This window comes from Pseudorca crassidens, chromosome 1, assembly GCF_039906515.1.
Source record: "Pseudorca crassidens isolate mPseCra1 chromosome 1, mPseCra1.hap1, whole genome shotgun sequence".
Taxonomy (NCBI): Eukaryota; Metazoa; Chordata; class Mammalia; order Artiodactyla; family Delphinidae; genus Pseudorca; species Pseudorca crassidens.
This window is the reverse complement of record NC_090296.1, coordinates 189,154,267-189,226,355: the sequence shown is the minus strand read 5'-3', so window position 1 is coordinate 189,226,355 and position 72,089 is coordinate 189,154,267.

Genomic DNA, 72,089 nt, shown 5'->3' with positions numbered 1-72,089 from the left:
GAAGTTGATACAACAGTTAATATATCTAAGAAGAGAACCAAAAGGAGATCCATGAAATGATGGAAAGGTTATTCGTTAGAGAATAGATTTATTCTCAGCTACTTCTAATAAAGGTAATTATGGAATGCTTGGAATAATCAAATCTAGAACCAATCCTAAATTTTGTTTGGGCCAATTTGACCCCTTCTTCCAGCACTCATTCATTAGAGCCAAAATACTAGTATGAATTTACTCTTTTTCTTTTCTCCATGGATTTAGCAAATTCTTATGTAGTAGAGAACAGTTTCAAAACACTAGAAGGTGATGGTCTGATGGGCATACTTGTGAACCACGAGAATGGCAACTGTTAGAGGTCTGTGTAGAGAGTTATTGTCATGCAGTGCCCAGAGCACTGATCTAGATGGGGGAGGGGGTGTCACAAAGGCTTCATGGGAGGGACATTTTAATGCACTTTGAAGAGCAAGTAGAAGATAGTCATGTAGACAAGAGAGAAGGACATCCAAGCAGAGAAAGCAGCATATGCAGTGACCCAGAAACATGCACGTTTTCATGAAAATTTATATTATCGTGTAAGTTACAAAGGAATAATCCTAGGTGATGAGATTAGAAAAGCAGGCACATAATATACAGAGTTTTGGTTGCCATGTGGAGTTTCAACTTCATCTGAAGGTTGACCTGAGACTTCTGAAATGGTCATTCTGCAGCTGTCTGAAAGATGTGGTAGAAGAAGTCATAAGGGCATCTTTCCAAAGACCACCAAAGTGAAGTGAGATCAATACATAACTGAAGGACCAGGGAGTGTGGTTAAAGAAGAATGGATAGCTTTGAGAAAGACCAAAGAAAAACCATGAGGAGCAATCAGGTTTTCTTGATGTAGGTAACACATTTATAAAGTGAGATGTATATAGTTACAATGGATTAAAAAGACTTTCCCTTTTCGCCTTCTGCTCTATCTTGGGTTATAGAACTGGAAGAATTGTCAGTGAAGACACATATTTACTCAAAGTTTGCAGCTTTTGTAATTTTGCATTTTAACACCTTCATGAGGTTTTCCTTTCCATGAGAAGGGAAATTAATTGTTGTTATCAATTTGCCATTTTGATGTGAAAGTTCCCATCTGTCCTTTTCTTATTTTTTTTTTTTTTACCTCCCTGCCAAATCAAATTTTAAGTTCCTATTTTATGGGCAAAAATATTATATAAATTTCTATTTCTAGCATAGCACCTTAGATAATGTATAGCATTAAACTTCTTTTTTTTTTTAATTTTGAGATGATATTTGGGAAATGGAGATCCACAGAAGATTTTTGTACGAACTTCTCTACTAGAAAAACAGCTTCATGTCATTATCTAAAGCATAAAAGTAGTAGTGGTACCTGTTTGACTTTCTCTTCTCATCAGTCATCAGGAAGCCTAGAGCAATGATGGCGTCCAACTTTATTAACTCTGTCAAGCCATGGTGTGGGTATATGTGTATATTAACTTTCACACTAATTGACTCTCATTTTTTTCACTCAACTTCATTCAATTTTTTAAAATCTTGTGTTTATATAAATTGTCTCAAAGCCTTTATGGAAGCAGTAGGGTATAAATTATAAGATAGACTCTATATACTGTAACACTCAATAAATATTCATGGTTAGTGATCACAGAATATGTGGACAGCACCCACAAAACCTGAATAAGAGAAAATATGACAAACTTTGGTCATGTTCCTTCATTGCGACCATCACCACACTGTCTATTCAAGGAAGCATTTCCTCCCATTCTGTTTCACCAAAATAATGCGATACCAGTCTCAGAGTTTCTTCCAAGGAAATTTCCTGGACTGAATGGAATAATTAAATATGCTGAATTTGCTGAGGTTATCCGGGCTTTAATAATGAGGAACTTGTTTTTCTCCTTAAAGTCTAACCCTATTTCAGTTGAATGGGGTTACAAATGTTATCACAAGCCCTCCCTTTTGAGTTCATATGAAAATAAAATTTACCCTCTGCTAAATCAGAGGAAAAATAACTAGTTCTTATGTTGCTTCATGGGGTGGCTGAAGCATTTGAGATAAGGGGGAAGATGCTATTACACTTGCCAGAAAATGAAGGAATTTTAAAAATTAGTATATTGGCCACTGACTTTAAGACTTCTGGCAGAAGGGCCTTTGCAGAATCACTCAAGCTCTAACTTTAATATGAAACAATTAAATGGGAGTTTTCTCCATATCTTCTTCCTTCCCTACTTTTTTCCCCTGTAATAGATGACTTACTCTAGTGGATGGTATGGTATGCCACCAGGAACCACCCCCAGAGAGCCAGGGCATTCATTCCCCACCAGCTACTTGGATGTTGGGGCTGATAGCTCTCAATGAATCCCTCTTGAGGAATTGATCTCCGCTGAAGACGTCAAAGGCAGGAGAGTTGGAATGATATGTTCCTGGGGCTGAAAGTAGATAACTACCATCCTAGAATTCTGCAATCTGCCAAAAGGTGACTCACCAACAAGGGTGGGGCAAACCAAAGAAGTTCAGACTAGTGAAGACTGAGACAAGGTATGTTTAATGGATCCTCACTGAAAGAACAGCTAGAGGAGATGTATCGAGAAGATGAAAACTGAACCCAGAAAAGGGAGTGAGATACAAGAACTGATGAATGGTAACATCTTAGGGAATCTACACAATACAACAGCAACACGATGGCCATGTAGCGAATGTAGAGAAACACAGGGGAAGGAAAGTGCTGGACAATATCACATAAGACAATAGGAGGTGATTGAACTCAAGTGTTGTGAGGCTCCGGGTGTCAGTTGGGAGTTGGAAAGAGATAGTGATTAACTTCAAATGCAAATAAGTCAAGCATGCATTTTAAAAACTGTAAGCGTATCTACTAAAAATATTGAATGTAAAACTTCCCAACAAGTAGGGGAAATAAAATAGGAAAGAGAACTCGATCGATCCACTGGAGAGTATAAAAGGAGACACATAGCAAAAATAACGAGTGTGGGTGCTGCAGGGAACACCAGGGCCCTTGCAGGACTGAGGAATTCTCTCCCTCACGTGCTGAAAGTGTTGGCTGTGGATGGCCCACTCTCGAAGGGAAATAACCTTGCACAAGTTTACACCCTGGTGACAGCTCACACCCAAAAACTGGTCAAAGCAGGGATATAAATGTCCAGCTCACTTGCCTTCCAGGTGAGATGAATCTTAAGAGCCATCTTAGCTCCAGAGCTCCCTGGGTGATGAGCTGAGGCTTTTGCTGCAAATGCATCACAATTCAATTCCTCGCTTTGTCCATCCATGCCTCCTTCTTTCCCTTACATGTATTGATCACAGATGCCCTCCCCAGTGAACCTCTGCACACATGTCTCTAAGACTCTTTTTACCCAGGAACCTGGCCTAAGGCAATTATCACCTATGTGCTAGGCATCAGGATATGAAGATGAGCAGAAGACAAGGTGAACCAAGGGAGTTACAGAGCTAATTTATCAAAATAGTTAGACAGTAGGTTCCGGATTCAGAATTGCAACTTGCTGCATGTGTGACATGCATAAACTCCTTGAGCCTCAGTTCCCTCATCTGTAGAATAAGGTTGCTGTGTGTCAGGGACTGAATGTTTGTGTCCCCTCCACATTTTTATGTTGAAGCCTTAATCCCTCTATGTGATGGTATTTGGTGATGGAGCATTTGGGAGGTAACTGGGGTAATTAAGTCATGAAGGTGGAGCCCTCCTAGTGGGATTAGTGCCCTTATAAGAAGAGACATGAGAAATCTTGCACTTTCTCTGAGAACATGGATGAGAGGTCATTTAAGCACACTATGCAGTCGTGGCCACCGACGAGCCAAGAGAAAACATCTCAGAATAAACCCATCTTCACTCCAGACTTCTCAGTCTCCAGAACTGTAAGAAATAAATTGCTTGTTATTTAAGCCACTGAGTTCAACCGTATTTTGTTACCGCAGCCCAGACTAAGACACTGTGGTCATTAAGTAGGAAGTGCTCAGTACTACTAGGTAAATATTCATCACATATGAAAATATAATACTGAGGGTATTAAAAGAAAAAAAAAATAAAGGAATGGCTTTGTTTTGCCTCAAAAAAGACTTTGAAAAGAGGTGATATTGAAGTTTGAGTTTGAAAGATGAATAGGACAATGTCAGGGAAGAACTGAGATAGAATCCAAGCAGAGGAAAACATGAACCAAACCACAACTGCAGAGAATCTGCCTGGTATGCATGTGGATGAAGGTGGCAGGAAATACGATGGGAATGCAGAGCTAGCCCATGCAGCTTGGATTTAATTCTGTAGTATGCAATAGGAAATTCCAAAACCTTTATAAATGAACATGTGACACAATTAGATTTGTATTTTTAAAAGCTAACAGCCTAACCCCAGTGACAAGGATATACTAAAAAACTAAGGAGAATCTGGAAGCCAGGAGACATACAAGAAGCCTATTGCATTGGTCCAAGCGCAAGACGAGAACAGGCTGTACTCCGTCAGTCGCAGAAGAAATCGATACTGAATGACTGACTTTAAAACACTTAGGAGGCAAAGTCAAGAGCAATGGGGTTGCATAGGTGAGAGGAGAGAAAGGAAGAGGACTCAAAGCCTGTCTCTGAGTGTTCTAACCTGAGTGAGAGGTTGAGAAATGGGGGAGACTAGTCTTATCTTGAATATGATCAGTTTGAGATATTAGATTAGCAAAGAATTAGGGAAGAGGACTAGAGTGAAAAAGGCTAAATGCAACTCACAGCAATGCTTGAACAGAGGCGTCATTGTGAGTGGGGGAAACTTCCTCATCTGTCAGTGTGTCTGCAAAATAATTTTCTACCTGGTTAGATCCACATATGGAAAATGTATGTTTCTTTTCCCATGGAAAAAGAGCGCTTAGGTAGTGAATACATAACAACTCATAGTACTTCATCCTGAATACCTGGATGTGGATTTTCAATGGATAATTCAGACTGCATTTCATACACTGTTCACCAATAATTTATAATATGCATAAATAGCCTCTCTATTAGATTTATATTCGTGCACTGGAATTAAGATCCACTTAGTCTGATGCCTCAGAGTCTAGCTGAAAATATGCCAGAAGTTTGGCTTTTAAGTTTTCAAGCTTTGGGGGGATTAATTCCTCCACCAGAAGCCCAATAATTCCATATGTCCAAGTTTAGATGTATTTGCTACTTCTGAAAGAAACAATGATGACACTATGCTGACTTTCAAAATGAATCAAATAAAAGGAAAAACATAATTCAAAGCCAAATTGGGATTCATTTGCACATATTTGGGACTTAAAAGATTTTTGTCATCATTTGACTGGAGCCCTGTTGGAGATTATTTATGAGTCATTTCTAGAAAGCTCTTTTCAGGATGCTCAGCTTTAAATTGCACCAAAGCCCTGTTTTGCTTTCCGTGATCGTGTAACCAACCAACTGACTGCCTTTTTATAATTGTGTCTCTGAAGCCCTGTCAGCAGGACAACTGCAAAGCCATCTTTAAATCTAGTAAAAACATGAAGCCCAAGATGAAATTTAGCACTCAAACTCCCAACTCAAGAGACTCTATTGTAAAAGAAGACAGGCTAGAATGGAATTAGAAAATATTATCTGGACATAAAACCATTCATTCTTAAGACCTTAAAATGGATGCCTGGGAGAAACTGTAGCTCTAAAATTTTTAATAGTACTCTTAAATATCAAACAGTTCTAGTGGCAAGTCTCCAGAAAAATGTTTAAGTATTTCATGACAAAAAATGAGCTCTACTGTCAAATTGGATTTATTGCTATTTTCCATTCATTCAACAATGGATCTCCTTCTAGAAAGGTCATATTGTACTGTCTGTGCTGTTTCTCCAATGAATCAGAAACATTCACTGAGTTCCTAGGGATGCTGTCATGTTCCTGATAAAATGAAAGTAGTATATTTTTATGACAAATGTATAAACGCTTGTTATGTTTAAGAACAGTGGACTGTATCACATGAAGACAAAAGGGGGAGGGGAACTCTGGCAAAGATGAAGCTACGTAGAATTATGTACATCAATCTTTATATACGTAGCCCAAAGTGAACCTCCAGGACCATTATGCCAGAAAAACAGTGCTGTTTTTAGCAATTCTAACTGTCCATTTTAAAATTCTAAAAAGATATTTCTTTATTCTGTATTTCTCTGATTTTTCAAAGTCTAAAATGAATAATATCATGTCACGTGACACTACTACATCATGTGATGTCAGCGCACCTGTGGAAGTGTGAAACGTGTCCCAAAGTTCTTTGACTTTCCTTTCATTGAGAAGTGGGGTCAAAGTCCTCTCCTAGAAGTTGGGCTCAGATTTGCTTGAACAATGCAGTACCAGTGGAGGCGACAGTGTGCCAGTTTCTGGGCCAGGCTTGAGGCAACTGGGAGCTTCCACTTTTCTATATCTTGGCATACTCTTTCTTGGAACTCAGACATAATGATCTGAGGAAGTCAAGTGGCTCTATGGAGACATCTATGTGAAGAAAAATCTACAGCCAGAAAAAAAAGTAGATACTACTGCCTTAGTTGAGTTCATCTAGCCAATGTTAGGTGAAAGAGAGATGAGATATCCCCATTGGGTCCTACTCAAACTGAAGATTCATGAAAAAAGGCTATCAAAATATCACAAATACTGGAAACATCAAAACAAATAGAATGCCTAGAAATTATATATATGTATATGTGTATATATACACATATATCACATATATATGCATTACATATATATATACATACACACACAGTGAAATTTAAAACCCAATAAATCATTAATTAGCTGATTAGATACAATTGAAGAGAGGCTTAATGAATAAGAAGTTAAAAACCAGAAAAACTGCATCAAATGTAACATAAAATGGAAAAGGGGGTAGAAAACATGAAGGAACATTAAAGAAAAATGGAGCTTTGTGTGGTGATGAATGATGAATAAACAATATTTGAATGGATAATGGCTGAAACCTATCCAGAATTTAAGAAAGACAGGTATTCTCCATTAAAATGCTCAAAATATTAAAAGCAGGATAAATAGGAAGAACACATTCAGAATATTTTAGTCTAAGTACAAACCATGAAAGACAAAAGGAAAAATGTAAAAGGATCCAGAGGAAAAACACAGTTTACTTAAAGTGAACTAAAAAAAAATTAATAACCTACTTTCGACAGCAGTAATAAAAGATGAAAGAGAGTGGTAAAATATCTTCCACATACTAAGAAAAAATAACTGTCAATCTAGAGCTGCATTCTCAAAACACAATCGTTCAAAACTGAAAGGAGATTAACGTAAACTAAACAGAGTTTATTATTATTAATGGGAAACACTATTTGCTCACTTGTGATACATCACTCACTCATGATAGCGCCCTCCAAAGGGATCTAAATTAGTGTAACTCTAGACCTCCTTCTGTCCCTTTAATAAAGAAAATTCAGGGAAATTCAAAAGAAACAGCTTTACGGAGTTAATACCTCTTACTACTTGGGAGCAGGTTGCCCACAGAAGGCAATCTTCTGTTCAACTCCACCAAGAATATCACCTTTGCCCACCATTATACAGCATCTCTTGCAGTCAAGGAAATATTGTGTTCTTTATATTTACCCAATATTTCTTTCTCAACTGTCAGAACATAGCAGGGGAAAAGTGTGCAACTTACTGGGGACCCTTTGAAAACTCCAAAAATCACCTACATCCCCTCACTAAGAGAATATGTAAGGGATAATCATAAAGAAGAAAAATGACCCCAAAAGGAAATCCTTGGATTCTAGAAGGAATTGTGAATAAATTAAATTATTTAAAATGTAAGAATAAACAAATGCTGACTATACAACTCAATTATAATAATATTTAGTTGGTTAGGTTTAAAAAAAGATCTCTATAGAGTTTAAGTCTGAATAACATTATTGGATTAAAGTAGAAAGGGGATGGTGGCTGGAAGTAACATATCTTAAGGTCCTTTTATTGTTTAAGGGAGAGTAAAGATTCTGATTGATTTTACACATTTTAAAGTATGCATCTTACAGTTTCAATGGCAATGATCAAAAGAATTTAAACGAAATGATATCTTACAAATAATAGTGGAAAAATAGAATCAGAAAAAAATGTTAGGGAATTCCCTGGTGGTCCAGTGGTTAGGACTCCGCACTTTCACTGCTGAGGGTGAAGGTTTGATCCCTGGTCGGGGAACTAAGATCCCACAAGTCTTGCAGTGTGGCCAAAATTTTTTTTAAAAATTTAAAAATTAAGAAAACAAAAAAAGGATAAATCCAAACAAAGGCAAGAGGAAAAAAAAATGTAGAAAAAAAGGGGATAAGAAAAATGAAACTAAAAAGATAAAATGAGGGGGCTTCCCTGGTGGTGCAGTGGTTGAGAGTCCGCCTGCCGATGCAGGGGACATGGGTTCGTGCCCCGGTCCGGGAAGATCCCACATGCCGCGGAGCGGCTGGGCCCATGAGCCATGGCCGCTGAGCCTGCGCGTCCAGAGCCTACGCTCTGCAACGGGAGAGGCCACGACAGTGAGAGGCCCGCGTACTGCAAAAAAAAAAAAAAAAGATAAAATGAGTATTGAAGTTATAGACTTAAAAAGAAAAGGAAAGACAAAGAAAAAGAAATCAAGATGGTATGACATGATAATTCACATAAAAATGCGGGAGGGGTGGGATAGGGAGGGTGGGAGGGAGGGAGACGCAAGCGGGAAGAGATATGGGAACATATGTATATATATAACTGGTTCATTTTGTTGTGAAGCTGAAACTAACATACCATTGTAAAGCAATTATACTCCAATAAAGATGTTTAAAAAAAAAAATGCGGGGTAGCCTTACGAGTCTTATTAAGGCAGAACCCCTTCTAGACTACATAATTACATTATGTGGAACAAGCACCTTCCATCGAGATGGCTAATTCCTCACCAGAATTTATGCCACTGTCTTGTCAAGAGGTTTCTTCATTCCACCACACAGCAAATAACCAGAGATGTAAATTACTCCACGTGGGTGGTCATTCAAAATCAATAGAATCTTTTGCCCATCCTGACTTGTAGACTCAATCCAATAGATGCTCCCTCAAGAGTGAAAGCACGTTTGAGTGGCAAAATTAGCACTCTAAACTCTGTGGGAAAATAAAGGGTTCTCCCCTTGAAACATTGCATAATACAAATCTGATTCATTCGTAGACAAAACAGAAATACTAAGCAAAAGCATTCAAAGCCGGGTTTTTTTCCTATCTTATTCCCAGCACAGGCAAACACATAAGCTCTGGCACTAACCTAATAACTCTCACCCAGAGGCTTACAATATACCTTACTGTGTTACAAAAGAGCAGCAGACGTAGTCCACAGACTGTCAAATCTCTGGTGCAGAACAAACAGGGCTACGATTGTGCTTCCATAAAATAAAATAGTGCCCAAGGAATGAACTCAGCGGAGGTGACTGCCAGTGCAAATCTGTAAAAAGCCTCAGGAAGCAGAAGTCCAAAGTTATTGTTTTATTGGGGTTGGGTATCTTGGGGGATTAGAACTGAAAGCATGAGTAACTTTGAAAATATCAGAAAACAGATTGTGTTGTTCTAATATTTAGATAAAGTTATTTATAAAAAAGTGTGGCTGTTTCTGTGCTTGATGCAAACCTTGGAGTGTTTATTAATAACTGAGTAGTTCCCTGAGAAGTATGAGAATTTAGAAAGCTTCTTTTCAATTGAGAATTACTCAAAAATGTTGATACTCCTAACATACTCCAACCAAACCTGTGTTGAAACATGGAATGCTCACCTACGGAAACAACGCTTCTCTTGACACAAATGGGGTGAGTCGGTCATGTCTTTTGACAGCAAGTGCTTGGCTGTGAAGCCCACCATAATTAAATTACATTTCTGTGAGATATCTAATCAATATTTCTAAAGCTGACACTAATTACAATTTTTATCTAAGTCAAGCGACTTGTTAAATCTTTTCCATGGTGACCATATTGTATGAACAAGGAAGAGGGTCTACACTGGTCAACTCAGACAGCTGGCATTCTTTTTGTGTTTTCTCTGATAGTTTGTTTCACCTTTGTGTCTTTAATGTAATTTTTTTCCTGTCATTAACAAAGGTTTTAATTCTCAAGGACTGAAACCCTGCCTTCTGTCTTCTCAGTGGTTTTTTTTTTTTTTCCCTCCAGCTCACAGGGAATAATCCATACATAGTTAATTAAGGATTATATAAATTGAAACCTCATAGTAACTTTTGGTGTAATTAATTTTTAAAATTTCTTTCTTCAGAACACTAATGAATAAAAATGATTTGCCTATATTTAGAGAAGAAGGCAGAAAACCATGTAAAACCAATATAGCAAAGCATAATTAATTCATACTCATTGTTAGGGGGAATGCCCAGGTTGAATGAATAGGAAATGTGAATTATGGAATATTTTCAAAAATATATAGTATTAGTTCTTTCAATTATATGCTGTATTTTAAATCAGGTAACCAAATAGCACCAACTTCATATTTTTAAGGGAGATGGATAGAATGTTTTGTAAAATAGCATAACATGAGGGTCCCATAGGCTTAGACACCATCTCTCTTTAATATGCTAAATATTAACCAGCATTACTCTCTTGCCCTTTGCAAGCTCTGCTGCCAGCATGCCAGTACACCACATTCTGCATACCAGTTTTTGTGTATAGTAAAGAAAGCAAATTATTTTGCAAATCAGTGCTAAGTTTTTTGTTTTTAACCACTTGTAGGAGAGAAAAGAAGATGAAAGGCAACAATCAAAGGTCAGCAAACTTTTCCTGTAAAGAGCCAGCTAGTAAATATTTCAGGCTCAGAGTCTCTGTTCAAACTGCTCAATTCTGCTGGAAATGAATGAGCTGTATTCCAATAAAATTTTATTTATGGATGCTAAAATTTGAATCTCATATAATTTTCACGTTCCTTGAAATAGAATGCTTTTGATTGGTTTTGACCATTAAAAAACGTCCTTAGCTTATAGGCTATACAAAACATGAGGTGACCTGGATTTGGCTCGTAGGCCTAAGTTTGCCAATAGATTTCAGTGCCCTCGTAGAGGTACGCATAAAATTCTACCACGTTAGAAACAAAAAAGGCAACAAAGGCACAAAGATGACGAAAGGAAGGACTGAAAAAATATTGAAGATGGCATTGAGTGGTTAAATATATATGTGCAAATCAGACCTGCTGAGTTTTATTTTGCTAACATTCATGTATCCAAGATTTTTTCTTTTTTTTTATGAAGATGATAAACACCTTTTTACCGGAAGTTGTAATCTTACTGAACTGTTTTGATTCCCTAGGAAACAACAATAAGCAAAATGTTTCTAATATATTTAGCTTTTTAAAAATCAAAAATAATTGCCTATCTAATACATCTTTCTGGAAACTTGAGTGAAACTCACTTCAATGGGGGAAAACATCGGTTCGTTTTCACTCTGCGACCAGGACTCAGATCTTAAGTGCCGGCAGAACAAATTGGGATAAGGTACATCTCTGTACCAAGAGATGTTCAGGGCTGCCCAGGGGCAATGACTTTCCTTATCTGGTTTTTTGGGCCTTACTTTATAGGAAGAGCAGATAAGACACTTCAGATATCCTTATGATTGTTCTTATATGCCTATCCTTTCTTTGGTATCTTTAATCATTTTAAACATGTTTATTTTGTAGCTTCAAAGAGCTTTATTGTTTGAAGTTCTTGGAAGACAACCCTGCTGTTTACTGTGTTTTCTCATGGTATATCACCCATTCGTAGTTTTCATACCTTTCCCATTGTAAGTTCATCTTCACTGGCATTTTGTCTGTGGAATTCTCCTTCAACACAACTTGAGGAGGTAAGGCTTACTCTTGGCTTCAGGGGTTATCATGAGGCAGGAGACAAATGGGCCACAGGTGGAACAGCTGGGATTGTCCTCTGTGGACAGATACTCCGAACTAGCAGGAGCGAGAGAAGAGGTGAGCCCTACCCAGATAAAAGATAGAGATCACATACCTCATTCTCAAGGTCAAGGAGACCTTCCCGACTACACATGCGCAGAAAGGCTCCTCAGAGATCAAAAGAGAGGGGACCTCACCCCATAGTAAGTGCTATCAACCTACCCATAGGTCTCTTTGCTAGAATCCATCTTGGCTAAGAGATGTGCGCGCACACATGGGAGGACCCTGAGATATACCAAATACGGACTCAGAACCAGGCAAAGCAAGATGATTGGCCAAAGGAAACCCAGAAGAAATGCCCCACATAAGTGATTCAAGCTACCATGCGGGCACGACTCTGTCTCTGAGCCCACCTGTGTATCTAGCCACATGTACTCTTTTTCCTCCTAATAAACACTTTACTTGCTTCCCTACTTTCTGTCTTTATGTGGAAATTCATTTCTACACAGCTGACGGGTCAGGGCCTTGTCACTGGCCACTGGTCTCTCACTGCTCTGAGAGGATTCAGTGCTCTCACTGCTGTGGCCTGACCTCAGTCTCTGGTCCGGAACTGAAATCCTGCTTCAGGCCGCTGCAGGCAGAGGGCACCTGAGATCAATCCCTGACCTAGAACCATGTTTAATTATCTCTCAGCTTTGGGCCTCCAAGAGAGTGAGGGGTATATAAATTGGAAACCACAGCCATAGGAGGCAAAGGCAATAACTCCAAACTCTCAGCAAAAGCTTTTTTTAAAAAATAATTAATTAATTAATTAATTAATTTTTGGCTGTGTTGGGTCTTAGTTGCTGCACGCGGGCTTTCTCTAGTTGTGGCAAGTGGGGCTACTCTTCGTTGCGGTGCGCGGGCTTCTCATTGCGGTGGCTTCTCTTGTTGCAGAGCACGAGCTCTAGGTGTGTGGGCTTCAGTAGTTGTGGCACGTGGGCTCAGTAGTTGTGACTCACGGGCTCTAGAGCACAGGCTCAGTAGTTGTGGCGCACGGGCTTAGTTGCTCCGCGTCATGTGGGATCTTCCCGGACCAGGGCTCAAACCCATGTCCCCTGCATTGGCAGGTGGATTCTTAACCACTGCGCCACCAGGGAAGTCCCAGAAGTTTTTTTTTTTAACTCCACTTACTACATAGAATAGGATGAGCTTCTTCCTTTTTCCCTTGTGTCCCTGGGAGAATTTTTCCAGTGCACAGTTTGACAGATGTTTAACCCTTCAGAGGTCCTGGCTTTGTGCAAGGATATGAATTCAACCCAGGGGGTCCAAGGCCCTGTCTCCTGCTCTGGATGTCTCCTAGGTCCCAATGACTAGCACATCTTGCCAAAGCGGTTGCTTTTGCCTTGGCTTGCTATTCTCTATTTTATACCTTCCAGGCTCGCTATCTCATGGCCCATGAGGATTTTTGTTTATTTTCTTGGGGACTCAGCCACACATTTAAAAGAATTTTTAAATTTTAATTTAATAGTTTATGCAGATTTTCTAAGTATTTTAGCAGGAGCTGTTTTGGGTTATCTGTACTCTAAGTGTCCTCCTCAGATGAGCAAAATCTCTTGGGTGCTCCTTAGAAATGCAGAATTGCAGGCCCTACCCAAGACCTGATGAATCAGAAAATGCATTTTAACAAGACCACCTCAAGTAATTTAAAGTTCAAGGAGCACATTGCCAAATAATGTTTAAGTCTGATCATAGATATTCACCACAAAACCCAGTGATGTCTGCCCATCACCTGCATTGATGTTTGGGTCTGACGTGTCTGTCTGTAAGCTCTGTCCCTCTGCTGGAGCTGTGTCCTTCCACTTTCACTCTGACTCAGACTCCAAGGTACAGCACAGAGGCTGCTTCCTATGGGGTGCCCTTCCCACTGCCAAGTTAGTGCCCTAGTACCTTCTCCCACAAGCTACATTCATTACATATTGCATGTACAATAATTCCTTCTCCAGCCACCTGTAAGATAAGGACTGCCTTTCCTCCAGCACTGAGCTGGCCACATTGCAGAATTTGATAAACCTATAAGTAAAATGGTATTTCATCATTCAGTGAATTTAAATGACGATCTATTGAGTCAAAAAATATAGAGCAGGATCATGGAAAATGATGCACAGAATAGCCTCAAATTAGCTGATCCTCTATAATTATAGAGAATAATTACTAGAATAATTACTAGAATAATGACTTTGTCAATCCACTCACGTCCTACACCAAAATCCAGGGAAGTTACCTCTGAACTTCATATGTGCTTAATATGTATTTACTTAAAAATATTTTTAACCGTTTTTCTTTGACATACATTTGAAAAGGTGTGAAGTGCTGGTGTGCGTGTGTGGATGAGCTGGACTAATGCTGCTTCCGCATTGTTCTAGTTTAATACAGATCGACAGGCATGTGGATCTTTGGGCCAGAAGTTTCCAGCTCATGAGCATCACACATCCTCTGCTGTGTCTCCAAGAAGACCCTCTGTTTAACAAGTCCCCGTCCAGCTGCATTTTTCCAAGAACAGGATCTGAAGAGCATGGTAAGCAGTCCTTCTTCCTTCCTCCCTTCCTTCCTCCCTCACTCCCTTCCTTCCTTCCTTCCTTCCTTCCTTCCTTCCTTCCTTCCTTTCTTTCTTTCTTTCTTTCTTTCCTTCCTTCCTTCCTTCCTTTCTTTCTTTCTTACTTTCCTCCCTTCCTTCCTCCCTCCCTTCCTTCCTTCCTTCCTTCCTTTCTTTCTTTCTTTCCTTCCTTCCTTCCTTTCTTTCTTTCTTACTTTCCTTCCTTCCTTCCTTCCTTCTTTCTTTCTTTATTTCTTTCTTCCTTCCTTCCTTCCTTCCTCCCTTCCCTTCCTTCCTCCCTTCCTTCCTCCCTCCCTCCCTTCCTTCCTTTCTTTCTTTCTTCCTTCTTTTCTTTCTTTCTTTCTTTCTTTCTTTCTTTCTTTCTTTCTTTCTTTCTTTCTTTCTTTCTTTCTTTCTTTCTTTCTTTCTTTCTTTCTTTCTTTCTTTCTTTCTTCCTTTCTTTCCTTCCTTCTTCTAAACCCTCCCAGAAAAGCTTTCTGCATTGTTCTCTAATTTGTATTATTGCTTTTCATCAGGGTATTGATTTTGCTTTTAACTTTCACTGAAAATGAAGTTAGACATTGCTAGCTGTGAGCTTCTGTCATCTGTGCAGCACCCAATTATATTTTAGTGACTGTTTTGCAATGAGGTAATATTCCTGTTTCCCTCCTCTGGGGGAACGAACTCTCCGATTTTCAGAGGCCAGCTATCTCACAATGGAGTTGCTTCCTCTCATTGCGCTTATCCTGTCGCCCCATTTTCACTCTACTGCTCAGCATTCTAACTCTGTGTGCCAAGGCAAATACTACCCTACAGCCACCAAATTCGAGAAATGCCATTCACCAGACAGAGCATCTCACTTTTTCTTTCTTTCTTTAATTTCCTGAAGGTCTTTGGCAGTTCAGTCTGGAAAAGTCAAAGCTCTTTACCCAAAAGACATTTAGTCATTTTAAACTCCCCTTTCAGATGGTCTCCAGCAAGAAATGGAACAGAGGTGGGAGGCGGGGAGAGGGCTCTGAGTTCAGCTGTTGGAAGCAATCTTGGCTAGGAGAAGGATTTCTAATCCCACTGCTGCACACTGGGAACGCTGGAGCTGTCAGCGTCAGTGGGGCAGTTCCACAGAAGGCCAAATCCCCGAAGCTGAGCACTCCAAATCGTCGTTTCTCCCTGGAGCAGGATCCCTTCTGCAGGGGCTGGGATTTATACAACAGGAGGCGCTGCTGCCTCGACTTACCTCTCTGCCGCCCGCCCCCGGCAGCCTCATGCCTCAGATCTGGGAACCCACTGAAAACCCTGTTATGTGAGCCTCTGGATTTGGATTCAGGGGCCTTCCATCGTCTTCCCTCCGTGATGTGCAGGGTACTCTTTCTGAAAGGCAGATTAGACGGTCAACCACTGTGACTGCATTCGACTCAAAGCCCAAGAGATCCCTATTAAGAAACCCCCAGAGGCTTTGGGGGAGTGACCAGGGCATTGCTGTTGCCTGTTTTTTCCCTGAAGCCTAGACCAGTGGCTGGGCCCTTCTGGGCCTGGTGCCGCGCGGCTGGTGAGGGACCCCGCCAAACCCCGAGGAGTGACATTCTACGTCTCCTAAGCCCAACCTTCCCTATTTTATTGTGCAATTAGGGTTGTGAGGGTTTATCGTGCAATTGGGGATGTGAGGGCTTCAGTTTCTGCATTCTGCTTCTTCTATCAGCTGCTTTCACTCTCACAGCTGCAATAGCCAACATCTCAGATGGGAATCTCCGGGGCGAACCCGAGCATACAGAGGAAGAGCTGTTTGACCGACAGCCAGGATGCCTGAGCGTCTTCCAGCGGAGAGGCACCTCTTTAGCTGAATGTTACACAGCCAGCAACAGATGTAAAACTCATCTCTTCCCCCCAGGGTCCAACAAAAGAGCAAACCCCCCAGAAGCCGCGCTGCATTTTCACCCAGCCCAGTGCGAATAGGCTGAGGGCTAAACGGAGAATGTCTTTCCCGTTTGTCTTCTCCCCTAACCTCTCTGACAGGGGAGAGATCACTCCTCCACCTCGGCAGAGGCAGAGGGAAAAAAGGGAAAGATGGTACTTTATCTGGCAAGTTCTGCTTACAGACAAATGGCTCCCACTTTAAGAACTTTAAGAAGAGCATTTATTGAGCACCACTTATTTATCCATCAGACATTGATTAGGCATTTGCTATGTGCCAGGCAGCGTGCCTCATGGGATGTTTCTAAGACTTCATGTGATTTTTAAATCTAATCCTCAAAAGAACCCTCTGTTCTTGACTCGGGCAAGGATGGTTCTAAGCTCCATTGTTCCAGGTGAGGAAACTAAGGTTGTTTCAGGCCACACAGTCAGTGTGTGACAGAGCAAACATTTGAAGCCAGTTATGTTTTGATTTAAAGTCTGTGCAATTTATAGCTCACCGAGATGCTCTTACAGAATGATGTCAAAAAATCCAGGTTACTGTTTCACTGAGTTGTAATGTCAGTTAAATACTAAAATCACGATGGTGACATAATCCAAAGAAAAACTTGTTGGGAGGGTCATGGGCTGTTATTGGCTCAATAATTACCTTCTCAGTATTAGATATAAAAATAAAAGAATGAAAAGGAAACTCTATTCACAACGTTTGTCATGTATTGAGCAGTCTTGCTGCTTCTGTGATAACTTGGAAGGACCAAGGACATAGCCTCATACGTGACAATAAAATCGCGTCATGAAAAAGGACAATCACATCAACAACTTGACTCTTTTGGATCCTAAAAATATGAATATTTCTAATTCTACGGGTACTTATTTATGAAAACTTGATACATAGTTTTAAAATCTTTAACTGAACACAACATAAAATACTCATTTCATTAACCAAATAGTTAATGAGAACCTACTCCACATCAGAGCTATGGTTGGCCTTGGAAATACAGAGATTAAAGATACCCTTGGTACCCTGAGGGGAAGGATAACTTACAAAAGCCTTAACAACAAATTTGCTTTCAGTGGTCTTTGATAAATGTGCTCCAGTTGGGTCTTTTTTGTCACAAACACTTTGACCCTTGGCAATTCAAGGTAGCATGGTGGAAGGGCTGTCACACTGGGGTTTTGGACTGTGACCTCAAACCTCACTAGCCTTCCATAAATGGCAACGGTTCTAAACCTAAAAGTAAGTCTCTTTATATCTTCAGATCATAGTTTCCTTATCTATAAATTGAGAGGTGTGGTTGATAGGTATGCCCTCTTGGGGCTCTGGTATCTATAATTCTTTGAACCTATATTTTGAAGAGTTGGATTCACCCCTAGGTGATACTGGAGACTGTGCCACGATCAGTTACCAACGTCAGGGAAAGAAAAGTAAGTTAAGACTAATTTTTCTATTGCAGCTACTATTCCTACCAGATAATAGAATTTATTCCTTCCTCTCTGCCCATTATACCTCCACAAGGCTGTTAACCAGACTTCAATTTGACAGGTTTAAAATTCCATCTCATTTCTTGTTCACCCTAAGCTCAAGTAGCTAATGAGCAGAAAAATGACCAGAAGACGGGAAAGAGGATAAAAAAAACAAATGACGAGGCTGATAACAAGGACTGTGACAGCTGAGAACTCAGTGCCACTTGTTGACCTTCTCAGGGAGCTTCCTGAATAAATACATATGGTTTAATTTTTTAACAAGATTTATTTTTCAAGACCCTCACCCACCTGGATAGAAAAAAAAAAAAAGGTGAAATGTGATCCTTTATTAAGATGGTTTCAGACATTCAAAATCAGAAGAAAAGAAGATGAAGCATAAAGAAAAATCCGGGCACTTTTTAGAAAGACAACAGATAGGGAAGGCTCATGCCGAGTCCGTCTCCTGGCATGAACTCAACCTGCTGTCCTCTGTGACAGTCCCAGGTACAGCCCTGAAGGTGGCTCCTGTCAGCGACATCCAGAGCATCCTCGGTGGGCACGTGGACCCCTTGGAGCCTCCCTGCCGCTGGCGCCGCTCTCGGCAGCTGCCCCATCACCCGTAGCACTGCCACATGGTGCCCCGCTGGTCACAGTTATCGGCTGTCTGAGCACGTGTCCTTCACTCTAATTGTCATTTGGTCCACAGCATCCTGAAACTGTAGTTCTTCACAATGCAGTTCTCCCTGAATCTGCTCGCCCTTTGCAGGGTAGCTCTTTAAGGACCTGGAATGTTAGAATGCTAGCTCTGGGAAGAGGCTGGAGATCTACTTATTTTTCACATTCCACCCCAAGCCCTATCAGCCCTTAACATGCATACACACACACACACACACACACACACACACACACGCATGCGTGCACACACACACTTTTTTTCCATGAGGAAGCTGAGCTTCCGAGACACAAAGCACTTCGACTCAGTCAGTGCGCTGGTCCCTCAGTGTTCAGCCCACAATGTGCATCTCCTGGAGATGCGGCCTCCTCACGCAACAGAATTCCACTAGGGAGGTGCGTGGCGCTACACAGCATCACACTCCTTGCCCCTCCCCCTTCACTCTTATGTTGCTGGAAAGAAGCAACCACACCCTCACACTTGCCACAGCACATCTTCCAGGGAAAAGTGGAGTCTGGGTGGTCACTTCCTAAAGGCCACGTCTCAACCTGGATGTTAAAGGACAAAGAATGATAGAAAGCGCGTGGTACGGACATGGAGAACAGACCGGTGGTTGCCAAGGGGGAGGGGGTTTGGGGAGGGATGGAATGGGATGTTGGGGTTAGTAGATGTAAACTATTATATATGTAGGATGGATAAACAGCAAGGTCCTACTGTATAGCACAGAGAACTAGATTCAATATCCTATGATAAACCATAATGGAAAAGAATATTACAAAAAGAATGTATATACATGTATAACTGAATCACTTCACTGTACAGCAGTAATCAACACAACATTGTAAATCAACTATATTTCAATTAAAAAAGCGTGGTACTGGGCAACAGCAGGTTGTCACTACTACTGTTGATCTGATAACTTTATACGAGTCATGCAAACATCTTCGTGTTCTAAGGTTAAACTTGGTATGTGAAAATCATTTGTAAAAGTGAACATGTTGGGAAGAGTGGATTAATTAAGCAAAACTCCCCTTTTCTGTCTCTCTAACACCCCCATTCCAGGAGGAGCAAAAAGCAGTTGTGGAAACAAGTTCAAGGTACAGTCCTGAGTGTTGTACCATCCCCAAGCTAGTCATGCAAACTAATTCCAAAAGGGACCCAGAATTGTAGAAAAAGAAAGTGTGTTTTTTAATCATACCAGTTTGTCAAATGCAGTCTAACCATCATCTGGATTTGTACAGCTCTTTACAGCTTACCGAGAGGTTTTTCATTAATGAATTGCAGTCACAGCATTATTCAGTGAATCTGGGCTTGAAACCAGGTCTTCTAACTCTTATTCTAGTACCCTTATCAGTTCATCAGTATCTAAAAATTGTGTGGGAAAGTGAAATAGATTATAAAATAGGAAGGGTGTCCATGTGAATTTAGGACTGTAGTTTTTGAGTAGCCCAAGCACAATGTTAATAGCTGAAGAGACCTTCTACTACTAGGAACTCAACACCACACTTTACACAGAGATAAATGGAAGACAGGGTGGGAAAATGACTTTCTCAAGTTCACAAAGAAATCTGATGTCACATCCTTGGCTGGAATTCAGATACCCAGATGCCCAGGCTATATCCATCCCGGGCACATGCACATCCTCCTGCAGGCACACAGGTCCCTAATTTAATCAGACTCCCAATTCTCTCCAACCAGGAAGGGGCATCTTGGCCAACTCATCTTTTTTTTTTTTTAAGTTGTTTTTTTTTTGATGTGGATCAATTTTAAAGTCTTCATTGAATTTGTTACAGTATTGCTTCTGTTTTATGTTTTGGTTTTATGGCCACGAGGTATGTGGGATCTTAGCTCCCCAACCAGGGATCAAACCCACACCCCCTGCATTGGAAGGCAAAGTCTTAACCACTGGACCACCAGGGAAGTCCCTTGGCCAACTCATCTTGAGGTTACTGTTTTCCTTACCAGTAATAGACAAGTTCATTGGCATGCAATATAATTCGGGCCAAGAAGGAGGGAGAGGAAATGTGATGTGGAGCCTCTGGGTAAAGTTTCCTCACAAGGACATAGGATAGAGACACAAGATAGAGGCAGCACTTTCTTCTGTCTCTGGATGTTGAGAGTGAGTGTGATGCCTGGAACTGCTACAGCCAGGTTGCAATCCTGAGGAACCTGCCTTAGGATGAAATCAACTTAAGAAATAAATTAACCACGCATTATTTAAATTTAGAGCTTTGTCTAAGCAACATAATACATTCTTATTATTTTAAATCACTTTGAATTGTAGTGTTAGGCATGGTGCTTAAATAATCTATAGAAGGATAAAACATCTGGATGGGTGGATGGATGGATGGATATATGGATTACAATAATTGCACAACTATAACCATCTATTATTTAATCTTTATGATAATCCAGAGTGGAAATCATTTTTTAGGTACATATGACACAAAAGGAAATTTAGGCTCAGAGAAGTTAGATGAGTTGCCCAAGGTTATTGAGTGGCATAATATATTCAAACCCACACTACATGACACAAAGCCTGTGTATTCTACTGCTCCCAAATACTACCATTTAGAGATATGGGGAGTATCTGAACAGGAACAAATTGTTTCGATCTCAAAGTCTAATGGTACAAATAGTTATTTCCTAACAGAAGTGAAGGTGACTAATTAGAGAATGGCTTGTGAACTCTCTAAACTAAATTAGAACTAATTTCTCTATTTATGGGGAAGTCACCCAACAGTTCAACAGGAGAGATAACTAGGGCGACCACTATCATCTAATTCAGGACACTTTTGAGAGCGGAGAGAAAAACGATTAATCATTAAGCCGTCACAACATGCATATACCCAGATGGTTTTGGGTTAAGTGGGATCTATGGTCAACCTGGAGGAAGCCAAGGAGAGCACCCCAAGCCTCCCTTTCTGCTAGAAACATCATCATAAAGGAAAACACATGAAATGGTGAGAAATGTCTCATCGGTTCCCTGTGTAACTGAATCACTCTATTCCTATACCCTTTCCTATTCTATTTAATAATTTCTCCTGAAATTGAGAGGGAAAAAAAATACAGCTCAGGAATTTGGGGTGACTTGAGGATTGGAAGCAAATAGCTCCAGGCCTCCAGCTAGAGAAGCAGTAATAATGGAGCTTATCATTTTGCCAACTGACAGAGAAGAACAATGTCAGAGAGGGGAAACTGTGCCATGAAAAATTGAAATAAAGAAGAAAACAAAATAGAGAGAAAATACAAAAGAGCTGGTCCTGAAAGAGAGCTGGTATCCAGGAGTGTGTTTTACTTGCCCTATTTCACCATAACCCTGGGATACTTTTAATTACTTGGCTCTTTTACAAACAGCGCCTGACTATTTTGTCAGAGGGTCAAGGATAACAGCGGGACCTGCCCTTTCCTTGTGCTTAAAGGGACACCACCCCATATACGTTCAGGGACATCCAACCTGGAAGGGCTGTCAAGAAGGACACGCATTTTTCCTGGCCAATCTTTCCCCCAAAAAAGCCTCTCCCAGAGACTGTGCTTGCTAAACCCGTGAGAAAAGTTGGTACCATCAGACACTGTCTAATAACCCAGAATAAGATTTTGTCTGAGGTGCAGCAAATGCCTAGTTGATCTCATATTTAGTACTCACACTGAGACGTGTCCAGACAATGGAATTCGAGGACGAAAAAAGGAAAACCGATGAATAAAACACTGGTGATAAAAAAATTGAATTTTGGAGAGAAATAAGACATGATTTTTTCTTTTGCCTTTTTCACACCCAGTTCAGGACTTATGCCCTTTTGCTTAAATGTCGTTAATTACACTTCCCCCCACTAACCCATTAAATTAAAACATTCATTTAATAGGCTCCACTAAGATTTAATCTGAGAGCTAATTAAAAGGATGCTCATGTAGAAAAAAACAGCCTGTTTCTACATAAGAATAAAAAAATCCTGTCCACAGTAGGGTTAAAAGGAATGATCATTTTCATATTTGTTACTTCTTCTTTAAATTTTATATTTTGCTTGTCTCCTTAACTGTAAATCTTTAAGATTGCATAACCCTAATTAAGAAAAATAAAAAGCAAATTGAGAGCCAGTATTCACAGAGGAATGCTGTTGGCTAAAGCCCCAGATATTTTTTGTATCTCCAGTGAATTGCTTGTAAAACTTCCAGGAAGTTTGGGAAAACTTTGCATTGACATCACTCAGCAAACTTGGAAAAGCTTTACCAGGAGGAAGAGTGGAGGCCAAGCGGACCGTCTGGGGTACTGATCCTGTGATATTTGTAGACCCAGTTAATGCTGATGAATTTTGCAGAAATCTTCATTCTCTCCTTGATATCTACATTTCTAGTCTCTTTATTGAGGAATAATTTAATCCTATTTTGTTTTATCTTTGCTCCAGATTTTCTCCCTTCTCAGTTTCCTTGTTTATCTTTGTCAAAATAAATATTTTTGTATTATGATATGGAAAAGCAAAGAAACTAAATTTTAGGTTTATTTTACTTTCAATGGTAAGAATATATTGTCAGCTAACAGCACTGATAGGTTTATACATGAAAATACTGTGAATTACTTTTTATATTTAAAATTATTATGTTTGAGGGGGCCTATTTTAATTTGAAAAGGAAGTCATTTTGAATCATCCTTTTACCTGGATGTTTGTTTTTCTCTCTTACAGTTCCATTTTAATGGCACAGATTCATGTCGTATTTCACAAGAAACCTTTTAGAATTTTATAATAATCTTATAGATTAATTTAAATGGATAAGCTGTTAGAATAATATATTGATCTACAGAAAAATATGTTAGTGAAAGAAATAGAGAAAAAAGGTGGTCTCCTTTAAAATAGTACTTTTAAATGTGAGCCTCACAGAGAAATACTGTATTAGTAAGAATATATTTGGGAGGAAAAACATGTGAACTAAAAAACTACTGAGCACTTACACATTACAGTGTTCATTACTATATATATTTGGTCAAAGACTTTCTTTTGTAACAGCTTTATTGAAATATGTCACATATCACACAATTAAACTGTGCAATTCAGAGGAGTTTTTTTATGTGCACATATACACAGCTATGTGAGCCATCGTCAGAGCCAAATTCAGAATATTTTCAGTACCTTAAAAAGAAATTCCATGCCTTTAGTTATGTACCTCATCTCCTGTCCTTCCTCCCACTCCTGGTCCTAGGCAGCCACTAGTCTACGTTCTGTCTCTGTAGAGTTGCCTATCCTGGACATTTCATCTCCGTAGAATCAGGTAATATGTGGTCTTTTATGCCTGCCTGGCTTCTTTCACTTAGCATAGTGTTTTCAAGGGTCATCCATGATGTGGTATGTGTTGGTACTTCATTCCTTAGAAAGGCTGAGTGAAAGACTTTCTCAATATCTACATTTGAATTATTTAAGCCTCTATTAAATGGCTTAAAATAAAATTCTGATGAGCATCTTTTCATCTTGGGATACAGTGGTTCTTCAAAAAATACACTGTTTTAAAATTTTTAGCATTCTAAATTTTTCTGTATCTTGTTAATTCTTTCTTTAAAAAATATAATGTGTAAGTCAAATAAGAGAGCTTCTCATTCTGAAGTCAATCGGCAAATAACTAAGTGTTCAGTAAAAATATACATGACTGTTCAATCGGGTTGGAATATAACAGGTAAGAATTATTGTAGATATCCTGAGAGAAAACTTTAACAACTGAAAGGATTCCAAGCGTGTTTTATGTTCTTACCTGAAAGTTATTATTTATTGAAATGTTTTCATGTGAAATGCTTAGCGCTATGCCTGCCACACAATGTGAAAAGCTCTTTACATATTCATATTATTTGAATGCTAATGCTTATTTAATCTGCACTTTTAGGATTAGATGTCAATCTCTCCCCCAGTTTACAGATTGGGGAACAGAGACTTGAGAACTTTCTGGAAGTTTCTCAAGATCACACAACTAGCAAGCAGCAGAGCCTAGATTCAAACCTAGAGCCTTATTTCACATCCTAGTTTCAAAAGCCCAGAATCTAAGTTTTTGTTCTCCAAGATTTTACTAGGAAAAATTTCTAATATAGAGAACTGTTGAAAGAATTTTAGAGAGGATCCTAGCCACCTAGGTTCTGCAATTCACTTTATACACTATTTGGTTTATCACACCTCTATCCATTTACCCGTCCCTCTGGCCATCCACCAGTCCATATTATTTTTTTAATGAATTTCATAGTCCAAGTTCTGGCATCAGACAGCTCAATGCATAAGTCATGTCTCACCTATTTATAGACTCTTAGGCTATGTCTCCATTTCCTCATCTGTGAAGTGGAAACCATAAGAGTGCTAGGGAAGATTGTTTGTAACCTTGGTCATGATACTCCTCCTGGACCTGTGCCCCACTGATAATGTGATTTTACAAGTTTTCCCATCCCGAGGTGGAGTCAATTTCCCTCCCCTTGAGTCGGGCTGGCCTTGTGACTTGCTTTAGGCCATAGACAAGCAGAAGAAATGATCGTGTGTGCCCTCTCTGAACGTAGACTTCAAGAATCTTTTATTCACCCACTCTCTCTTAGAAACCTGCCCCGCAGAAAACCAGACACCACACGGAGCCGAGACAGCACAGCTGAGGCCATTCCAGACCAGCCAGCCCCCAAATGACCCAGCAGCTGACCAGAGGCTCATGAAGGAGCCTGAGGGACACGAAGGATCACCCAATGCTTCCAGCTTGAATTGCAAACCCACAGAGAGTCATGAGCTAAACAAATGGTGATTGTTTTAAGCCAGCAAGTTTGGGGGTGGAACACAATAGAAAACTGATTCAAGAATCTATTTCACAGACATACTGTAAGGACTAAAAAAAAGATAATACAAATAAAATGCTTTGAGCTGTGTCGGCCATTTAGGAAATTATCCGTAATCATGAATGGTAGCATCGTCACCATTTAGGCAGTTTATTGTAAACTGCTATAATTTTTTAACAGCGACTCTAAGATCCACTTTCTCCCTGACTGCAAGGTTTTTCCCTCTCTTCTTTCTTAGAGATACATCATGAGCTGGCTCAAATGTCACATCCTTGGATAAAACTCCTTTACGTTACCTACCAACTTATCTTTGTCCTGTCTTAAGTACTCTGTTTATTTCACTCATCCCATACTCTACTATGTGCATCGTATTAGTGTCTACCCCAGAATCCAGGGTGTATCTCATTCACATTTGTGACCTCAGCAATAGCATAGTGTTCAGTTAATGTATATTGAATAAATGGATAAAAATAAAAGCATAAAAAATTATGTTTTATACCAGGACCTCAAAGTCAATATTTGGTGTCCTTATTCTGTTCATACGGCATACCACTTTAATCAGTTCATTTCTATTTACATCCAAAATGAATGCCTTTTTCAAATTAATGACATGTCAATTCCACCTCCATTTTGCCTGTATAAATACATCACAGCCTATCTAAAACTTTCATCAGAGCCCACTCATACTTTAAATTGCTTTAAGCTACTTATCTAAGAAACTTATGCCATAATACTTAATATTTACAATTGAAGGCCTTGGTGGAGCAATGTGTGAATGTATTCGTGTGTTGTTAAATTAAGCTGTTCATTCATGTTCAGGCAAAAACTGATTTATTTACAGTTAGACCTGGTCTTTCCTCTCTGAAGATGAAGACACCTTGGTAATTTAGTAAATATTTATTGGTAACAAAATTAGTGAAGAAGAAATACAGCCTAAGTTATTAAAGTTCTGGGGAAGAAAAACATTATAATTACAAATCACGTACAACTCTTCTGTCTTGTCAGTTCATCCATAATCATCTGCCTTTACTTCCCTTCCCTTCCCCCACTCTGATTGTCACGTGTAACCAGGCGGCACAGTGGAGCCTAGAAAACATTTTCAAAGAAATAATTAGGTCGGGGGAGGAAAGGTAAAGGGCAAATTTAACTAAGGACTTCTGAAAGTAAGTTTGTAACACCTTTTCTGCGTAATATGTGTGCAGAAGTCATGTTTCATCTCTGTGATTCAAAGTACACTTTGGATGACTCATGAGATGAGTAGACAGCAGAAATCTGGGGCAGCAGGTGTACCTCCAGCACTTGGGTCTGGCCTCTCCCCGGGGGCCTGGGTAACCTTGACTCTTCTGTGGCTCCATTTCATGAAGTCACTTGTCTGGCTACTCTTGCTGATCCTGTGGAACATTCTGGGTATTACATTCCCCCAAAACACTTATCCAAATATATATATATATATTTTTTTAATTTATTTATTTACTTATGGCTGTGCTGGGTCTTCGTTTCTATGCGAGGGCTTTCTCCAGTTGCGGCGAGTGGGGACCACTCTTCATCGCGGTGCGTGGGCCTCTCACCGTCACGGCCTCTCCCGTTGCAGAGCACAGGCTCCATACGCGCAGGCTCAGTAGTTGTGGCTCACGGGCTTAGTTGCTCCGCGGCATGTGGGATCTTCCCAGACCAGGGCTCAAACCCGTGTCCCCTGCGTTGGCAGGCAGATTCCCAACCACTGCGCCACCAGGGAAGCCCTATCCAAATATACTTGATTGAGCAGGGTTTTCCCCTAACACCCTTGCTCACCCCATCAATGTACTAGCAGGACTGTAATTGTTGGTCTCTGCTAGTAAAGCAAGAGATTTTGGTGGTTGTTTGTTTTGTTTTCTGTGTTTTCGTTTTTGTTTCCCTAACTCTCATCCAACACCTCAAGCAGAACATTATTTGGTAAATCATGGGGAGATGAACGAGTGAGGAATAGTTAATAATCCAAAGCTTTGTGCTAAGCTTTGTGAGGGATCCCAAGTGTTTCTATACACTCAGGAACGCAAAATCTGGTTGGGGAGATAGGATATGCATGTACATAAAATCATATAGCTTCGTACATACGTCTCACTTGACTTTCTTCGTGTCTACCCAGCGCGTTGCCTAGGATCTTACTGTTTCAATCCAGTTTTGATAAGGAGATAATAACATACTGTTAAGTTTTAAGAGATATTTAGATTTAATTGGTTCTAAAACTGCTGTCAAGATCTGCAGGCTATATCTAAATGTACAAATTAATTATTTAACTGGGTTCACTTTATTTTTAAAGCAGGTTATTGATTGGTAAGTTAGTCAATAAAGTCGATCTGGTTACAGCAGGTAGCAAGTCTCGTGGGCAATACACAACTCCTGTTTCCTGCTCACAACAATAAAAAGTGGGTAGATAAGCATTACCTGCCAAAGCTAGAAAAAAGAATATGTCTCCAAGAAAATTCCCCATCTATACTTTTTTATGTTTTTTACCATTTTATACAATTTTGACCTTTTTTTTTTTTTGCAGTACGCGGGCCTCTCACTGCTAGGGCCTCTCCCATCGCGGAGCACAGGCTCCGGACGTGCAGCCCCAGTGGCCATGGCTCACGGGCCCAGCCACTCCGCGGCATGTGGGATCCTCCCCAACAGGGGCACGAACCCGTGCCCCCCACACCGGCAGGTGGACCCTCAACCACTGCGCCACCAGGGAAGCCCCGACCATTTTTAAGTGTACAATTTGGTGGCATTAAGTACATTCACAATGTTGTGTGATCATTACCATTACCCTTCTCCAGAACTTTTTCATTGTCCCAAACTGAAACTCATTAAACAATAACTTTCCATCCCTTCCTCCCTCCAGCCCCTGGCAACCACCATTCTACTTTGTCTCTCTAAATTTTCCTATTCTAGATACTTCATATAATTATCTAGAATCATATAATATTTGTCCTTTTGTGTCTGGCTTATTGCGGTTAACATGTCTTCAAGGTTTATCCATGGTTGTAGCATGTGCCAAATTCCATTCCTCTTTAAAGCTGAAAAATACTCCATTGTATACATAGACTACATTTGTTTATCCATTCTTCTGTGGATAGACATGCAGGTTGTTTTCACCTTTTGGCTTTTGTGAATAATGCTGCTGAACATTGAACGTTGCTGTGCAAGTGTGTTTGAATCCCTGCTTTCAATATTTGGGGGTATATACCCAGGAGTGGAATTGCTGGATTCCACAGTAATTCTGTGTTTAACTTTTTGACAGTGTACCATACTGTTTTCTACAGTGGCTACATCACTTAACACTCCTACCAGCAATGCACAAGTGTTCCAATTTCTCCACATCTTCCCCAGCACTGTATATTCCTCATTTTTTACCTATAATTGCATTCTTATGGATGTGAAGTGGTATCTCATTGTGTTTTTGATTTGCATTTCCCTTCTGGCTAGTGATGTTGAGTATCTTTTCATGTACTTGTTGATCATTTGTATATCTTCTTTGGAGAAATGTCTATTCAGCTCTTTGGCTATTTTTTAATTGGGTTGTTCAGTGTTTTGCTGTTATTGAGCTGTAGGGGTTCTTTATATATCCTGGATATTAACACCATATCAGATATGTGATTTGCAAATATTCTCTCCCATTCTGTGGGATGTTTTTTCACCCTGTTGGCAGTGCCCTTTGTTGTCCTGAATGTGTAATTTTGATGAAGCCCCACTTACCCAGTTTTTCTTTTGTTGTCTATGCTTTTGTCATCATATGCAAGAAATTATTGCCAAATCCAATGTGATAGATATTGTCCCCTATGATTTCTTCTAAGAGTTTTACAGTGTTTGCTTCTTATGTTTGAATCTTTGGTCCATTTTGAACTAATTGTTGTATGTAATGTAAGGTAAGCATTCAATTTTATTCTTTTGTATGTAGATACCCAGTTTTCCCAGTACCATTTGCTGAAAAGACTGTTCTTTCTTCATTGAATGGTAGGTCTTGGCAGCCTCATTGCACATCATTTGACCATACATATGAGAGTTTATTTCTGGACTCTCTAGTCTATCTATATCTTTTTTTTTTTTTTTTTTTTACTATTTTCTATGTACCCAAGAACTACATATACTGGTACTATGCACTGTGGAAGACAGCTGTTCTATCTGTATCATTTTTTACTGTTTTATGTGTACCAAGAAACTACATATACTAATACTATGCATTATGGAAAAGAGATAATCAAATAGAGAAGAATTAGAACCTTAAAAAGATGCAGAGCTAGTGAAGTGGTGAGCAGAGGGTGTCTGTTACTTTTTGCTCAGGAGAATAACTAGAATAGAATCAGTTATATTTCATGGACTGGAAACAGTAGAGAAGAGACTGTCAACATGAATGACTCTATAAGAATCTATAGAGAGTTGCCAAGTATCCAACATTTGTATTGAAGAGCTGATTTCATTACTCTTCCTAGAGTACTTTTAAAAGTTTTTCAAGGACAATTACACATCCAAAAATTATTCCCTTACTGTTTTCTGCCATTCGCTTCCTACATTGTTCTGCATCATGAGGCATCTTGTCCTGCCTGATCATGAGCATCTCCAATGAAAATAAAATACACATGGAAGGAGCTACACGAAACTTAAACCATCCTTACATGCCTTTATTTCTCTTCCCACCACCAATATTTTCATCTACTATATCACTTAAACAGTTATAAATGTGGAGACAAGAAAGCACAACTTTATTCAATCTAGCACAGCTCATTTCACATCGAATCTTCAAGGTTACCATCTGAGAAGAAGACGGACTCCTTCAGCATTCCCCTTGATAGAGAAATTCTGACTCAATATATTCATCGATGTCCTCTCTGATTGGCCACTCAGACTGGGACCAGTCGTCTGATTAGGTTTCTGCTCAAGATCGTAATGGTTATCCACAACATCCTTCTCTCCGTGGCCTGAGCACTTCCTACCTAAATAATCAGCACTTGTCAAACACTAATGGCAATTTCATCCTTGTCCACTCGTTCACAGGCACTCACACTCATAACAATTGTTAACCTTCATGTCTTACCATACACTTTTCTACGTTTCAGAAGAATTTCTCCAACATTTCCCATCCAAAGCTATTGTTCAAAGCCCGCAGGTGGCTTGGCACTCACCGCACAGTGGAATTCTAGATTCCTCATCTCACTTCCTTCCCTTGAATGCACTCTTGACCTAGCCCTGGGCAGACAGCTCTTCAAGGCTGGGATTGAGCTCCTCTTTGGCACAATCTCATCCATTGTGCTTGGCCCGAGATGTCTCTGTCCTTATATACATATTAAATAAAAGCAAGACAATGACTGTTCTTTCCTCCGGAGGGAAAGGGATGTTTTTCACTATTTACTTTCACCTTCCTCTCTTTTCATTTACACATTTCAACTTTAATTTTAAAACTAATTGAAAAACATACATGTACAAATGACATCGAATTTTCTGCACGTTGTTCTAGTGGCTTAAAGACAAATTCTGCTTTCTATTACACCCTGGCAGATCATCGGCCATGCTGCTTTGGATACTTAGAAAAATACTTTGGAAAAAAAACAGAAAAAAAAACATTAAAAATGAAATGTAACTTGTTCTAGCACAGTCCGTGAGCACTCCATACATCCTCACAAGACCTGTGCATTAGCTGTTGCAAGTAGGGTAAAAGCAAAATTATGAGGTGTGGTGTTCATTTTGTTCACTACCAAGAAAGGAGCACAGGTCCAAACTGAGGGAGGAAAATGTGAGCATTATGAAATGTCATATCTTCCTGCCCCTGGGAGATTTATTTATTGGAAATTATATTGCAAGGAAAAAAGCCTAAATAAATTAAGTCCCTAGTTATTATGTCACATGTAACTGCATCGTAGAATAGAGCCACAATTTTGCAGTTATGTAAACTAAGCTGTCAAGCACTTGTTATTTTAAAGCTGGAACCAGGCAGCTCCCCTGACAGCCCTGTGGTCCCAGCTCCCAGCCTGATTCATGGCTGGCGCTGAGACACAGGAAGTTCGTGTCTGCTATAATCTAAACACCGTGAAAATGGAAGAGAAGAAGCAATGCAGAAAGGTAAAAACAAGCTAAACCCCATAACCCAGACAAGAACCATGTAACACGCTTGGAGGAAGAAGGAAAAAGTAAGCCAGTGAACTACAGCAACAGTGTACGGTTAGGGAGACCCAGGACCAGTCCAGAATTTGCAGGTCCCAGTGCAAAGAAAATGAAGTGCTCCCTGTTCAAAAATGGTTAAGAATTTCCAGACAGGGACAGCAGAGCATTAAACCAAATGTGAGGGCCTCTACAAGTAGGGCCCCCTGTGACTGCAAAGGTCACAAACCGTGCAGCTGGCCCTAGGGGTACTTTGCAATGAGATGGCATTGCCTCTGATAGAGGGAAACAATGTCCGCCATCCATATTTTGCTCTAACAGTATAATGCATTTAAAATGTAAATACTGGGACTTCCCTGGTGGCGCAGTCGTTAAAAATCTGCCTGCAAATGCAAGGGACATGGGTTCGAGCCCTGGTCCGGAAAGATCCCACATGCCATGGAGCAACTAAGCCCGCGCACCACAACTACTGAAGCCTGCGCTCTAGAGCCCGCGAGACACAACTACTGAGCCCATGTGCCACAACTACTGAAGCCCCCATGCCTAGAGCCTGTGCTCCACAAGAAGAGAAGCCACTGCAATGAGAAGTCCATGCACCACAACAAAGAGCAGCTAGAGAAGGCCCGCGTGCAGCAACTTAGACCCAACGCAGACAAAAATAAATAAATTAATAAAAACTAAAAAAAAATTTCTTAAAATGTAAATACTTAATGATATGCATTCTATACATTTTAAGGTATTTTTTAAAACATGTGGTTGTATAGCAAACGTTTACAGTTTAATTCTTTCCATATTTTTCTGCTCAGACACAGTAATCTGAATAGCACCTCAATTCAACAGCAGTAAAATCTGGACTTATTATTTAACTGGGAATCAAGACAGTGTTCACGGCTCCAGAAACAGCCGCTGGGGGAATAGGAATATTTAACATACACTGCTATAAATCTGTTTGATTGTTTGCTTGGGGGGGAGGGAGTTTGACCATTCCTACCCTAAATAAAGCTAAGCTCTGATTTATTTCTTATAACAACAACAACAAAAACGTATATTTAGCCGTCCATACTCCTCGTTGAAGAGGAAATTACACTTTACTGTTATTATTACTCTGTACAAACAAAGAAAAGGGGCAAAACCTTGTCTTCCATCCAAAGCAAGAATTTACCAAAGAGAAAAGCAAATTACAGAGGCAGCAGATTTGAGCAGCAGTCTGATCTTCAAAGCATCTTTCTTTTTAGCAAGAAGGTGAGTGTTTGGGGGCCCTCTGTGCAGCTCAGCAAAGAGCAGAGATGGGGTACCTCTCAAGAAGCTCACGGGAACAGTAACGTTATCTGCCATAATTCGCGCACCAGAGGCCCTGTCAACAGTCAGTGGTGGGCCATTCTGTTTAAACTGAAGTAATTAAATCTCTCTGCTCCCATAAAAGTAAAGTAAAATAAAAATACAACTGCCTGCTCCAGGTCAGTGGAATTACACTGAGTGGAGGTAAATTTTAACTTCACGGTGCAAGTGTTAAATTATTGCCCTCTAAGCTGACTGCCAATTCTGCATGAAATCTCACCACATTTTAATAATTTGTCTTTTGTTTAGTAGGATGGAGAGAGACTTAGAAATAGCACATGTGTTATGATTTGGAAAGAGATTTTATGTACAATTAGGGTCCTGAGAACCACAACAGCATAACCACATTCAGGTTTCCTAATTGGACCAAGAGGAAACTATCATTTCTGAAATAATTCGGGGGCCTTAACCTTTGTTCAACTCCTGTAAAACACTTGGAATTATTTTGAGAGTGTCTGCTTAGTTTCAAGATTTCAATTTAATTCGAAAACCGTGCATTTTAGAGACGTGCATCTCCATTAATATGTAAAGCTGGTTAATGATCGGTCTCTTTCATTACGTTGTGAAACTGTCAAGAAAATTGTCCTTTATAAATGATTCTATGTGACAGTTTTTGAGATTGTTTTTAATATAATCTGGACAGAACCTCACTCTGCCAAAACTCAGAGCCAAGTAAGCATCAATTGGGAAATTATTTCTGCACAACTCATCAATAAAAAGATGACCATTTAGGAAAAGTCATTTTTTGAAACATTAATAAATGTCTCATAGGTTCTTACTGATGGGCATCGAAAGGGTCTCAAATATTTCTCATTATTTTTGCGTACCTACCTAGTACACAAAAACTAACTAGTGAAATCAAAATGTTAGATATCTTTAAATGAAGAGAGTGGAAAAATTGCTTTAGTTTGTTTTAATCAATATTTTATATCTTGCAAAGCACTATGACTGCTGTGTGCAAAATCGATGATTCAATACATCTCTTGTACTTCAATTGATTTGCCGCTCTTAGACATTCTGCATAGCTATTAACGTAAAACGGAATTAAAATAGAATGCAGTCAGACCTGAATAATCTATACATAGTTTATCCCACACCCCAGGATATGTGAAAAGACCACTCAGGGAGGGAATCAGCCTGACATGCTCTATATGCTATTGACTTGCTGAATTCCAAATTCTTTAATCTGGATAAAAATAGCATTTTCAAACTGACTTATATTGGAGAGGTCCAGCTACATCAAAATCGATAAATCCTTAGAGACAGAAGAATGCATATTAACCAGATAGAGCATGGTATGCAAGGCAGAGGTGCATATATATGCGTGTGTGTGTATATATATACACATATAAAGAATATATACATACATATACATAGAAAGAATAAAGATCCAGATAACCAGAATTCAATTTACAGAATCTTTGTAATTGGAATCGGAAGAAAATACCGAGTATTAGGAGTAGAGGTGACACGTGAAACCTGTTAAATCAGTTCAGAGGAAAATGTACTCAACTGTATGATGAATTTAATCACCAGGAGTTTTACGTTTTTAAGCACAGAATAAGAACCAATGTTTATTTCAGATTTCCAAGCTATATCCTGACAGAAGCTTCCATGTTTCATATATGTTTATTTTAATCATTTTCTTATTTACTGTAAGATTTTCTCTGAATTATCTTCATTGCCTTTGATTTTAGGAAATTCAAAGATAAAAGCTTAGAATGGTTGTAATCTTAAATTTGGTTTCGAGGCCTTAATTCCCTAGAACAAATCATCCCCATTCTTTAGCTCCTCACAATGAAATAGGACCTACAGAATACAAACACAAACATACGTATATATGCATAGGTATGTATGTTTTACATCTATGTATCTATACAGACACATATGTATATCGACATATTTATACATATATTTCAAATACATATTCATCCAAGGTTTACTAAGGAAACAAATTTAAAACTCAAAGATCCAGAAGAAATTCCAGGAAACCTTTTGACCCTACCATTTTCTCTTCGTATTTAATTTTAATTTTTTAAAATTAAGTATAGTTGATTTACAACGTTGTATTGTAAACAACTGGTGTACACTGCTGTACACTGGTGTACAGCAAAGTGATTCAGTTTTATATATATGTCTTTTAGGATATATATATACCTTTTAAGAATCTTTTTAGGATTCTTTTGCATTATACTTTATTACAAGATATTGAATATAGTTCCCTGTGCTATACAGTAGGACCTTGTTGTTTATCCATTTTATGTATAGTAGTTTATACCTACTAACCCCAAACTCCTAATATATTCCTCCCCCTCACCTCCCCACCCTCTTTCCCCTTTGGTAACCATAAATTTGTTTTTTATGTCTGTGAGTGTGTTTCTGTTCTGTAAGTTCATTTGTATCATTTTTTAGATTTCACATGTGATATCATATGATATTTGATATGATATATTTGACGTATTCTTTCTCTACCTGACTTACTTCTCTTAGTATGATAATCTCTAGGTCTATCCATGTTGCTACAAATGCCATTATTTCATTCCTTTTTATGGTTGAGTAATATTCCATTGTATATGTGTACCACATCCTCCTTATCCATTCATCTGTTGGTGGACTGGACCCTACCATTTTCTTTAAGTAAGTCACTTTCTCGAATAATTTCAAAAGAGATGATATACAGTTAGTGATTGTCAAAGCTGCATGATGTACTTGCAGTTTAATTGTTCCATTCTTTTTTTTTTAATTAATTAATTAGCTAATTTATTTTTGGCCACATTGGGTCTTTGTTGCTGCGTGCAGGCTTTCTCTAGTTGCGGCGAGTGGGGGCTACTCTTCGTTGTGGTGTGCGGGCTTCTCATCGCGGTGGCTTCTTTTGTTGCAGAGCTTGGGCTCTAGCACACAGCCTTCAGTAGTTGCGGCATGCGAGCTCAGTAGTTGTGGCTCATGGGCTCTAGAGCCCAGGCTCAGTAGTTGTGGTGCACGGGCTTAGTTCCTCCATGGCATGTGGGATCTTCCTGGACCAGGGCCTGAACCTGTGTCCTCTGCATTGGCAGGCGGATTCTTAACCACTGTGCCACCAGGGAAGTTCCCTAATTGTTCTATTCTGTCTACAAATGTGCATGTTTTAAAATGTTCACCAAAAAAAAAAAAAAAAAAAAATTGTTAAATGTAAGAAATGGCAGGCTCTGTTGTTACTAGGTTGCTTTTTTGTGTTTTGCTTTTGCTAAGTGTTTCCCTTAACTCAAAATAGGAAATACCACAATTTACATTGCATATAGATAATCCTTGGTATATAATTTAAGCACAATTTGGCAATCAAAGCTGTTGATGTTGATATTTGGAATAATGCCAAGAATTCATTCTGCAAAATATTTTGTTATTATGACATTCATGGGGGTCACTGTTTCATACACCAAAATCATTTGAGAAGTGTATACTGCAGTTATTTGACTATACTTTATCCAGTCTAAGATGCCATCAACTAACTACAAAGTACACCATTATTTTATGGATCACTAAGAAAGAAGAACTCTGCCAATTAAACTATTGAAAATCCTCTTATTCCCTTATACAGTATTTTATTTGACTTTACTTACATTGTATTTTATTAAAAATTCTTTTAGGATTATTTAGACATTGTGTTTATCATGTAGCACTCTTGAGCACACATAAAAATGAAAATATGAACAAAAAATTTGTGAAAGTATTCCCAGAAATTTTTTACCTCCTTGTTTGATTAGGTGTCGTCCGTGTATGATTTTACACACAATCTCAAATTCCATCCCATGAAGAGCCGTGATGAGACAGTATTTCTTGGGATTGCTCTGTGATTGTCTTCAGGATTTTCTTCCAAGCTGCTGACATCATTCTTCAAGTTTGCGTGCAAGTATCTGTGTGTATATTCTACATATATGGTTTTATCTCTCTCCAACTTTTTAAGTTGAAAATGATAAAGCCTACAAGAAAGTTAAAAAGAATTATACAATGAATCCCTGAAAATCCTGATAGACTGCATACATTGCACAGTTGCTTTGTCTTTCTCCACCTAGATTTTGATGGACCATTTGAATTGGAGTCATACATCAGGACATGTCACCCCTTAGTATTTTCGATAAGAACATTGTCCAACATAACCACAATACCGTTATCCAATCTAAGAAAATTTACGTTAAATCAGTAATACATGCAATCCGTACTTAAGCTTCCCTGACTGTCCCCAAATGGTCTTTTGTAGCTTCCTGTTCCCCTGATCCAAGGTCCAATCAAGTTGATAATTATATTTGTGAGTCTCTTCTAATCTGGGATAGTTTCCCACGTTCTATGCGTGTGTGTGTCATTCACGTTGTTGAAAAGACAAAGCCTGCCTTCTTATAGAATGTCTCACATTGCAGATTGGCCTAAAGGTTTCCTCATGATTATAATCTGGGTAAACATTTTTGGTAAAATGCTGCATAGATGATGTTGTATGTGTCTAACTGCATCACATCAGGAGACAAATAGTGCCAGTTTGTTCCACTTTTGGTATTGCTGGGCTTAATTACTTGGTTAATCAAATGGGTACTATATCCTCATTATAAAGGTAATATTGCCCTTAAAATTCATAACTCTCTAATGAGAGATACTCCAAGACCTTGTCAATATCTCATTCCCTCAACAATCTATTACATAATGGTTTTATTACTCATTACTATCCTCTGTTTACATCAATGATTACCTTAGAAGTTAGAAACCATCCTGCAAGTTTTGATACAGGAGCTTTCTAAATCTTACCAAAAAATATCAACAAAGGTCAACTGTGAGGATTCACATTATTTCCAATAGTCTCTAAATGGTATTAGCAACCGAGTTATTAGAAGGTTTCGATTGTCCGGTCTGTCACCAAGAATAACAAGCAGGTTTGTACTTTCACAGGCCATGACAACTACCATATGAATTTGTCTGGCCAACAGAGGTGGTGAGGTGCTATCAACTATATGAAACATCTTCACTGCAGAGATGGTACAATGTGGGGAAAGCAAAGAATTCATCTCAGAATGAATGAAATAGGGCTATTCTGATTTTAGCCAAGTAGTGTGACTATTACATTGTTTTCCAAATACTTTAAAAAATGTCACAAAAGGTAGTATCACCAAAAAAAGAGATGAATTAGTGAACTGATACATTAGATGAATTAGTGAATGAGTGACTGGGATGTGTGCTCTAAGAAGTACATGTGTGGTATAAAAAGTCAAATATGTTGTTACAGAAATTCAATCAAGCTAATGATTGAGGATTTAACACATGCTCTAGAAAAGGCTGCCCATGAAGATAACACCCAGACAAGGATTAGCACACAGAAAGTTTATTAGGAAGGATTTGGAAGAGAGAAGGATGCCACAACAGTCTGAGTGTGTTACAGACACAACAAAGTCCTCAACAGAGCCCTCTGGTTGCTCTGAGGCTGTGTGGTCCTTCAAAATGGACCCGACTTGAAAGGAGTTTGCTGAGATGTTTGACCCCTGACTGCACCAGTCACTGAATGCAGATTGCCCCGTGGGGGTGGGGCATGACCTTGGGAAAGGTGGCTTTCCTCTGTCAAGGGCGGTTTCTAGAGAGGCCTGACAGCAAAGGGAATTAGTGTTTTAGTTCTGAGGGGGACCTGGGTGGCACATCACCACATCCACTGCCATATGTTTGGACACTATACCTACAAGTATTTTTGGAGCAAGTGGATTTGAATTGCATATAAACATACGTAAGACGGATTTATACTTAATAGATTGCTTGTAGATTATTTGATTTTGCCAATTTTAAATATAACAAGTCAAAAAATGTTTCATCAAAAAACATAATGAGTGAAACCATACTATATAAAAATCAAACTTTAAGTTTTTATCTAATAGTTTTGATACACATTATAAAACACTGATAATGTCATTCCTATTATAGATACATTAACGCACTACATTGTCTAATATTATGGTGTATATATAACAGAAAAACCTTTACACTTGTTTGGCTATTAGTTAGTTTCCTTCAAGTTTTGACTCCTGGTATCCAGTTTGTCTGTTTCTTTGTTTAATGGATTTGTTAAGTCAAATATCTCCTACAGGATGGATTAAGCATAGTTACTACAAAGTCTTGTAACCGAAGTTAGATATGTTTTCAAAACCAAGTTACGGATAATTTGGTGAGTATTCACTGATTTTCGTCTACTTTAAGAACACAAAAGTATAAAAGTACAATTAAATTAAGCTACAGGTGTAGACAGTTTCCAGTTTTATTTGGTCATCCTGAGTGCATTCATTTATTTAGTAAACCTTTTCTTTAAATACACTCTGGCCAGATGCTAAGCAGTGAATATACAGTAAGGACTAAACTTAAAGAGATCGAGCTTGACCAAAAAAAAAAAAAAAAAAAGCAATAATGAAGAAAATTAGTTAGATCGTCGGTACTGTGGCAGTGGGTTATAGAAACACAAAAAGGAAGCATCAAAATCAGCCTAGAGGTTGCATGAAGGCCTTCCCAAGGTATTAACATCCTAAAAAGAGTAGGAGTTGGTCATACAATGAAGGGGAGAGGGGGAGGCAGAGGGAAGATCTTCTGCAGATAACAGGCATTTATAAAGCATTTATTATGTATGCATTATATCATTAATCATCCAAACAACTCTGTTGATCATAGATTAATATCCTCTGATTGCCCTTATTTTCTAGATGAGGCTGTGGAGACTTCGAGAAGACAAGGCCACGTGTAAGTAACAGAGGTAGCGTTTGCACCGATAGGAAAGAGGTATGAAAGCAATCTCTTAATTGTATTAAGAGAACTGCCGGCTTTTTAGGTCTGGTGACACAAGAGAGAATATGAGAAGATCAGGAAATGAAATCCAAAGACAGTTTGAAGCCAAATCATGAAGCCTCCATGTGGAGTTACTGAGTTCGAACTTCACCCTGAGAAACGGATGACAAGGTTAGATTTGTGTTCTAGGAAGGCTCTCTGATATCACTGTAAAGAACACATAAAGGTGGTTGTGAGGCTGTTGCAGAATTCTGAGCTGTAAGCAGTAAGTGCTGGAACTAAAGCAGCTGGCAGAGGTAAGAAGAGAGGGGACAGATTTGGAAATAATTCAGTTGTGAAATCAACAGCACCTCATGTCCAGCTGGCAAAAGAGAAAGTTATAGGACAGAGTCTACCTAACTCCCAGGTTTCTAGCTTGGAAGTTGAGTAGATGGATGTATTCACTAGATAAACCTAAACACCAACAGAGTTTGCCAAAAAAAAAAAAAAAAGATTCTTTAAACTTTAAATTATTACAACATTAAAATAACAGTATTTTGCCTAGAATATCAATGTTACTTTTTCTCAAGATCTTGTGACATGATTTAAACCTGAGCCCAGAGCTCCTGTGTCTGTTGCTCTATCTCTTCCCATGCTTCCATAAATTGCAGGCCTTACTTCTTTGTTTTCTTCCCATCTTCCCCTTTTTTTATGATGTTTGAAGAGTTGGAGGGGACTTTTCTGACAAATCACCTCTCCTTGGGTATTAGTTATCTATGACAGTGAAAAATTTTTCCTGAAACCAAAAGCTTACATAACAATGGACATTTATTATCTTCTATCATTTCTGTGACTCATGAATTTGGGAGCAGCTTAGGTAAATGGTCTGGCTTGGCTTTTCTCATAAGGTTGCTATCAAAATGTTGGCCAGGGCTGTAGTCATCAGAAGGCTTAACTAGGGCTGGAGAATCTGCTTCCAAGATGGTGCACTCGAATGGCTGTTGGCAAGAGGCCTAGGTTCCTCGCCATGTGAGTCTCTTCATAGAGCTGCTTGACATGGTGTCCTTGTGACATGGCAGTTGGCTCCCCCCAGGGCAAGTGATCCAAGAAGCCACAACCCCTTTTCTAAACCAGTCTTGGAAGTCACACACCATTACTTCCACACTCTACTCCTTAGAAGTGAATCACTGCATCCAGTCCACACTCAAGGGGAAGGGAGATTATGGATTTTAGTTAATGACAGAGGATCAATATTGGCTCATGGATTGTAACAGAAGTACCAACACTAATGCAAGATGTCAAATACAGAAGAAACTGGGGATGGAGAGGGGAGGTTTTGTGGAAACTCTCTGTGCTTTTTGCTCAGTTTATTTTTCTGTATAACTAATACCGCCTTAAAAAATAAAATGTAAGAATTTTTTATAAAGGAAATTAGAGACAGTGGTAAATAGATAATTAAATTTTGTATAGCAAGGGAATAAATGTCAAATATAAGAAAAGTAAAAAGTGTTTGTTTGTTCTTTTGATTGCAATGGTAAATGGGAGTGTTTCCTTAATTTCTCTTTCAGATTTTTCATCATTAGTGTATAGGAATGCAAGAGATTTCTGTGCATTAATTTTGTATCCTGCAACTTTAACAAATTCATTGATTAGCTCTAGTAGTTTTCTGCTGGCATCTTAAGGATTGTCTATGTATAGTATCATGTCATCTGCAAACAGTAACAGTTTTACTTCTTCTTTTCCAATTTGTATTCCTTTTATTTCTTTTCCTTCTCTGATTGCTGTGGCTAGGACTTCCAAAACTATGTTGAATAATAGTGGTGAGAGTGGACATCCTTGTCTTGTTCCTGATCTTAGAGGAGATGCTTTCAGTTTTTCACCATTGAGAATGATGTTTGCTGTGGGTTTGTCATATATGGCCTTTATTATGTTGACATAGGTTCCCTCTATGCCTACTCTCTGGAGAGTTTTTATGATAAATGGGTTTTGAATTTTGTCAAAAGCTTTTTCTGCATCTATTGAGATGATCGTATGGTTTTTATTCTTCAATTTGTTAATATGGTGTATCACATTGATTGATTTGCATATATTGAAGAATCCTTGCATCACTGGCATAAATCCCACTTGATCATAGGGCATGATCCTTTTAATGTGTTGTTGGATTCTGTTTGCCATTATTTTGTTGAGGATTTTTTCATCTTTATTCGTCAGTGATATTGGTCTGTAATTTTCTTTTTTTGTAGTATCTTTGTCTGGTTTTGGTGTCATGGTGATGGTGGCCCCATAGAATGGGTTTGGGAGTGTTCCTTCCTCTGCAATTTTTTGGAAGAGTTTGAGAAGGATGGGTGTTAGCTCTTCTCTAAATGTTTGATAGAATTCACCTGTGAAGCTATCTGGTCCTGGACTTTTATTTGTTGGAAGATTTTTTTTTTTACATCTTTATTGGAGTATAATTGCTTTACCATGGTGTGTTAGTTTCTGCTTTACAACAAAATGAATCAGTTATATATATACATATGTTCCCGATTTTTAATCAGAGTTTCAATTTCATTACCTGTGATTGGTCTGTTCATATTTTCTATTTCTTCCTGGTTCAGTCTTGGAAGGTTTTAACTTTCTAAGAATTTGTCCATTTCTTCCAGGTTGTCCATTTTACTGGCATAGAGTTGCTTGTAGTAGTCTCTTAGGATGCTTTGTATTTCTGCGGTGTCTGTTGTAAGTTCTCCTTTTCCTTTCTAATTTTATGATTTGAGTCCTCTCCCTCTTTTTCTTGATGAGTCTGGCTAATGGTTTATGAATTTTGTTTACTTCTCAAAGAACCAGCTTTTAGTTTTATTGAACTTTGCTATTGTTTTCTTTGTTTCTATTTCATTTATTTCTGCTCTGATCTTTATGATTTCTTTCCTTCTACTAACTTTTGGTTTTGTTTGTTCTTCTTTGTCTAGTTCCTTAGGTGTAAGGTTAGATTGTTTATTTGAGATTTTTCTTGTTTCTTAAGGTAGGCTTTTATTGCTACAAACTTCCCTCTTAGAACTGCTTTTGCTGCATCCCATAGGTTTTGGATCCTCGTGTTTTTGTTGTCATGTGTCTCCAGGTATTTTTTGATTTCCTCTTTGATTTCTTCAGTGATCTCTTGGTTATTTAGTAACATATTGTTTAGCCTCCGTGTGTTTGTGTTTTTTACGTTCTTTTCCCTGTAATTGATTTCTAATCTCATAGCGTTGTGATCAGAAAAGATGCTTGATATGATTTCAATTTTCTTAAATTTACTGAGGTTTGATTTATGACCCATGATGTGATATATCTTGGAGAATGTTCCAGGTGCACACTTGAGAAGAAAGTGTAATCTGCTGTTTTTGGATGGAATGTCCTATAAATATCAATTAAATCGATCTGGTTTATTGTGTCATTTAAAACTTGTGTTTCCTTATTAATTTTTTGTTTGGATGATCTGTCCATTGTGTAAGTGAGGTTTTAAAGTCCCCCATTATTATTGTGTTATGGTCGATTTCCTCTTTTATAGCTGTTAGCAGTTGCCTTATGTATTGAGGTGCTTCTATGTTGGGTGCATATATATTTTTAATTGTTATATCTTCTTCTTGGATTGATCCCTTGATCATTATGTAGTGTCTTCCTTGTCTCTTGTAACATCCTTTATTTTAAAGTCTATTTTATCTGATATGAGTATAGCTACTCCTGCTTTCTTTTGATTTCCATTTGCATGGAATATCTTTTTCCATTCCCTCACTTTCAGTCTGTGTGTATCCTTAGGTCTGATGTGGGTCTCTTGTAGACAGCATATATATGGGTCTTATTTTTGTATCCATTCAGTGAGCCTGTGTCTTTTGGTTGGAGCATTTAATCCATTCACATTTAAGGTAATTATCAATATGTATGATTCTATTACCATTTTCTTTATTGTTATGGGTTTGTTTTTGTAGGTCCTTTCCTTCTCTTGTGTTTCCCACTTAGAGAAGTTCCTTTAGCATTTGTTGTAGAGCTAGTTTGGTGGTGCTGAATTCTCTTAGCTTTTGCTTGTCTGTAAAGCTTTTGATTTCTCCATTGAATCTGAATGAGACCCTTGCCGGGTAGAGTAACCTTGGTTATAGGTTCTTCTCTTTCATCACTTTAAATATATTATGCCATTCCCTTGTGGCTTGTTGAGTTTCTCCTGAGAAATCAGCTGTTAACCTTATGGGGATTGCCTTGTACATTATTTGTCTTTTTTCCCTTGTTGCTTTCAATAATTTTTCTTTTTTTTAAAATTTTTGTCAATCTGATGACTATGTGTCTCGGCATGTTTCTTCTTGGGTTTATCCTGCTTGGGACTCTCTGCACTTCCTGGACTTGGGTGGCTATTTCCTTTCCCACGTAAGGGAAGTTTTCAACTATAATCTCTTCAAATATTTTCTCGGGTCCTTTCTCTCTCTCTTCTCCTTCTGGGACCTCTATAATGCAAATGTTGTTGTGTTTAATGTTGTCCCAGAGGTCTCTTAGGGTGTCTTCATTTCTTTTCATTCTTTTTCTTTATTCTGTTCCACAGCAGTGAATTCCACCATTCTGTCTTCCAGGTCACTTATCCGTTCTTCTGCCTCAGTTATTCTGCTATTGATTCCTTCTAGTGTATTTTTCATTTCAGTTATTGTATTATTAATCTGTGTTTGTTTGTTCTTTAATTCTTCTAGTTGTTTTTTCTTTAATTCTTCTATGTTTTACAAAATGTCTTTGTTAAACATTTCTTGCATCTTCTCGATCTTTGCTTCTATTCTTTTTCCAAGGTCCTGGATCATCTTCACTATCATTAATTATTATGAATTCTTTTTTCTGGAAGGCTGCCTGTCTCCACTTTATTTAGTTGTTTTTCTGGGGTTTTATCTTGTTCCTTCATCTGGTACATAGCCCTCTGCCTTTTCATCTTTTTTATCTTTTTGTAAATGTGGTTTTTGTTCCACAGGCTGCAGGATTGTGGTTCTTCTTGCTTCTGCCCTCTGGTGGATGAGGCTATCTCAGAGGCTTGTGCAAGTTTCCTGATGGGAGGGACTGGTGGTGGGTAGAGCTGGGTGTTACTCTGTTGAGCAGAGCTCAGTAAAACTTTAATCCACTTGTCTGCTGATGGGTGGGGCTGGGTTCCCTCCCTGTTGGTTGTTTGGCCTGAGGTGACCCAACACTGGAGCCTACCGGCCCTTTGGTGGGGTTAATGGCAGACTCTGGGAGAGCCCATGCCAAGGAATACTTCCCAGAATTTCTGCTGCCAGTGTCCTTGTCCCTTGGTGAGCCACAGCCACCACCCGCCTCTGCAGTAGACCCTCCAACACTAGCAGGTAGGTCTGGTTCAGTCTCCTATGGGGTCACTGCACCTTCCCCTGGGTTCTGATACACACACTTCTTTGTGTGTGCCCTCCAAGAGTGGAGTCTCTGTTTCCCCAGTCCTGCTGAAGTCCTGCAATCAAATCCCACTAGGCTTTAAAGTCTGATTCCCTAGGAATTCCTCCTCCCTTTGCCGGACCCTCAGGCTGGGAAGCCTGACGTGGGGCTCAGAACCTTCACTCCAGTGGTATAAGAGTTCTCCAGTTTGTGAGTCACCCACCCAGCAGTTATGGGATTTGATTTTATTGTGATTGCACCCCTCATACCGTCTCATTGTGGCTTCTCTTTTGTCTTTGGATGTGGGGTATCTTTTTTGGTGAGTTCCAGTGTCTTCTTGTCAATGATTGTTCAGCAGTTAGTTGTGTTTCCAGTGCTCTCGCAAGAGGGAATCTTTAAACAATTTTTTTAATTGTTCCCCTTGGCTAATTTCTGCACCATTAACAACAGATTTTGAACATTTCATATCTATTCAATATTTATATATTTGACAAAAATATTATTTTATAAGACACAAGCTATATGGCAAAGACCTCTGAGATCTGAAAGAGATTCCAGTAGACCAGAGGGTGTTTCCATGACTCATGGCCTTGAGCAGCCTTCTATCTCCCATCTTCATAATAAAAGAGAATTACACAACTTCGCAGTTAACAAAGCTGTGTTTGCAGGCACGGGTGTTCAGAAAAGTCCTGTTTCTCCAAGTATGATCTTAACTAGATTAAATTTAAATTTCCTAACCACATCTTTCCTAGGATATATCTACAGGAATTCTTTTTATTAATATGGTTCCCATTTAGAAAACCCTTCTTACTTCAAATTAAATGTTCCATATCCTGTCTCCCAGTTTCTCAATAAAAGTCATTTGGTTTTTTTTTTTCTTTTTTCTTTTTTTTTTTTAGATAGAAGGTAGTGAAAACCCAGGAGCTATGAATTGATAATGTCTCTGTCTAGCACACATAGACATAATTTGCTTCTATGAAGTATTTCTGCTAATTACATAAAATGCAAAGGCTGTTTGTTCCTCATCTAAAATATATTTGATTCGATTTCCATCCTCTGCAGGACATTTTTTCATACTAGATATGCATCCTACTTTTCTGGAGCACTCAAAAGAGCTTAATAATTCTCTGCAAACTGAGTTGCCAAAGCTGCACCAGAATTTTGATGTTTCCATTAATAAAAGATATATGCCTGCAGGAGGTACAGATTTGTGATCTCAGGATCCAGAGTTTAGGGGCAAAGGGAAAACGGCTCGCATCTGTACAATGATTAAATGTGTGTTCAGAGAGAGGGACTGTAAAGTGTCTCTACAGAAGTAACAAGACCTATTTGGACATGGGGCCTACCCCTGCAGGGTGTTTTTGATAGCTTTATCTGTGTCAGATGCTGGGGCTCCATCCATTCCCACTTGTCAATATGCCCTGTTAGCTTCAGAGCTGTAAATGGGGAGATGATGGACCACCCCAAGAGGGACCTGCTGGTCGGGACCATTTCACAAGCCCACACAGGGCCCCACTGAAATGCAAGCCCCGAAAAAAAGACAAATCAGAGGTCAGAAAAAAAAATTAAAGGGATGACAATCAAGCCTAAAAATAGAATCTATAACTAGTGAAGAACTGAAACTGCTCTAAAGGAAAATAGGAATAAACATACTTACGACTGATATATTGGTCCTGCACATCTGCTTTCTGGAGAGGCTAAGGGGCGAGCACTATGGAAATGGGGCCTGAATACGTAGGACTAGAATCTGGGGATGCGTGTCTCATGAAGGCCTGCTGTGTTTTTGACAGTCATTTAACAAAAACCTGTCAAGTCACAATCTGACCTTTAATTGTTTTAATCAATACATTTTTATTGTGCCTTTTGCATGCATGAGGCATGGACTAGAAATTATTTTCTTTAAAAAAAGAATCAATTGAATACTGAGTTTTTCTTTTTTTTGCAAGTTAAAATGACTTTATTTTTGTTCTTATAAAAACACATGCTAATTATAAATATCTAGAAAAAATACACTAAAAAATAAAATTACTGTCTAGAAATAACCACAGTTGACATTGTACAATATATTATTCTAGCCTTTCAAATATATATAGGAAAACATTATATGTGTCTCTATATAAACATATATAAAATATATATTTAGTGATTTGCTTATAATTTAAGTTATACATATAATTTAAATTTTATACACACACATATTCATATAGTATTAGTTTCTTAGGGCGACCATAGTCATCACAATTGTGGGGCTGAAACAACAGAAGTTTATTTTCTCAATCTGGAGACTAGAAGTCCAACACCAAGATGTGGGCAGGTTTGGTTTCTTCTGAGATTTTCTGGCCTTGTAGATGGCTGTCTTCTCACTGTGTCCTCACATTCCTGGGGTTGCTTTGTGCATCCAAATTTCCTCTTATTACAAGAGGTCAATCAGATTGGATTAATCCAATGGCCTCATTTAACTTAATCACCTCTTTAAAGACCCCCAGTACAGTCACATTCTGGGGTTCTGGGGGGTTAGAGCTGAAGTATATGAATTTTGAGGTGATACAGTTCAGCCCAGAATACATACATATGCATTTACAAACAGAGAGAGAGAGAAATTTCTATTTTCATATAAAAATAAGATCATGCTGTTAGGCATTCTGTTTTATAATCTGCTTGTTCATTTATATCCACGGACATATTTTTATCAAATCCAGTTGGTATGACTATATAATAGGTCATTGTATGAATTTAAGGTAATTTGTTGATGAAACTGCTGTTACTGAACACTTATATTTCTTATGATTACTTAATATATATAAATCTATCTATCTAAACTATATAATAAATATCCTACTATGTACATTTATATGTTTAGAGATTTAGGGGGGGAGGATTGTTCCTTAAGAGAAATCCCTACAAAGGAACTTGCTGCATTAAACAGTATGCACATGATACTTTTTTTTTCCAGAGGGCTACCACTGTCTTTTTGTTTTATTAACTGTCCCTCAGCATTTCATTTCTTTTTTTAACATCTTTATTGGAGGATAATTGCTTTACAATGGTGTGTTTACTTTCTGTTTTATAACAAAGTGAATCAGCTATACATATACATGTATGTCCATATCACCTCCCTCTTGTGTCTCCCTCCCACCTTCCCTATCCTACCCATCTAGGTGGTCACAAAACACCGAGCTGATCTCCCTGTGCTATGCAGCTGCTTCCACTAGCTATCTATTTTACATTTGGTAGTGTATAGATGTCCATGCCATTCTCTTCGTCCCAGCTTACCCTTCCCACTCCCCGTGTCCTCAAGTCCATTCTCTAGTAGGTCTACATCTTTATTCCTGTCCTTCCCCTAGGTTCTTCAGAACCTTTTGTTTTGTTTTTGGATTCCATATATATGTGTTAGCATACGGTATTTGTTTTTCCCTTTCTGACTTATTTCACTCTGTATGACAGACTCTAGGTCCATCCACCTCACTACAAATAACTCAATTTTGTTTCTTTTTATGGCTGAGTAATATTCCATTGTATATATGTGTCACATCTTCTTTATCCATTCATCTGTCGATGGACACTGAGGTTGCTTCCATGACCTGGCTATTGTAAATAGTGCTGCAATGAACATTGTGGTACATGACTCTTTTTGAAATATGATTTTCTCAGGGTGCATGCCTAGTAGTGGGATTGCTGGGTCATATGCTAGTTCTATTTGTAGGTTTTTAAGGAACCTCCATACTGTTCTCCACAGTGGCTGTATCAATTTACATTCCCACCAACAGTGCAAGAGGGTTCCCTTTTCTCCACACCCTCTCCAGCATTTATTGTTTGTAGAGTTTTTGATGATGGCCATTCTGACTGGTGTGAGGTGGTACGTCATTGTAGTTTTGATCTGTATTTCTCTAATGATTAGTGATGTTGAGCATCCCTTCATGTGTTTCTTCACAATATGTATACCTTCTTTGGAGAAATGCCTATGTAGGTCTTCGGCCCATTTTTGGATTGGGTTGTTTGTTTTTTTGATATTGAGCTACATGAGCTACTTGTAATTTTGGAGATTAATACTTTGTCAGTTGCCTCATCTGCAAGTATTTTCTCCCATTCTGAGGGTTGTCTTTTCTTCTTGTTTATGGTTTCCTTTGCTGTGCAAAAGCTTTTTAAGTTTCAATAGGTCCCATTTCTTTATTTTTGTTTTTATTTCCATCTCTCTAGGAGGTGGGTCAAAAAGGATCTTGCTGTGATTTATGTCATAGTTTGTTCTGCCTATGTTTTCCTCTAAGAGTTTTATAGTGTCTGGCCTTACATTTACATCTTTAATCCATTTTGAGTTTATTTTTCTGTATGGTGTTAAGGAGTTTTATAATTTCATTCTTTTACATGTAGCTGTCCAGTTTTCCCAGCACCACTTATTGAAGAGGTTGTCTTTTCTCCATTATATATTCTTGCCTCCTTTATGAAAAATAAGATGACCATATGTGCGTGGGTTTATCTCTGGACTTTCTATCCTGATCCATTGATCTATATTTATGTTCTTGTGTCAGTACCATACTTTCTTGATTACTGTAGCTTTGTAGTATAGTCTGAAGTCTGGGAGCCTGATTCCTCTGGCTCCATTTTTCTTTCTCAAGATTGTTTTGGCTATTCAGGGTCTTTTGTGTTTCCATACAAAGTGTGAAATTTTTTGTTCTAGTTCTCTGAAAAATGCCATTGTTCGTGTGATAGGGATTGCATTGAATCTGTAGATTGCTTTGGGTAGTAGAGTCATTTTCATAAGGTTGATTTTTTTCCAATCCAAGAACATGGTATATATCTCCATATGTTTGTATCATCTTTAATTTCTTTCATCAGTGTCTAATAGTTTTCTGTATACATGCCTTTTGTCTCCTTAGGTAGGTTTATTCCTAGGTGTTTTATTCTTTTTGTTGCAATGGTAAATGGGAGTGTTTCCTTAATTTCTCTTTCAGATTTTTCATCATTAGTGTATAGGAATGCAAGAGATTTCTGTGCATTAATTTTGTATCCTGCAACTTTACCAAATTCATTGATTAGCTCTAGTAGTTTTCTGGTAGCATCTTTAGGATTCTCTGTGTATATTATCATGTCATCTGCAAACAGTGACAACTTTACTTCTTCTTTTCCAATTTGGATTCCTTTTATTTCTTTTTCTTCCCTGATTGATGTGGCTAAAACTTCCAAAACTATGTTGAATAATAGTGTTGAGAGTGAACAACCTTGTCTTGTTCCTGATCTTAGAGGAGATGCTTTCAGTTTTTCACCATTGAGATTGATGTTGGCTGTGGGTTTGTCACATATGACCTTTATTATGTTGAGGTAAGTTCCCTCTATGCCTACTCTCTGGAGGGTTTTGATCATAAATCAGTGTTGAATTTTGTCGAAAGCTTTTTCTGCATCTATTGAGATGATCATATGGTTTTTCACCTTCAATTTGTTAATATGATGTATCACATTGATTGATTTGCATATACTGAAGAATCCTTGCATTCCTGAGATAAACCCCAGTTGATCATGTTGTATGATCCTTTAATGTGCTGTTGATTCTGTTTGCTAGTATTTTGTTGAGGATTTTTACATCTATGTTCATCAGTGATATTGGCCTATAGTTTTCTTTCTTTGTGGCATCTTTGTCTGGTTTTGGTGTCAGGGTGATGGTGGCCTCGTAGAATGAGTTTGGGAGTGTGCCTCCCTCTGTTATATTTTGGAAAAATTTGAGATGGATAGGTGTTAGCTCTTCTGTAAATGTTTGATAGAATTCACCTGTGAATCCATCTGGTCCTGTGCTTCTGTTTGTTGGAAAATTTTTAATCACGGTCTCAATTTTAGGGCTTGTGATTGGTCTGTTTATATTTTCTATTTCTTCTTTGTTCAGTCTTGGAAGGTTGTGATTTTCTAAGAATTTGTGCATTTCTTCCAGGTTGTCCATTTTATTGGCATATAGTTTCTTGTAGTAATGTCTCATGATCCTTTGTGTTTCTGCAGTGTCAGTTGTTACTTCTCCTTTTTCATTTCTAATCCTATTGATTTGAGTCTTCTCCCTTTTTTTCTTGATGAGTCTGGCTAATGGTTTATCAGTTTTTCTTATCTTCTGAAAGAAACAACTTTTAGTTTTATTGATGTTTGCTATTGTTTCCTTCATTTCTTTTTCATTTATTTCTAATCTGATCTTTATGATTACTTTCCTTCATCTAACTTTGGGGGTTTTTTGTTCTTCTCTCTCTAATTGCTTGAGGTGTAAGGTTAGGTTGTTTATTTGAGCTTTTTCTTGTTTCTTGAGGTAAGAGGGTATTGCTGTAAACTTCCTTCTTAGAACTGCATTGCTGCATCCCATAGGATTTGGGTCATTGTGTTTTCGTTGTCATTTTTTTCTAGGTATTTTTTGATTTCCTCTTTGATTTCTTCAGTGATCTCTGGTTATTTAGTAGTGTATTGTTTAGCCTCCATGAGTTTTTATTTTTTACAGATTCTTCCCTGTAATTGGTAACTAGTCTCATAGCATTGTGTCGGAAAAGATACTTGATAAAATTTCAATATTCTTAAATTTACCAAGGCTTGACTTGTGACCCAATATATGATGTATCCTGGAGAATGTTCCATGAGCACTTGAGAAGAAAATATATTCTGTTGTTTTTGGATGGAATGTCCTTTAAATATCAATTAAATCAATCTTGTTTAATGTATCATTTAAAGCTTCTGTTTCCTGATTTATTTTCATTTTGGATGGTCTGTCCATTGGTGAAAGTGGGGTGTTAATGTCCCCTACTATGTTTATGTTACTGTCAAATTCCCCTTTTATGGCTGCTAGCACTTGCCTTATGTATTGAGATGCTCCTATATTGGGTACATAAATATTTACAATTGTTATATCTTCTTCCTGGATTGATCCCTTGAACATTATGTAGTGTCCTTCTTTGTCTCTTGTAATAGTCTTTATTTTAAAGTCTATTTTGTCTGACATGAGAATTGCTACTCCAGCTTTCTTTTGATTTCCATTTGCATGGAATATCTTTTTCCATCCCCTCACTTTCAGTCTGTATGTGTCCCTAAGTCTGAAGTGGGTGTCTTGTAGACAGCATATATATTGGTCTTATTTTTGTATCCATTCAGCAAGCCTGTGTCTTTTGGTTGGAGCATTTACTCCATTAACATTTAAGGTAATTATCAATATATATGTTCCCATTACCATTTTGTTAATTGTTATGGGTTTGTTTTTTTAGGTCCTTTCTCCTCTTGTGTTTCCCACTTAGAGAAATTCCTTTAGCATTTGTTGTAGAGCTGGTTTGGTGGTGCATAATTCTCTTAACTTTTGCTTGCTTGTAAAATTAAAGGTCTTAATTTCTCAGTCAAATCTGAATGAGGTCATTGCTGGGTAGAGTAATCTTGGTTGTAGGTTTTTCCCTTTCATCACTTTAAATAGTCCTGCCACTCCCTTCTGGTTTTCAGAGTTTCTGCTGAAAGATCAGCTGTTTACCTTATGGGGGTTCCCCTTTATGTCATTTGTTGTTTTTTCCTTGCTGCTTTTAATATTTTTTCTTTGTATTTAATTTTTGATAGTTTGATTAATATGTGTCTTGGTGTGTTTCTCCTTGGATTTATTCTGTGTGGAACTCTCTGCACTTCCTGGACTTGATTGACTCTTTCCTTTCCCATATTAGAGAAGTTTTCAACTATAATATCTTCAAATATTTTTTCAGTCCCTTTCTTTTTCTCTTCTTTTCTGTGACCCCTATAATTTGAATGTTGGTGCATTTAATGTTGTCCCAGAAGTCTCTGAGACTTTCCTCAATTCTTTTTGTTCTTTTTTCTTTATTCTGCTCTGTGGTAGTTATTTCCATTATTTTATCTTCCAGGTCAGTTATCTGTTCTTCTACCTCTGTTATTCTGCTATTGATTCCTTCTAGAGAAGTTTTAATTTCATTTATTGTGTTGTTCATCATTGTTTGTTTGCTCGTTAGTTCTTCTAGGTCCTTGTTAAACATTTCTTGTATTTTCTCCATTCTATTTCCAAGATTTTGGATCATCTTTACTGTCATTACTCTGAATTCTTTTTTCAGGTAGACTGCCTATTTCCTCTTCTTTTATTTGGTCTGGTGGGATTTTACCTTGCTTCTTCATCTGCTGTGTATTTCTCTGTTTTCTCAGTTTGCTTAACTCACTGTGTTTGGGGTCTCCTTTTCGCAGCCTGCAGGTTCGTAATTCCCATTGTTTTTTGTTTCTGCCCCCAGTGGCTAAGGTTGGTTCAGTGGGTTGTGTAAGCTTCCTGGTGGAGGGAACTGGTGCCTGTGTTCTGGTGGATGAGGCTGGGTCTTGTGTTTTTGATGGGCAGGACCGTGTCTGGTGGTGTGTTTTGGGTGTCTGTGACTTTATTATGACTTTAGGCAGCCTCTCTGCTAATGGGTGGGGTTGTGTTCCTGTCTTGCTAGTTGTTTGGCATAGGGTGTCCAGCACTGTAGCTTGCTCGTCGTTGAGTGGAGCTGGGTCTTAGCATTGAGATGGAGGTCTTTGGGGGGGGGGTTTGTCATTTGATATTACTTGTAGCTGGGAGGTCTCTGGTGGATCAATGTCCTGAACTCAGTCTCCCACCTCAGAGGCCCAGGCCTGACACCCTGCTGGTGCATCAGTCAGCCACATGGCTCAGAAGAAAAGGGAGGAAAAAGAAAGAAAGAAAAAAATAATAAAACAAAACAAAGTTATTAAAATAAAAAAACTATTAAAAAATAAAAAAAAATTAGTCTTAACAAAAGAAAGAAGAAAGCAACCAAACCAATAAACAAATCCAACAATGATAACAAGTGCTAAAAACTATACTAAAAAAAAAGGACATGCACAATCCTAGGACAAATGGTAAAAGCAAATCTATACAGAGAAAATCACACACAGAAGCATAGACATACACATTCACAAAAAGAGAAAAAGGAAAAAATGAAAATATCTATATGTATACAAAAAAGAAGAGAGCAACCAAATCAATAACTAAATCTACCAATGATAATAAGCTCTAAATACTAAACCAAGGTAAACATAAAACGAGAAACAAATTAGATGCAGAACGCAAACCCCAAGTCTACAGTTGCTCCCAAAATCCACCATCTCACTTTTGGGGTGATTCATTGTCTATTCAGGTATTCCACAGATGCAGGTACATCAAGTTGATTGTGGAGATTTAACCCGATTCTCCTGAGGCTGCTGGGAGAGTTTTCCCTTTCTCTTCCTTTTTCGCACAGCTCCTGGGGTTCAGCTTTGGATTTGGCCCTGCCTCTGCGTGTAGGTTGCCTGAGGGCATCTGTTCCCCATCCAGACAGGACGGGGTTAAATCAGCGGCTGATTAGAGGGCTCTGGCTCACTCAGGCCCAGGGGAGGGAGGGGTATGGAATGCAGGGCCAGCCTGCAGTTGCGTGACACTGCAACAGCCTGAGGCATGCTGTGTGTTCTACTGGGGAATTTGTCCCTGGATCACCGGACCCTGGCAGTGGCGGGCTGCACAGGCTCCCAGGAGGGGCGGTGTGGAGACTGACCTGTGCTCGCACACAGGCTTCTTGGTGGCGGCAGCAGCAGCCTTAGCGTCTCATGCCCGTCTCTGGGGTCCGCGCTGATAGCTGTGGCTCATGCCCGTCTCTGGAGTTCGTTTAGGTGGTGCTCTGAACCCCCTCTCCTTGCGCACCCCGAAACAATCGTCTCTTGCCTCTTAGGCAGTTCCAGACTTCTTCCCGGTCTCCCTCCCAGCCAACTGTGGCACACTAGCCCCCTTCAGGCTGTGTTCACGCAGCCAACCCCAGTCCTCTCCCTGGGATCTGACCTCCAAAGCCCGAGCCTCAGCTCCCAGCCCCGCCTGCCCCAGCGGGTGAGCAGACAAGCCTCTCGGGCTGGTGAGTGCTGGTTGGCACTGATCCTCTGTGCGCGAATCTCTCTGCTTTGCCCTCTGCACCCCGTTGCTGCGCTCTCCTCCATGGCTCCGAAGCTTCCCCCCCGCCACCCCCGTCTCTGCCAGTGAAGGGTCTTCCTAGTGTGTGGAAACTTTTCCTCCTTCACAGCTCCCTCCCTCTGGTGCAGGTCCCGTCCCTATTCTTTTGCCTCTCTTTTTCCTTTTGCCTTAACAGGTACATGGGGAATTTCTTGCCTTTTGGGAAGTCTGAGGGGTTCTGCCAGCATTCAGTAGGTGTTCTGTAGTAGTTGTTCCACATGTAGATGTATTTCTGTTGTATTTGTGGGGAGGAAGGTGATCTCCACGTCTTATTCCTCTGCCATCTTGAAGGTCTCCTGATACTTATTTTTAAGTTGCTCTTTAGAAAGATTTTACCAACTTACAGAAGAAGTTTGGCTACTTTCTCGCATTCTGATTATACTATTAGTATTTATTTGTCTTTGAATAGATGGAAAATATTACCTCCATTGTGTTTCTTTTTTTTTCATTGTGCTTCAATCGTACTTTTTTGCTTACTGTTGAGCCTGAATATCTTTTTAGCAGTTTATCCTTTTTTCTAATTTATTCATGTTTGAATTCCTTTAATGCTATAGCTTTTGCTCAATTTTCCATTAAAATGTTCCTATTTTACTTATTGATTTGAAAGAAATTTTTACATATCAGAATTGGTCATTTGCCTGTTATAGACACTAAATTTTTTTTTTCAGATCTGTGGTTTGCTTTTTAATAATGTTTATAGTGGTTTTCTGCCATTCTGAAATTTTTGTGCTATCTCCTTTGGTTTTTAAGTAAGGGTTTGTTGTTATGATTGTTGCTGATCTACAAACATTCTCAAACATTGCAATTGAAGATCTTATGTTTTCTACAAGTTCAAGAAATAGTCAATAACTAATGACGAGTCTGTGCCAAACTGAATACCTCTTATTTCTTTTTGCTTTCTTTTCATACTTGCTGGGGCTTTCAGAACCCTGCTGACCAGTGAATGTGGCTAAGGCCTTGATAATCTGTTCTCTCATCAGTAGGAGGTCCTCAAGCCCATCTCCATTCAGTGCAATTCCTGCTACTGGCTCAGATAAAATATCTTATCACAGAGCTATCCCTAGTTTGCCATGGATTTGTTTTTTTTTAAAAAAAAAAGTGTATAAGAATGGATGCTGAATTACACCTAATGTTGGTCAGTTTGTTTTTAGTTTGTCATAATGGACTGTATTTGCCACTGTTTTCTGAGCCTGACATTCTTGGACCAAGTAAACTCTTATGTATGACCTTCTTTCCTTTCTTCGTTCATAAGAAGAAATATTAAGAAATATATTAATATATATTTGATTATATAATATATCAAATATATTGAGGTAATATTTGATACATACAAAAGAACATAAGTAATTTATCTGTAAGTTATAGAACATAACTTCAAAAAGAACTCTTAAATCTCCACCCAGGAAGAAGGGCATTTCCAGTATCTTATGTCATCCTACATATGACAGTCCCCTGTCTATGTTCCACCAAACCAACCAGTACCATGACCTGCATTGTGTACTATTCTTCAAACACACCCTCTGGCTGAACATAGTAAAGATTTTTTGAAATCTTTCATCTATATTCTTAAGGGGTGGGTAGTTTATAGTTTTATTCTCTATGCTATCTTAGTGATGTTTAGAAGTATCAAGCCTCAGGAAATTGAAAAGCTTCAATATTATTCTAAAATCATAGGATTTATCTGTTTCTTGAGGGCTTGACAGGACTCACTTTTAAAACCAAAGGTTTGGGGGCTTCCCTGGTGGTGCAGTGGTTGAGAGTCCGCCTGCCGATGCAGGAGACACGGGTTCGTGCCCCAGTCCGGGAAGATCCCACATGCCACGGAGTGGCTGGGCCCGTGAGCCATGGTTGCCGAGCCTGCGCATCCGGAGCCTGTGCTCTGCAACGCGAGAGGCCACAACAGTGAGAGGCCCGCGTACCGCAAAAAACAAACAAAAAAAACCCCCAAAGGTTTGGGGTAGTTCTTTCATGAATTTTCTCATTTTTTTGTAGTTTTTTTTCCTACTCAGGATTGCTTTCTTTTGTTATGGTTTGTTTCGTTTGAGGGTTTTCTCTTTAACTCTTATTGCTTCACTTTTAGTGATGCACGTTTCATATACACAACACACACACATGCAAACATATTAGCCCAAAACTTAATCTTTGCTTTTTATTAATAATCTCTATATAACCTAATTCCTAATGTTGTTGGAATATGAATTTTCACTTGGCTTTCTTGTTAGATGTTCTAGCTCTGGATTTTAGCTGTAAATTCTACTCAGTTCTCCTTTTTAATTAATTTTTTTTTCTATATTTACTGTTTTATTCCTTTTTAAATTAACAAATTGTTCTCTCTAGGTTCTGGAGTTGATTCTTAGTAGCGGAATTTTTATTCAAGCAGAATGTTATCAAAAACTTTAATACAATAGAAAAAAGGTAGGGATGTGATGTAAAAAAACAGAACGGAGCAGATCTAGACAGCACAGATGGAAAACAAATGTCAAAGAGTATGTTACGCACTGCACATACATTGCTATGAATATGCAAATGGATTGAAATGTTAGTTTTTGTTTTCTCATTGACCAACATTGTGGCACGCGGGCCTCTCACTGCTGTGGCCTCTCCCGTTGCGGCGCACAGGCTCTGGATGCACAGGCTCAGTGGCCACGGCTCATGGGCCTAGCCGCTCCGCAGCATGTGGGATCTTCCCGGACCGGGGCACGAACCCGTGTCCCCTGCATCAGCAGGTGGACTCTCAACCACTGCGCCACCAGGGAAGCCCTGAACCAACATACTTTTAAAAGGTGTTTAAAAATGATTTTCCAAGGGAAAGTTGTGAATTTACAGCTCTGTTGCAATGGCTAGAGAACACAGTCTGGGCTCTTCTGATTAGGTCTGTCTGTGAAGTTGCTTTGTGACTTGTGAAAACAGCAGTTTTGTATATTTCAAACTATACATTGGGGAATGTATTGTTTTCCTTCTTGACAATTTTTGTAAATGTCTCGTAAATATTTTAAAATAACATGTGTTCTCTTAGTGAAGTAGATTATCTGTATGTTTATTAAATTAATTGACTATATTATTCAGATACTCTATAACAGTGATTGTTTCACCTGTGACTACCAACCTCTGCTTGGTATATAAGACTGTACAGTGTCTATAATTTGAAAAAAGTATATTTAGCATCCATTTGATTTGTTTTAATAATAATCCAATTTATTTTGGAATTTTTAGTAAGACTTCAAGAGGGTGTGAGATTATGTTTACCAAAGGGAGAGCTGATTTTTAAAACCATAAGAATCGCCACTTAATAATCATCTGGGGCTACTTGATTGGTAAAATATAAGACAAGTGTGTTATATCTTCTTACTGTGAGATCTCATAGTTTCTCCTTGCATTTATAAGAGTTATTCCTTTAATAAATATGGTATAAAACTTTAGGTTCATAGTGTTATGTATCTGCTCATCTTTATTGCAAATCATAACTGCTGTCTTAAGATAACATTCTATTCTCCCAGTTAATGTTTTCTCTTTTCTGTTGATATTCATGGCATGGGATAGCAGGCCTATCCTATATTTACAACACTGCTTTTCCAATTTTGTCTGAAGAGCCATGTCTTGGAAACAGAATACATCTGAACTTTTTTCTATTAATATAAAAGTCCTTGTCTTTCAATAGGGTAATATATTCTACTTATAGCTATTTTAGTGTGTTTTTCTTTTCAGTCTCTTCATGTTTTTCTTTATTAAAATGTCATGTTTACTTTCTTGTATATTCATTCCTCCATATTCATGCATTAAATCATTCAAAATATTTATTAAGCACCTGTATGCCAAGTGCCATTATTCTTGCCCAGTCAATTTGTCCTTCTTCTGATGATAAATATAACAGTAATATCCAACATTTATTAAAAGGGTAAGAGAGGTATGGTCCCAAACATTTTACATATATTGACACATTTAATACTTATGACAGATAAGTTGGTATCATTATTGTACCCATTTTGGAGAGGAGAAAACGGATGCACAAAAAAATTCAGAGCCCACCCAAGGTGAATAGTTCACAATGATGGAGACAGGAAACAGGTCTGAATGGGTCTGATTCCAGGGGTCTCTGATTTGGAAGTTCATTCTCTACTTTATTCCACATCTTTAAACCTATTTGCACTTATATTTTGCAACATGAAAATGGAACCAGAATCTGTGTTTATTCTCTTTTAATTTCCATCCCTGTCTTTATTTCTGTGAGTGTTGGGAGAGTCTAGGGCCAGCTCACCCTGTAGACTCTAAGCTCCATGCTCTGTCTTTTCCCCCATACACTGACACATAACAAATAATTGTGAATATTGTGTAGGTGGACAGTCATCAGATTTACTCTCTGGTTTTCTGAGATATGCAACTTGTTCTTCATTAGTACTATTGAGTTGCTAAGTTCCTTGAATGTGTTTTCATTTCCTATTACTGTTTCATATTTTCAGGTCACTCCCTTTTGTTAGAGTTAAAAGTACCATTTGAATCTCAGTATTTCTCCCATTCCCTATAGTAAGTAACTATGTTTCTGCTTTGCTTGAAACGTCCCTCTCTTTAGAATACTGTATACCCCTTATATAGGGATCTGAGAACAGAATATCTCATGATTTCAAGTCATGAGATTTTGGTAAATATTTAAAAATTTTTTTTGTCATTCAAAAACAAATAATACTGCATGAATTATAGCCAGAAGATCTAGACAAATTTTTCATGGTTTAAAAAATTGAAGTATAGTTAATTTACAATGCTGAGTTCGTTTCAGGTGTATAGCAAAGTGACTCAGTTATACATATATATAGAGAGAGACAAATAGCATATGATATCACTTATATGTGGAATCTAAAAAAAATGATACTAAGGAAATTATTTACAAAACAGAAACAGACTCACAGATATAAAAAACAAACATGGTTACCAAAGGGGAAGAGGAGGAAGGGTAAATTAGGAGTCCGGGATTATCAGATACACACTACTGTATATAAAATAGATAAACAACAAGGACCTACTGTATAGCACCGGGAACTATACTCAATATCTTGTAATAACCTATAATGGAAAAGAATCTGAAAAAAGAATATAGAGAGACAAATGATTTTTTTAACCAATTTTTTTTAGCTCTCACTGAAATATGTACAATTTCATTGAAAGAATGTTCCATAGTTTTGTTTAACAATACCATGTACATGTATCAATGATGGTATAAAAATACTTATCCCTTTAATACTGGCTATTCCACTACTCTAGATAATCTCATTGTATGTGAAGAAATCATAGAAAGGGCACCCAATCACCAATTACTTGAATTAGTAATAATTAATTGCCTTCTGCAGTCCCACGTCATAATAGTCCATCTCAGTCAGGACACGTGTCCTAAGTCACCACCTTCTCACCTCACTGATGCACTTGGTGCAGCCACTGTACACATGAGGACAATATTGACTGTTGAGAGAATCTGTTGATTTTCTCCCAATGCAAAAAACGTACATTAATGGCTCTTTCTCTCTTCCCATTCTATGACATGTCATTTATATCATTTTCTAAGTGTTCATGTGAGTTTTAGGAGCTCCACATTAGCCAGACTAGTTTTGCTAACTAGACAAAGGACAGGGCTCTTTCCACATTACAGGTTAGGTATCCTGGTTTCTACAGAGAGAATGGGCGGGGAAATGGCCTCTTAGCTGGAAGAAGAGAACAGAATTGAGACCACGTTACCCAAGCAATTATCCCCCGTGCTGTAGAGTGTACAGAGAGAAAAGCAGGAAGGCCAGAGAATTACTAAAAAGGAATTTACTGCTTCAGTGACCCCGTTAGACACCTGTTAAGACCTTTTGCTTCCACTAATGTTCCTAACAAAATCTCGGCAAAGAAGGGAAATCTAATGAAATGGTGGGAATTATGTTAAAACTGGGCATTTTCGTCTTCAATGTCACTGTAGCTGTTATTCCCTGGCAGCCTAATTGTAACTAATTAGAATCTAGTTAGATACAGAGACAGCATTAAAACACTCTGCTGTTTTTTTCTCTTTTGCTGGTCACAGTTTGTGCTTCTGCCTGTCCTAGGCAGGGGGAGTTTCAGTTCTACAATCACTTTTCAAGTTTAGCTTTATCTGTTTATTTTTTTTTCCAAATAATTTGCACAGATTTTGACATGATGCTGTGGACCACGTGGACCACTTTCCACACTCCCTGCCAGGTTAACCACCGAATCCACTCAAGAGGATAAAGCCCATCACTGCCCCAGTCGCTCTAATTGCAGGATGGCCAGAGGGTATCCATTTGGTCTGTAATTAGGTCATTTCTCTCTCATCCCCTGCAAGTGTGTATAATTATAAATTACTTTAAAATCCCACTGTGAGAAAGGAAATTCACTGTAATGTAAAAGGAAAGACAAAAGCTGCAGGAAGTATGCCTTTAAAAACATTTTTTTGGTGTTTCCTTCAAAATTGATCCTCAAAATTGGTTTTTTGTTCTACTATTCATTTTCCCAGCTGGGAACTTCATCATGGTATAAATAAATTGTGGATCAGTTTAAAGTTATACTGCAGCCTTGAGGTTTGATGCTTCCTGCAGAATTTACATTTGCAGATCAAAACTATTCTTTGGGGAAATAAAACTCTGGGGAGGCTGGCCTCTGAGTGATGCTTAAAGCTTAAAGCATGTAGGCCCAACACTCTCATTCTCTCCAGGTGCCAGGCTTTGGCCCTTTTAACACTTGCCTGTCTGTTTCCACAATAAAAATGTTATACGTTATACCAGGTAAGATAAAATGTTTGGAAAAAAAACCAAAACAACTTGGCTCCTGTGTGTATGGCGATGGCTCTTCCTTTCATCTTGACCGAGCTGCTCTTCTATTTATTCATATTACCCAAAGCCATCGTTAAAGGTATGGTCCTGCACATCTGCAGAGAGACCATACAGGTAAGAACATGTATGTCCAACAACAGGGTAAACTCAGCCAAGCTTCTGCGGCGACGCTTGACCTGCTAAACCCGCTTCTGTCAGGGAATCAATCTCTGTGAATCTGAGGAAAATAGGGCAGGCATTGCTGAAGCTAAGAGAGCATACAAAGACCCCCAACGTCACCCACAAACTCTTCTATTTCCTAAGCACCGAAAAATGAGAGCAAGAAATGTCCTACTATCAGAAGTGGTGTATTCAAGTCATTTCTCTAAGAATATTCTGATGTATTCATGGTAATCCCTCTAGAAATGTGAACAATTCTTTTTTCAAAAAATTAAATGATTTTATTACTTTGCAAAGACTCTGACTTGCTTCTGACATGTCATTTAGAGGACAGATAGTAACATTTCACACTTGGAATATTCCAGATACCGTGCTGGGTTTTTTACACTCACCCTCTGAGGAGGCAACGTTATTTTTCCTTAACAAAAGGAAACTGGACCCAGGAGATGAAGTGATGTGATCCAGGCATAACCGGGAGGTCGTTGGACTCAGGCCTTCTGGTTTGAGGGCCCAGCTACAGACACAGCACGTTAAACCAGGGTGACAGGAATGTTGTCAGCAGCCAGCTGTCACACACTAACCTGGGGACCTAACAGGGCAGGAAAAAGCTCACCAACTGCCTCATGGACTGGATGAAGCAGCGTCCCCTTAAATCCAGTGGTGTGTGTGATCACATTTGCCATTCAGAAGGGTACCTCTATCCACAGAATATAAACTATTCCAAGTGCACCATGTACCCAACAAATATGAACAAATTGGTTCTAAAAATGATGGATTGATCTTAGAATCCAGGAGGTTTTTTTTTCTTCTTCTTCTTTTCTCCCATGCAGATAGAATGCCATTTTCCTATGGACACCTCAGATAGTATCTATTCATCTCAAATCACAGAAAGAAAATCCTAGATTTTGTCGAATTCTATCATCAGTACTCTGAGGGCACTAAAAATAATTTTCAAACAAGCATAAACTATGACAGTTTCAAGATGGGTAGGAAATATGACCACATATCTTTTGTGATTTTTCTCCTGGTGTTGGTTAGCTCCCCCTGTGCCCTCAGATTGGGCCGGGGGGGCAGTCCTCTGGAGGATTTCAGCAAAGGGTCAGCTGTAACACTAAGATCTGCACCTCAGCCCTCCTGTCTCTTTACCCAGGTCGGTCAAAGTCACGGCAGCTCCAGGAAACTCTATAGGCTTGGGAACGCTGCAAGTATAGCAAGGGTGTTCCTTAGTCTGTTGGGAATGAAACAGGAATCTGGCAGGAGGTGAGCAGAATTCATTAGCCGGGCAGCGCAGCGTAACCAACGCTAGGCAGGAAGAGTGGATTTAGAGCAAAAGGCTCATTAGTCCGGGACCCACAGCTCAATCCCCGGCTTGATTTACTGCTAATTCATGTTCTCTTCTCCATTTTCACTTCTGCAGCCAGTGAATCAGGGACTAGGGCTCACGTTCTGTTTTTCCTCAGTTAACCATCACCAGTTCCTGCTGCATTAGCAAATTGCTCTCTTGAGTATCTCTTTGCTGAAGGTTGGTTGCCTGGGCAATCTCAGTGGTCTTGACCTTTTGCAAAAGGACTTGGGGCAACAAGCTGCGATCATTAAAAACCACAAAATGGGGCCATAATAATGATTAGATTTGGGTGGGTTTTTTTTTCTTTTTTGGTACTTTTATCCTCCGGTTCCTTCAAGAAAAAAAAATATTTTTCATGATTCTTACATATTTCCAGTTTCCTGAACAGTTCACGAAGACAAGGCACAGTTATAGGGCTGCTGAGGGAAATACATGCCTCCAACTAACCACGCAGAGGGCATGGGGAACAAGGAATGGAGACAGATGGAGAAAGGACAAAATTTCAAATGCTATTGTTTAGATTTTACAAAGATTTATAAATATGCCTTACTTTAACCAGATATCAACTCTCTTAAATAGGTAAGAAACTAACAGAGGCTTGTGTGTATATGCACTGTCTAGAGCTTCTAGAAAGTTCCTGTCTATGACAGTAACAAGTGTGATACAAGGTTGCCAGGCCAGAATGACAGCACCAGCTTTCTACAAACTAAATGGAAGCTTATTGCCTGGTTTGTTTCAACAAGTATATTTCTATAGTGTGTCTCATGTGTTTTCTAAGTGTTCCTAGGTGACTTAAAACTCTACTTTCAGCCTCATTGTGAACTGAATTAAATGTAATAAAGCTTGGATTCCAAGCCACGTAATTTCCACTGAAAAGCTGATAATATCTCGGTACTCACTTACCTCCCAGAGCAATAGTCCTGGGCTCATACATATCAGTTACGAATCTGGGATTAGAAGGACTTGGAAAATGGATCAAGAAGTTAATTAGGGGCTTCCCTGGTGGCGCAGTGGTTGGGAGTCCGCCTGCCAATGCGAGGGACGCGGGTTCGTGCCCCGGTCCGGGAAGATGGGAGGATCCCACATGCCGCGGAGCGGCTGGGCCCGTGAGCCGTGGTCGCTGAGCCTGCGCGTCCGGAGCCTGTGCTCCGCAACGGGAGAGGCCACAGCGGTGAGAGGCCTGCGTGCTGCAAAAGAAAAAAAAAAAAAAAGAAGAAGTTAATTAAAATGAAGGTACAAAAATACAGAGAGAAAAACAAGAGTATGTTCTTAAACCCCTAATTATTAAGCACTGCCTATGGAAGCAAGCTCTACAGACCACCTGTAGTGGCCCCTGCGTGATGTGGACAAAGCCATTGTGACTGCACATCATGGAGTCTTCCCAGCCATCTCAAGCCCAGTGGTTTGGGGTGGAGGTATGACCCTGGGTTTGCTGCAGGTCACTTACATGGGCTTCTGTAGGACACACGAGCTGCCTCAACTGAATAACTGGATAAAGTGTTTGTTTTATTACTGTGGATGTCCTACCCAACACTTCTCTCTCCTGGGATCCTTACCATACACTTTAGGATATCTTTGGAGAGATAAGTGTGGAAATTTCACTGGGTTTTCTGGGGAAAGAGTAATATATGTTGATAAAATGTTAATGACACAGACACAGTTAAGACAGCGGCAATCATATGGTTAATCATCTATTCTACTCTTACAACTATCTAAACAAGACATTTCAGAACCAGTAAGTGAGAATGTTGTGACTTTCATGAAATAATCGTAAAATACAGTATCATTAAAATATCAGCACATAATGTCATAAAGTCTTCAGGATTAGATGATTACATACGCCCGACCCTTAATAACAGAATATTTTCAGACGCTACACAAATTATTTAGATTTTTCAACTCAACGTCACCTAATAAGATTTGTAATGTTGGGATTGATGGTATTTTGGAGGCAAAAAAATGACGACACAAATTAACTGGAAGGTCATCTTCATCACAACCAATCTAGAAATGCAAAAAGCCAATAAAACCATGGTTTATATTAAGTAATCACTCGGTTTGGGCTCAGCTCATGGGAGACAAGCTGGTATTTGGGGACCAGGGTAGAAGAAGACATGAAGGGGATTAAGTAACACATCCTAACGATAGCAAAAGATTCAAAAGAAACCAGCTATTATGAAGGTCTCCTAAGAGCAATCCTAGGTCACCTCCAAAAGTTACATTTGCTCTGATACAGACATTCAAGGACTTGATTCCAGAACTGAATAGATTCAAAATATTCAGATTATTCAGTAATCCATGCCAGAAGCCAAGGGGATCTCAGAAAACCTATAGAGTATTAGGAACTCAATAAATGCTGATTCTGCTGAGAGATGATGGCAATGTCAGGACAGATACAGACAGCAATAAAAAGCAAAAGCTGAGATTATGTTGGAAATAAAGCATAAGTTTCAGTTAGTAAAATATAATTCACCCAGACTGCTCCACCCCTGATGAATCTTAACCGTAGACATCCAGCTAAGTGTCATATCTTAGATCTTTTATAAACCTTTACATGGTAGTTATGAGTCCTAGAAAACAGATTTAAACAAATGTGTCTTCTTTTATTATCCAACCAAAGGAGAAAATATTTTGTTTATTGGATGTGGTTGGAGACTTCCTGACCAGTAGTGCTGATGTACAAGCCAAAGAGCTGGTCCTGCTAGCCTCAGAAAGAACTCGCACAGACATAAGAGAGATTCTTAAGCTCATTTTCCTCAGAGACCAAAATGACACGAGCGTTTTGTCCAGCCTTGAATCCTTTCCCATCGTGTACATGCTGTGGCATCATGAGTAACTCACTTTATTTATTGAGTTATAACTTCCTCATCCGAAAAGCAGACACAGTGTTATTTAACCTGCAGTGCTTTTGTGAAGATTAAATAGGATAATGTGTGACAGAATGCCTAAGAAATAGTGGATAAGCAAGAGAGCCCACCAGCTCGTCACATAACGGGAAATGCATACCATAAAATTGGGGAAGCAAGTTATAGTTATATGTCAAAAAAGACTTCTCCTGTGATGTTACTCAAAATATATTACAGAAGTCTAAGAGGATCGTAAGTTCTCAGAAATTAATTGCAAGCTGCCCTGAGCTGAAACAAAGCATCTTTTAAGTAAAAGGGAAAATTCAGCTCTGTTTGGAATAATACAGATTCATGGTACCATCTTTTCATGTATATTAATAAGAACAAACTGAAATAAGGAGAAGAAATAATACATGTAGTGTGGACTTATTTTTCTAAAAAAAATGGAAATGCAAATATTTGGATAATTTTTTTTAAATTTTAAATGAATATGTTTCGTTACCTCGCTAGTTAGGATGTTAATGAGTGTGCCTGGTATAAGGGATTCTCGGTTTTAATCACTACCACTAAAATTGTATTATTTTTGATTACATTAACTCCCATTTGTCTCATTCTATCACTGCCACGACTGTGATTAACTTAAATAACTTGTAGAAATCATGGCACATAACCTGAACATCATGTCTTAAAAATTTCTTTAAAAATTTATAACAACCATATATATTCAAAATGTCTATCTAATATGTTGACTCTCCCACATTTTTCAATCGATCTTCCCCATGGAGTTCTGACTCTCCCCATTCCAGGCCAGACTGCCCTTGGCCGTGGTGGGGTGAGAGCCATCTCTTCCCTCTATCATGAGAAAACATTCCACATAGGAAGGTCTTGCTTCTTTGTCTAAAGCTCTCCCCCAGGGTTAAATTCTGAGCTACGTATCCAAAGGAACTAGAAAGCAGTGATGCTACCTGGAAATGCTACACGTTAAACCTCCCTGGAGCCTTTCTCAATACAGCGTTGGGGGCTTCCCTGGTGGCGCAGTGGTTGAGAGTCCGCCTGCCGATGCAGGGGACACGTGTTCGTGCCCCGGTCCGCGAAGATCCCACATGCCGCGGAGCGGCTGGGCCCGTGAGCCATGGCCGCTGAGCCTGCGCGTCCGGAGCCTGTGCTCCGCAACGGGAGAGGCCACAGCAGTGAGAGGACCGCATACCACACACACACACAAAAAATACAGCGTTGGACCTGAAGACATGGATGTGGGATGGAAGGAAGGAAGGAAAGGTCAAAACTCCATGCTGCAGGGGGATCGCCACTCCTGAGCACCATGAGTTCCTTGAGGAGAGTGGGGTAGCATCCAGTGTGGCTGGAGACACCCGAGAAAACCCAGCCTGGTTCACAATGTAACCCTGGACGAAAGCCGATTCCACTGGCATCTTTCCTTCCTCCCACAGCCCACAGAGTGCCCTGTACCCACACACCTGCCTCTCTGGCGCATGGGATGCTGAGGACAGCCTCTGCCTGCTTCCCTCAGCCAGTACTAATCTCACAGCTTGATTCTGAGGCTAATTATTTGACTAGGACCGTCCATCCTAACAGTTACTGTGGAGCTAACACCGTTGAAAAATAGAACCATTTAGCTACAAGAAACCCATAACCTAGTCAGTGCCCAGCGTCTACGCGTTAAGAGCCACTGACAGCTCCAAGTGATGCGGCCCACCTTCTTCTCACAGAGCTTTAAGTGAGGAGCTTGAAAAGCTTCTCTTTTCAGTGTTCACTACCTTATTACCAAGAGAACATTCTTACAAAAGAAAAAAATCCTTCTGGTACAATTTAAACCGATTTCCCCTTGTTTGGAGGTCCGAGAAACCAGGTGAATTGCTTGAGAGAGTGTAAACTTCTTAGGCTTCTAGAATGTTCACAGTCAGGAAGATCCTTCGAAATCATAGTTCATCTCCCTCATTGGAATTAAAATGCCAGGGCTTCTAGTAACTTGACCAAATCCATACATTCAGTTAATCAGAGATCCCCATGAGCTTTAATCAGATGACACACAAAGAAGTCTAAGTCCTTAATTTCTGGAATTATGATGCTTGCCCAGGAAAAGAGAGAAACTCTGAGATACTCAGTGGTAGTATTCACAGGTAATTATCAATAGATATATTTTTAACGTTTAACATATATGTTTTACAGAAATGCTAGTTTTTGTTTTAAATGTCTTTTTTTTAACCATTTACCCTAGCAATGCATGAGAATACACTTTTTGGTTCATCTACATTAATAATAGCTGTAATCTGTCTTTTAAGGGTGTGCCAGTCTTGATAGGTGTGAAATGATAGTTCATTGTTACTTTAATTTACAAATCTCTGAGTTTTAGCTTCTACTTAATGTTTTTTCCCCCAAAATTTGAATTTTCTCTTATGTAAATAGCCACTTAATTGCCCATTTTTCTATTGGTTGTTCATATCTGCCTTACCAACTTTTAAGAATTCTTTATGGGACTTTCCTAGAGGTCAAGTTGTTATGACTTCGCGCTTCCACTGCAGGGGGCACGGGTTTGATCCCTGGTCAGGGAACTAAGATCTCACATGCCACGTGGCACAGCCAAAAAAAATTTTTTTACCGTCTTAAACAAAAAAGAATTCTTTATAGTATAAAGTGTAATTACCCTCTTTATTTAATATTTTCCCTAAATTTTTAGTTTTTTGATTGAGTTTGTTCATGATATCTTTTGCCATATGAAAGTTTCAAAGCTTTGAACAAATATATCTGTTTTTCTTTTATAATTTTATAATAAATTCATTCTTGATCATGAAAAAAAAATAGAGAAACTCAAACAATATGAGCAGGTTTAGTCAAGGGTCGGACCACCTGGGTTCTACTCCTGGCTCTGCCATTTATATTGTGACTTTGGGGAAATTACTTCATCCGCCCTTCAGTTTCCTCATCTGAGAGACAGTGTCAGTGATGATACCGACCCTACATAATTGCCATGAGGATGACATGAGCTCACACACAATAAGAACAGCTAACGTGCTTTCCTATGTCCAGCGTGCTCTATGTGTACTCGATTTCCACAGCAAACCCTCGAGGTAGACACTATTGTCCTCCTCCTTTGACAGGTGAGAAAACAAGAGTCATCAAAAAGTCCAGGCACATGGTGAGGGATCAACAGACCTTGGCAGCAGGCACCAACACCGTCATCATTATCGTTACTAGTGATTTCCACGCAGGTTTGCCTTCAAAAGTTTTTTGGGCAGATTGATCTGCCATTATGGTCCAACCCAGGGCAGTTACCAAGCTTGGAAAATGGATACAATTTAAAAAAAAATCTCACCTGAAAAAAAAATCTACAGCCCAAAGAAAACCACAGACAGCATTCCAAAGACAAATGAAAATAACATTGGCACTGTGCACTCTGGAATTATCTCCGTGCCGCTCGCTTTGATCGTATGGATAACAAAAAGGACAAAAGAAAACTTTTTTTCCCCGACTTGCCTGTGAAAATCACAAACATTTCAATATGTTATTATAGTATTAAGATTCACAAAACATAGGACATTCACATATATTTCTTTTTTCCTGAAATGCTCTTGTGACACTTGACAGCTCATTAAGGATCCGTACCAGCCCAAGCTGGACTTACACGTGCTGGGAGCCAGCTGCTCTCACCTCTCAGAATGGAGCTGCCACAGGTGTGGACCGGCCAGTCGGCAGGGACGGTGGATCAGAGAAAGAGGATGTTTAGTAAGACTTCCTAGCCTCCCCTGCTGGCTTTTATTTTGACATACAGGTCTGTAACCCTAAGTGCACACGGATTAGAGACGTCATTTTATGTCAGTTGTAAGACAGGATACAACAAAACCTGAGAGCAGATATCCCAGCATTTGTCTGTCATGACACTTCCAGAAGGGAAGGTGCCACGGTCCAATCAAACAGCCGCCTTTTCACATTGGGTTTTCCTTTGCCCACTCAAGCTGTCAGCAGTTCTTACTGGGGGATTTCTCAAACTGCAAAACTTAACTTCTTACAAAAGAATTATGCTACTTCCCTACAAATGGGTCCATGATGCTGTGAATGGGTGGGTGTAACTTAGAAATTATTGCAATCCTAGAAAAAGAAAGTCACAACTCAAACCCAAAACCTGATGCCATCGGTTTCCAAATAGTGACACCTACCTAGCATGTCATGGGTTATATTAGAACATAGCAATTAAATTTAATTTTTCAAAAATAACCAATTTCAATCTGTTTGCTCATATAAAGAATAAACAATAAATATGTATTGAGGGATCAGCAGGGTATTAAAAGAGGATTCTTCCAGAACACATAAATTGCATAGTAACAGATGGCTTAAATTTATTGAACACTTACTATATGCTGGGGAAATCATTCCATACTTCACATATGTTGTCTCAGTCAATCTTTAAAAAATAAGAACATTAGGCCCAGAGAGCTGAAGTGTGCTACCTACAATCGCATAACAAGAAAGCAGCTTAGCTAGAATTCAGACTTTCCATAGCTTGATTCTAAAGGTTATACTCTCCTCTAAAGCTCACTCTCTCAGGGAGGGACACATATTCCTCGAGGTGTTTTTTCATAGGCCAGGGTGCACGTCAGTCAGGCTGAATGTGAAGCAACTTCTCAACTTTTCACTGTAGTCCTAGAGAAACAGCATGTTTAAGTGTTTGAAATTTCGAGATACTCTATCAAAAGTATTTCTGCAAAATTCCCACTTTTTTGTTCCAGCCAGCATAAATGTTTGTTTGTTTCCTTGTGAAAGCTGGGAAAGCAAAAACATTTTATATGTAGCAGGGGATTTGAAAAGTTGGAGGCTGACTTGCATAGCTGATGGAGACATGGTGACCTGTCTGATGTCTTAGAAAGTGGGTGGAGAATTGCAAACTGGAATTTAAAATGTGTTCTTCATTTTAATGCCATTTATTAAATTTCAGAAAACAACACAAGATCCCACAAACCGAGTCAACTTTAGAATTGATCAACAAAATGTATACTGACTGTATTTAATTCGTTTCTCACCCCAGGCTGACCCTCAGTAAGTCCAAACTACGGAAAATTCTAAGGTTTGTGATTTTTGCATCATGTTTCACTTGACATCTTTAAAGTGAAATTATTTTGAAAAACATAGTTTCAAATGAGAATAGGGTTAGCAGATAAAGATGGCAAGTTTTAAGTGTAGTGCTGATACTGAGAAAATCAGGTGTCGGGATCAGCCCAGTAAGACAGTGACCACAGTGCCCTTGCAGGGAAGATGCAGCCACTACCTGTGTGTGAGGGTGATCTAAGCAGCAGGGAGGAAGGTAAGTTTCCAGGCTTATGTGAAATATGTGTTACGTTATTGTGAGGAAGAGAATGAATTGCCCTGAGCATAACCCTATGAGCATAACTCATGTCATTTTGTTTTCAAAAATCATGGACATTTTGAAAGAAAATCGACAAATTATTTACAGCTAAACAAGAGCGAGGTCTTGGCTAGAATCAATTAAAAAAGAGTGCAAATCAAACAAAAATGTTTTTAATGCTTGACGTTTGTTTGGTGGCCAATTTCAGAATTACCCTGAAAGACGATGCTTATGAAATAAGAGAAAATTAGGTAAAGTCCTGTTCTTCCGATATGAAAAATGTCTCCTTTTGATGAAAAGAGACAGCAAAGCTAAAGAAAAAAGTTACTCTCCTCTCACTACATTGCCAAGTAATGCAGTTTCAAGCACCCTCCAAACCCAACTGATTTGGTTGAGAGATTTTAGGTTCTTAGCTAATGAATTCATATTATATTTTGGATGTTTTCACTATATTTATAATGATCTTATCTATGAAGATATGTTCATTGAAATGTTTATCATTTTTCTTTTTTAAAATTTTCACTAGAGTATAGTTGATTTACAATGTTGTGTTAGTTTCAGGTGTACAGCAAAGTGACTCAGCTATATGTATAGATATATCCACTCTTTTTTTAAAAATTAATTAGTTAACTTATTTAGGCTGTTTTGGGTTTTTGTTACTGCATGCGGGTTTTCTCTAATTGTGGTGAGCAGAGGCTACTCTTAGTTGTGGTGCGCAGGGCTTCTCTTTGCAGTGGCTTCTCTTGTTGCGGAGCATGGGCTC